General features: G+C 41.6%; 1 long non-coding RNA gene across 1 annotated transcript; it reads right to left on the minus strand.

The window, feature by feature from the left end:
- Positions 1 to 28,074: 28,074 nt before the first annotated feature.
- Positions 28,075 to 54,442, minus strand: LOC117351084. The gene is made up of 3 exons (XR_004537322.1): positions 54,308 to 54,442; positions 37,920 to 38,021; positions 28,075 to 28,870 (listed from the first exon to the last, which is right to left on the minus strand). It is a non-coding gene; the product is annotated as an uncharacterized LOC117351084 (long non-coding RNA).
- Positions 54,443 to 72,089: the final 17,647 nt, after the last annotated feature.

Raw genomic sequence — 72,089 nt, forward strand, 5'->3', positions numbered from 1 at the left:
GAGGGGTGGCTGAGGAAACTTAGAAAGTTTCTTCAGCCACTCTTCAGTCGCCCTTCCCACTCTTCAGTCGCCCTTCCCACTCTTCAGTCGCCCTTCCCACTCCTCTTAGAGCCTGCCCTCCCTCCCTACCCCCATCCCCACCCACCCCATTACCAACAATTATATACCTAAAAACCACACCCAACTAACTCAAACCACCTAAAACCAATTAACCCTAACCCTATAAAACCACACCAACATACTCACTACACAACTTCTCAAAAAACTAAAACAACCTCACAACCATAAACTCCAAAGAACTAAGCAAATTTAAACCAACTTCTAAAGACAGTAAGGGGAACACACAAGCATAAACTCCAAAGAGGTAAGCAATTCACTAACCAACTTTTTAAGACAGTAGGGGGAACACACAAGCATAAACTCCAAAGAGGTAAGCAATTGACTAACCAACTTTTTAAGACAGTAGGAGGAACACACAAGCATAAACTCCAAAGAGGTAAGCAATTCACTAACCAACTTTTTAAGACAGTAGGGGGAACACACAAGCATAAACTCCAAAGAGGTAAGCAATTCACTAACCAACTTGAGAACAAATTAATAAAACCCTAACCACACACAACCCTCAAAATACCCAACCCTAACAAACAATAACCCTCACAGAAACAAACTCCAATCACTAACCAACATTTTAACACAATAGAATATATCATAAACAACTACAACACCCCATAAAGTGGAGCCAATTCCCCCCATCACAGCCATAAAAACAGTACTTTTCTACAAAACACACCTTTGACCTGACACCCAGTAGAAAAACCACACAACAAAACCCTAACCACACACAACCCTAACAAACAATAACCCTCACACAAAACTAATCACTAAGCAACATTTTAACACAATAGAGGAACCACAAAAGCAAGCAATACACTAACCAACTTTTTACAACAGTAAGAGAACCATACAACCCTGGCCCAGCTACCACCCAATTTCTAATCCTCCCATCTCTCCTTCCCATCCAAAAACAAACCTGCAGCAATCTACACAGCCTTCTATCACCCAAGCATTCCTCATGACCTCTTAAAACACAATAAGATAAAAACCTAAACAAATAAATCTGTTCCTGAGTTACCAACATCTCTGCCTACTTTAATTCATTTTTTTTTTCAATAGCACAGATATTTAGAATGTATTACACAAGCAAACTAACTGTACCAAGAAAGAAAAAATCCCTCCCCAACCCAAACAAACAATAAATAATGCCTACTCCCACCCTCCTCCAACTAGATAACTTGTATTAAATCACCATTGCCAGAAATATAACAACTATTATACACATACATCATCAAACTTCCAAAATAAAAACCATCCTAATACTATCACTACAATGCAACACCATCCATTTTGAAGGCAGCCTTCTAAAACAACATTACCTTAAATCAATACCAGTTACAATAACTCCTTGGATTATTTTGCTGGATATTTGGAACTACAGAATTATGCAGTAAACACACAGGATAAAACCAGAATATCTAAATACAGGTAAATATCTAATGCACCTGAATGTTGCCTACTCTGATACAAAAAGCAGTACCCTTTAACATTAATAATTATCCTCACCTTTATCTTTTCTTTTATCCCTTGTGACATTTTTAACTCGGCAGTATATCAAAAGAAAACAAACAAAAACTGATTCATTGCCTAAATAGAATTATGGAAAACATAGACAAATGTGATTTTAATGAGACAAAATCAGCATAGGTTCAACAACAGAAATCCTACATCACAAATTTATTTGACTTCTTTAAACCTGCAAATAAACATGTGCATAAAAGTGGGCCAATTCATGCAGTGTATCTAGATTTTCAAAAAAGCTTTTGATAAAGTTCCTCATGAAAGGCTCCTGAGAAGTAGTTCTTCACCTATAAAGTGATAAAAAACTGAAACTCTCTTCCACACTTCTTTAAACCTGCAAATAAACATGTGCATAAAAGTGGGCCAATTCATGCAAGTGTATCTAGATTTTCCAAAAAGCTTTTGATAAAGTTCCTCATGAAAGGCTCCTGAGAAGTAGTTCTTCACCTATAAAGTGATAAAAAACTGAAATTCTCTTCCACATGCTGCCATAGAGGAAAACACTCTCCAAGGATTCAAGACAAAGTTACACAACTTCCTGCTAAACCAGAACATACACAGGTAAGACTACTCTCATTTAGAACACTGATCTTTCACCAGGGAGCCACCACGTGAACAGACTGCTAGGTACAATGGACCAATAGCCTGACACAGCACCAACAATTCTTATGTTCTTATATACAGCTTTACAGGCATACAGATACCATGACATACTGCCAAGATTTGTCATATCTTCAGCTTCACTTCACTGTAAAACCTCTCATTGTAAATCTTAGCAGTACCTCATGGTACATATCTGCCTGTAAAGTAGTACCCTCAGCTGACTTTGTTTGTGCTTCTGCTTCTAAGTATTAAAAAAGCAGCAGTTGGATTCCTAGGATCTCAGCTCACTGCTCTAAAATATTAAGTTACTTCTTTACTTCAGCAAACTCTTACCTGCACAGGTTAGGGTCTTGTAGATGGGCCACATATAGAAACCCATCACTGCCATCTTGCGGTTTGGAACAGGAATTAACCAGATCACAGCCATCTCTGTATAAAGCTCTTCGGGTCGTGACTCAGATAACAGAGAAGTGGTAGGATCACAGCATGCTCCTTCAAGGTACAAACCATGAATAAAGCAACCTCCAGGGGGTCTCTCCATCAACTCTGCTACTGACTGGCTCATGACCTGATAAAGAAAGAAAATGGAAAGATATGTCACTATTTACAAAAGTACATGCAAAGAATCTAGCAGTAAAAACAATCTAAAAACATTCTTTGCAACTCCGTCCGCATTTGTACTTGGCGGACCCGACGCGAGCCATGTTTCAGACCGAGTACGAGGCAAACTCTAGAAAGAAAAATGCTACGACTTATAACTGACTGAACATAGTAAAGGATCTATTTGGTTCCATCTTACTAGTAATGGTGCAGAAGGTAAAGATGTCAGGGCCGCTTGATAACAATGATCATATTTCATATAATATCTGGAGTAAGTACACACAGGAAATACAATATAATGCCATTTAACTTTAAAAAAGGACATTATAATAACATAAGGAGAACGATAAAAAATAAACTTGAACAGCAGATGCGCAAACCAGTTGTAGAGATTATTAAAAAATATCATCCTAGAGGGCCAAGAGGAAGGAAGAAAGACCAAACAGCAGCTGGAGTACTTAACAAGTGAGATAAAGTTATTACAGCCAAAAGAATATCCTTCAAAAAGCGTAATAAGAAAGATCCAAATGAAACTAATAGGAAACAACAAAAGAAATGACAAATGAAATGCGTAACACCGATAAAGAAGGCAAAGAGAGACCATGAAAAGAAGATCTCATTGGAGACAAAAACACATACTAATAGAAAAAAAAAAATTTAGATAAAATAATCCATTAGATTACTAGTTGACTGAGAGGTAAAAGAGGCATTCAGAACCAACAAGGCCATAACGGTAAGATTAAATAAATTCTTTCCTTCGGTCTTCACCGAGAAAGATGTAGCAGAGATACCGCTTTTTCTTTCACTTTCAATTGCAGTGATTACACTGTGCGTCAACCCAGAATAAGTTTTGCCTTCAATTCACAAATTTCAATTATATTAAACAAACCATGTTGTTCTCCGTATGACATAGCATGTCTCCAAAACACAGACCGTGTCGGATCCAGATTCCATGTACATGAAAGCCATTTCTTTGGATTACACTTTTGTATAGATTTTTTAAAAAAACCCAATTCCCTTACCTTGTAAATTGCATTATGTAGTCCAGGGCTGCCCAAGTCCAGTCCTTGACATCTACTAGCAGGCCAAGTTTTCAGAATATCCACAATGAATATGCATGAGAGAGAGATTTGCATACCAAGAAGGCAGTGCAGGCAAATCTCTCTCATGCATATTCATTGTGGATAACCTGAAAACCTGGCCTGCCAGTACATCTCAAAGACCAAACTTGGGCAGCCCTGATGTAGTCCTTTTTTTTTCCTTTTTGGTGTTTGCCTTCTACTTCAGACTTCCTGGATTTCTCTTGGTTTTGTTTTGGAGAGATACCATTGTCACAAATGGTATTCAGTGGTAATGAATCAGAGAAACAGAAACAAATCTCTGTAAACCTGGAAGATGTAATGGGAAATTGACAAATTGAAGAGCTTTTAATACAGTTCATGTAAATTTGAAGAAATAAAGGACAGTCGAGAACACTGTGTTTCGTCCGGTTTGTTTTTTTTTGTTGGATTCCTCCTTTTTCTGTGGAACATTAGGTCTTCTTGTGTTTTGCTTTTCACAGCAAATAGCCTGGACCGCATGGTATCCATTCTAGAATATTGATACAATTGAAAAATGAACTCACAGAGCTACTGTTAGTAATTTGTGTTGCAATTATAAGAAAAGGTACCGACTGACCGCACACTTACTTGAAAAACAAGACAACAATGTCAGTTGGGTTCTATAGCCTATCACATCGCAACAATTTGTGTTGTGAATACCTCACACTGTTTATTTTGGCTCACTCGCTTAACAACCCTAATCATTTCGTCATATTATGGTCTGGGAAAATGTACCAAGTCTTACTTTCTTCACCTAGTTTCATAATAGCAATTTACAAATTACTTTCTCTTGCCGTGATATCACTCTTTCCTAGTATACCGGTAAATTAATTTACTCATTCTCAGGTACATTTTGAAGTTTTCTTCATCGTTAAAAAAACATTCTGTTGGTCTCAAACAAAAATTCCAGATTTTCAGACTAAATTCCAAAAACTACATCTCCGACACGAGGTTACTGAACAATATAGCAGCACTAGAAAAGGTTTAAAGAGTGACCGAAATGACAAAAGGGATTAAACTCCTCTTCTATGAGAAAATAATAAAAAGATTAGGGCTCTTCAGCTCTGAAAAGAGATGGCTGATGGGGAGATATACCGGTAATTGAAGTCTACAAAATCCCAACTAAAGTAGATCCACTTTACACTTCATTGAGTATATTCCCATATTCTTTATAATTTTTCACAAAGTTACAGGAAAATACTTTTAAAACCAATAGGAAGAAATCTATTTTCACTCAGAGAAAGCTAAACTCTTAAAAGAGTCACCAGAAGTTGTGGTAAGAGCAGATAACATAGCCGGTTTTAAGAAGGGTTTTGACAATTTCCTGGAAAAAAAAAGTCTGTTATTGAAAGAAACACAGGGTGGGGGGCTGGGGGTAGATCGGTAGCATGGAATGTCACTACTCTTTGGGTTTTGGCCAGATACTAGTGACCTAGGTTGGCCACCGTAAGAACGGGCTACTGGACTCGATGGACCTTTGGTCTGACCCAATAAAGCTATTCTTATGAATTACTAAACCCGTGGAATGATTACTAAAACGCAGCTGACTGACCGATAGATCTGAAAGAGTACCACATTTTATGAATAAAAGTCAAAGCTACAGTACTCGGTAGTGTGGGCCTAAGTGGAAACCAGGTGCAGTGTAAAAGATTCAGGGATTTACATAAGGCTGCAGTTCTCCCGCTGGGCAGCAGGGGACAGTAGACCAATCTGTAAAAACTACAGGTCCCAGAATGCCCTGATTTGGCAGCAGTGCTGAGTCAGAGGAGCAAGACTCACTGAGAGGAATACTTCTGTCCCACGCTACATTCATTAGAGAGAAACGGGTCCCAGTTTAAAGAGAAAGGAAAATAAACTTCTAACTTGATATTCTAAATTGTTACCACACCTTGCCGGCTAAGGTAAGCCTCTGTTTGTGGAACTATGAATTTATTTCCAGGGCTGGTAGCAGCTAGACAAATGAAACCTGTGTTTATTCCTGTAACTCAAAACCTTAGTTCTATTTTTTATCAATTAAAAGTATAACTGTTCCCTGTACCTGTGAGGGAAACAAGCATAGCTGGTATGACAAAAGCTTTCTGTTTACTTGTAAAGTGTGTCCAGAGTTACTCAGCAGGAACCTCTTCTACAGGATTTATTCCGTTCCCTCTTACGTATGATGGCCTGTATGGGGAATGATAAGTGTCTGTAGTAAAGAAGCTGACCCGTATATCCTCTGGACACAGAACCTTACTAAGGGTGAATAGATTCTTTTTTATTTTTTTTTATTTTAAGAGGCAACAGAGATCAGATCCACCTAAAGTCAAGGATTTGGAAATAACTGCCAAACTGGCAGGAGTTATTTTTGATTTTCTTTTATTTTATGAAACACCAGGCAGTGGAAAAAAAAATCAGGACTGCAGTAGGAAAACTGATAGAGTGAAACGAGACACAGGTGTAGAAAGCGAAGAATGGCGAGCCTGGAGAAACTAAGGCCTAGATGCACAAAAGTCACCGATTCTGTAACGATCATCGCTAAACCGTTTCGCAACCAATTTTATTTGCTGACCTGATGCCCAAACCGGCCCAAATGTTTTACTACGTGATTGCTCATTCTTTGATGCTCTAACATCTCGCAAAAAAAAAAAAAAAGGGATCGCTCCTATTGACCTAAACAAACCCAACAAGTCTGCCTGTTTTTGTGTTTTTTGTGTGTTTGTTTGTTTGTTGGTTTTTTTTTTTTTTTGGGGGGGGGGAGGTTCTGGCAGCGCTAAAACACTTATCTGAATAGACCTTGTAACCCCGCAACAACTGAAGTATAACCGGATGGTTCTGTGTGTGTGCGTGCGTATCGTCCAATAGGGCAACTCTAACTGGAAGCGGTGGTCTCGAGCTGCCGCCTTCCCTACCCAGTTAGCTCAGGACAGGACTTCTTACAGCTTGGATCTATAGCAAGGCTCAGCTAGCTCTGGATTCCCTGGGAGGTGAGACTAAGCCTCTTCTGAAAATTTTTCCCAGGAGGAGAAAGAAGCTCTCAACTCCCCGCTGGCAAGAAATCCCAGTCCACATCAGTGACCGAGAACCAGTAATTGTGGAGGTAAAAGCCAGCTTGCGATAGAAGGCAGAAAAAATTCCCCTGTCGCAAAGACAGATAGCCTCCTTGACACCTGTCAAAGCATGCCTACTTCTGAAAGGGGGAAAAGGCAAAGAAACTCGCCCGGTGGGCTGAGGAGTCATGAAACAAGGGGCCACGCTACAGAGTCTACAGAATAAGAGTCAAGCCTCCGCAAGAACTAAACCGGTAAAAGAAAGAAAGAAAACTGCCCAAATAGACTCTCAGACTGACATAAAAAGGTGGTTTCCCTTTCTAGTTTGCTTGCAAAGATACCGTAAGTTTTGGTGGCAAACGGAGATCTAAGGCTTTCTCCTCCTTTGATTGAAATAGATATTAGAATTGGTTGTAAGTTGCGTTCTTTTCACCGGTATGAACATTCAGTAATCGGGGAGAATATTATGGATAAATAGCAGGATTCCCCAAGGGTCTGTGCTGGGTCCACTGCTTTTTAACAAATTTATCAATGATCTAGACGTAGAAATAACTCGTGAAATCGTTGAATTTGCTGATGACACAAACTTGTTACATTGCAAGAGGATTATAAAAAATTGCTAAAGGACCTCGGGAGACTGGATATCTAAATGGCAGATGACGTTTAATGTTACAACCTATTGCAAAATGATGCATGTGGGGGGAAAATGACACCTGAATTATAGCTATATGATGCAGGTTTCTTCTACATTAGGAGTTGCTGCCCAGGAAAAGGATCTAAGTGTCAAAGTTGAGGACATGTTGAAACCCTCAGGGGCGACAGCTAAGAAAACAAACAGAATGTTAGGCATTATCAAGAAAGGATTGTTCCATGGTGTGGCCACACTTCAAATACTGTGTGAAATTCTGGTTGCTATATATATAGTAAAATTCATAGGCAGTAGAATGCTTATTTGTTTTTGTTGGGTTGTTTTTTGTGGGGTTTTTTTTTTGGAGGGAGGCAAAGCTCTGCCCCAGATCCCGTCCCCATAATAGTACTAATTATAATACCATTTTCTATTCATTTTTCATATATACATACAATATAATCTTATCAACAACACATAATGGTTAACCGTGACATTAAATTACACAAAGCTTCTCAACATTCATTCCTATCGGAACACCTGGCCTGGCCTTGGCCACTCATGCAGAACACAGATAACCCCTATGCAAATAGAGGACTGCAAACTAAAAGTACTAATATATACAAACAAAACTCTAAGATACAAGACTCTGCATGTGGTGCAACCCCAGAGAAACGCACTTCTTCCTGAACACTGCAAAATATAGCCAACAAATATAAATTCTCAAAACTAACACATTTCAATCGCTAAATTGAAAACAACATCAAATCATTTCCCCTACCTTTGGTGTATGGTGATTTTATTTATCTAACAATCTTTTCCCAGTCTCTGGCTGTACTTTCTTCTCTCTGTGCTCTTTACTGTATATCTGAGACCGCCTTATCTGTTTGCTGTTTTTCTCTCCTTCTTCACTTTCTGCCCTACATCCATCTTTACCGTTAACTTTTAACATTCAACTTTCTTCTCAAAATTTACTTTTCTGTGTCACTGTTGCAAACGGAATACTAGGCTTGATGGAACTTTGGCCTGTCCCGGTATGGCAGCTCATATATTCTTCCTTCCGATGACAGTGATTATTACCAATCTGGAGTTTGGGGGGGGGGAGGGGAAAATAAAACATTTTAATGTGTAGTAGGTGCCTCTCCCACTGGAGATACCTGCATGGTGCGTTCTTTTGTTTAAAAAAATAAGGGGCACATGTAGGTAGCTTCAGAAAGAAGTGGCTGAGTAAAGAAAGAAGCTAAACATCCTGTTCAGGGTTCCGGGGGTAGGCGTTTGGATTCAAAAAGGGAATCTGATGTGAAGAGTCCAAGAAAGAAGAGCTTGGAGCAGCAGAGGATGAGCGTGGAATTTTATGGTAGAAAAAAGTCCAGGAGGATGCTAAAGAAACCGAGAGAGTGAATCAAAGTGGTACCAATGCCTTTAGAGCAACAAGAAGAGAAATGCCTGAGATACAAACAGCAGTGCTGAAGTTTACAGCGTGCCCTATATAACCTTCAAAGAGAATAAATCTCAAACTCCAAAGAGTAAGAAAACTAGTAGTGACCTCAGCAGTGCCGCTGTTAAGAATCGTTCTCTTTCAGACAGACTAACACGCCATTTTCGTCATTAGTCATTTATACAGATTCTGATACAATTATATCTGAATATATTTACTTTACTTTTCTAAACTTTCATCGTGTTATGAAAAGGCAATACTCATCTTAGAGTTCAACAGCAGGGGCAGATTCAATCGTTTCACTATTTGCTTTCTCAATAACAGGTTCTTTATAAAGTTTCTTTCTTTTAAAGGGAATTGAGACCACGGTTGTTCCTGTCAAACATAGGTTTTGGTTTTTTTTGTCTTATGCTATGGCAAATGGATAGATTACATATACAACTCACCTTAAAGTTGAATGAAATTATATCAATAGAGATGACAGATTTCCTGGCAAAATTTTGCAGGGTTCCAGTCAGAAAAGCCTGTGGGAAGAAAAAAACCACTAATCCAAAAAACAGGTGGGATTCCCTGCATGATCCATTTCTGTACAAACTCAATCCTTTGTAGCAGGTCCATCACCCATGAGGCTAAAGGTTTCAGAGAAGGGTAGGCCTGAGGAAAAGACCAAAAATGTGCATTTATTTATTGGACCTTTGAAGAAGGGCAGACTAGAAATATGAACAAATAAATAAAATGGATGATTAATCTCACTGCACTACAGCTAATAATATAGCCCACCTTTTACTAAGCTGCGGTAGAGGTTTCTATTGCGGCCTGGAAAGCTAAATGTTCCTACGAGCGTTGACGCATTTCGCGCTCTGGCCCGTGGTAGAAACCTCTACTGCGGCTTAGTAAAAAAGAGGACCGTAGTAAAAGAGTAGATGATGACAGATTAAAACCTGAACGGTCCATCCAGGCTGCCCGACAGTCACACTCGTTATCAACTCACGATGAAACCAGCAAAGAAAGTGATATAAAATACTTGATTCTGATCTTTCTGTGATTTGCTGAACTTTGCCTGAGGAGAAATGAAGCCTAGTTTGGAAACAGAATTCAGTGATCGTGTAAACCTTAAGCAGACTCTGGACTCGTTACCAAAATTGAATTGCCCTCGGAGGAATTTTCCATTCTAGCTTATAGCAAACTGGAAGTGTTTGATTAGCCACCGTTCTCAAAGGAGAGGGAAAAGGGTGAGAGCAAGAAAATGGGCAGAGTTTATTGACCTAAAAACTTTTTTAACCCAGTTAAGCTAACTGCCTTTCTGCAATAAATTTCACAGTTTTAATTGCACTAGGTGAAAACAATGCACCCGTACAGCATGACATCAGCAATGTACTGTACTTGTAAATGGGAAAGTAGTATATTGGACACAAATGAACAAAGCTACACATTGATATCAGCGGAGTAATTCTGCAACCCTGTGGCTATTTATTAATAGAAGATCTGAAAGCACATTTCCAAAGAGAAACATCTACCCTCCCCCCTTCTATTAAACTACGCTAGCAGTTTATAACACAGAGAGCTGCGCTGAATGGCCCGCGCTGCTCCAAACGCTCATAGGAACTCTATGAGCGTCGTGAGCAGCGCCAACCATTCAGCGCGGCTCACCGCGCTGCAAATGCAGTTTCGTAGAAGAGGGGGCTAATGAAGCGCACTGCCTGCCAGTTTGGCCTTTTCCTGATACTAGCCCTTTGCAGATACTTTTACCTGGAGAGGGGAAGGACTATTTTCAGCCACCTAATTTTATCCAGCTAACTGGCCCTTCCAACGTACATAGGGTTACCGTATGGCTCCAGAAAAAGGAGGACAGATTGAGACATCTGGGTTTTACTTCCATTGCATTCAATTGACGTTTTAAAACCCCAGATGTCTCTCTCTGCCCTCCTTTTACTGGACACCTGACAGAAAATGGGATAAATTTTATTACTAAGTCCAGTGCTAAAAATTCCTTATGAGCAATAAATAGATGTGCACCAGATACAAGATACTTGTTTCACGTACAGAAAAAGAAAAAAAAAAAAAAGTGTTTGTGCAGAGAATGAGAACAAGAGCAAAACAAGTTATATTATCTTGTATCTGGTGCACATCTATTGTTCTCCTTTTTTTTTTCCTGGAGCCATAAACTAACCCTAAATATACAAATGTTAGGAAATAAACAGTTTCTAAACTCAAGATCTTGCTTCTGACAGAAATATTAACAGAACCGATTTCATTTATAATGTACATTATATCACAAAAAAAATATCTAATCGGTAAATAATAAAAAAGAAATACAGTACAAACCTTACGTCGTGAAATCAAAAGTATGGAAACCTCCAGATAACTAATACATACATTGACCTGAGACCGAAGCGAACATTGAAGAAGGGAAAATCAGCGATCCTAGTGGGGGACTCGATCCTGAGGCATGTGGACAGCCACATAGCAGGAGGGAGGGAGGACCGACTGGTGACCTGCCTCCCAGGAGCGAGAACCAAGGACATCGTGGACAAAATTGGAAAGATCCTGGAAGGTGCGGAGACGGAAGAGACCGCAGTAATGATCCACATTGGGACGAATGATGTCAGCAGGAGAGACTACAAAAGAAGTTCGCTCATAGAACAGTTCAAGATTCTGGGAAGGAAGCTGAAGATGAGGACCCAGAAGATAGCATTCTCAGAGATCCTACCGGTACCGAGGGCAGATGTGAAAAGGCAGGATGAAATACAATCAATAAATGCGTGGATGAGGAGATGGTGTGAGGAAGAAGGATTCCACTTCGTGAGGAACTGGACGACGTTCTGGGGCAAGAGCAAGCTCTACAGGAGAGATGGATTGCACCTGAGCACAGCGGGAACTAGACTTCTAGCAAACAATGTCAAGAGAGGAATAGAACAGGCTTTAAACTAAGAAGAAGGGGAAAGCCGACAGTCGACCAAGCGTCGATGTTTCGGAAAAAGGTATCCCGTGAAGATACTGAGGGGAAAAAAGGCTGGGAAGAAACAATGGACAAATTACAGGAGTCGACTAACCAAGAAGAGAAGGTTAGAAAGATTGTAGCCAAAGAGAAGTATCTAAAGACCGAAGCACAGGGAAAGGAATTAAAGGCAGCAAAATTCCAGGAGCTAAATTGCATATATACTAATGCAAGGAGCCTAAGAAACAAAATGGGGGAATTAGAAGCCATGATCATTGCGGAGGACATAGACATCATTGGAATCTCTGAAACATGGTGGAATGAGGAAAGCAAATGGGATACAGCACTGCCGGGGTACAAGCTCTATCGCCAGGACAGGTCAGGACAGAAAGGCGGTGGAATAGCACTATACATAAAAGAAAGCATACAATCGACAAGAATGGACACAACGGAGACGGCCAACAAGCTAGAATCGCTATGGGTTAAAATACCAGGAAGGAAAGGGCCTGAAATAAAGATAGGCCTATACTATCGCCCACCCGGACAAACCGGAGACATCGATGAAGAAATGGAAGCCGAGATGAAGCGAGAATGCAAAGGCGGTAACACGGTTATTATGGGAAACTTCAACTACCCTGGGATAGACTGGAGTCTCGGAAGCTCAAGATGCGCTAGGGAGACAGAATTTCTGAAGGCTGTACAAGATTGCTTCATGGAACAGCTTGTTAGAGAACCGACAAGAGGAAATGCCACTCTGGATCTAATCCTAAATGGGCTAAGGGGACCTGCAAAGGAAGTGGAAGTAGTGGGACCGTTGGGAAACAGCGATCATAATATGATCAAGTTCAAGATGGAAGTAGGAATACTGAAAAGAAAGAGAACCATAGCGACAACTTTTAACTTCAGGAAGGGTAACTACGAAGCAATGAGGGGAATGGTAAAGAAGAAACTTAGGAACACTTCCCAAAAATGGCAGACGGTAGAACATGCCTGGTCCTTTTTCAAAGACACGGTGAGCGAGGCGCAAAATCTATATATCCCCAGATTCAGAAAAGGGTGCAACAAGAGTCGAATAAAAGACCCGGCGTGGATAACTAAAATAGTGAAGGAAGCGATAAGCAATAAGAAAAATTCATTCAGAAAATGGAAAAGGGACAAAACTGAGGTAAACTGGAGAGAGCACAGGAAGTATCAAAAAGAATGTCACCGTGTGGTTCGAAAAGCCAAAAGAGAGTATGAAGAGAGACTAGCCAGGGAAGCACGAAATTTCAAACCGTTCTTTAGATATGTTAAAGGGAAACAGCCGGCTAGGGAGGAGGTGGGACCACTGGATGATGGAGACAGGAAGGGAGCGGTGAAGGAAGAGAAAGAGGTCGCAGAAAGACTTAACATGTTCTTTTCATCTGTATTCACAAACGAAGACACAACCAACATACCAGAACCTGAGCAATTCTTCAATGGAAATCAAGCACAAAAGTTAACATCCATAGAAGTGAGCCTTGATGATGTGCGCAGACAGATAGAAAAACTAAAAACTGACAAATCCCCGGGTCCGGATGGAATCCATCCAAGGGTGCTGAAGGAACTAAAGGAGGAAATAGCGGAACTACTACAGCAAATTTGCAACCTATCTCTGAAAACAGGTGTGATTCCGGAGGATTGGAAGATAGCCAACGTTACGCCCATCTTTAAAAAGGGATCAAGAGGAGACCCGGGAAACTACAGACCGGTGAGTCTGACCTCTGTTCCGGGGAAAATGGCGGAAGCACTAATAAAAGAAAAAATTGATGAACATTTTGAAAAACACGAACTTCTGATAACCAGCCAACATGGTTTCTGCAGGGGGAGATCGTGTCTGACCAACTTATTGCACTTCTTCGAGGGAATTATATCAAACATTGGGTACTTTACATGTCCTATTAACACAAAGTTTCCACAGTTAACAGCACAGAGGGGAAAGGATTTCAAGAAGAATGTGGCTGGAATAGGCATTTTAAAAGCATAGCTCTGGGACTGCATTGTTGTACAGGCTGTTGGACATAAGCTCCAACTCGGAAGACATCACCACTAAACCCTTGATAGCCTTCGTCAGGTCCTGCACTGTCTGGGCGATCAATTCCAGTAAACGATTATATCTGAAGTAGAGAGAGCCCAAAGGAGGAAAACTGTAACGATATCAGACCGATTAACATCAATGGCTTGTTAAAGCAGAAAACGTCTGAAATTGAGCTTCTGGAGGCCATCGCTGTAACGATGAGGATCGGCAATACGCTAAAAATATATATACAGTATATTCTTAGAAGATACTGTTTGTAGTGGTGATAAAGTTCTGAAAATTGATAACAAAATGAGTGGAAGAAAGCAATTTCCAGCCTGTTGTATCCAATCGATGCCAATGATATTGATAACAATGTGACTTATTTCTCAGGCCTCTAGCTAGCAGTACAAACTTAAAGGCCAGAAAGTGGGAATTGGAGCACAGATGTGAATATCATACTGATATGTTAATATACAGGTGATTAAGATATAGAACCAAGAACACTGCATGATAGAATAATCTCCTAAGTGATTTAAAGAGAAAACATAACACTCGGTGATGAGCATCAGAGTATCTCCCAAACATGGCAGAGTTTATTGCTTCTCCTTGGGAACCTATACGCCAGTGCTAGTCTACTTTTCAAAGCAATTTTGGAACTCTTTTTCTGGAATACCCAGACCAGGTGAGTATGGAGGGTGTTCCGATACAGTTATTTGTTTTCTGGCTAAAAACTCCCTCACAGATAGTGCCGTGTGAGCTGGTGCATTGTCGTGATGCAAGAGCCATGAGTTGTTGGAAGTTCAATTTACACAGTAACAGTAAATGATGGCAGAAAGAAGCCAACAAGACCCATCTGATCTGTCTAGTAAGGTTGCTGGGGTTGTAGATGCTATGCGGTGCGGGTTACTTTCCCCATCATTTCTTGAAACTTGCAAAAGTCATGTCATAGCTCTGTGCTTAACTTCTATCTTCTTGCTTTTTAGGCAACAATATCCTATTTCTTTTTTAATTCTAGCATCATTTTTGCATTCACAATTCCTTTGAAATGGCATTTCAGGCATCCACTACCCTTTTGTGACAAAAATATTTCTTGATGTTGCTTTTGATTTGATCTCTTTGTAATTTCTTTTCATGCCCTGTAGTTCTACTTTAACTTAAATGAAAAAAACTACAGAAAAACCCCCAGCTTTTCAGAAATTACCAAGATACCCTTCTACTAAAGGGCATGTAAGCATTTAGGGGTACTTTCACTAAGTTTTAACAAAAAATGGCTGACTGCCCTTACATAGGCCTTTCTGGCACGCTGAGGCCATTTTTACCATAGCCATAAAAATCCCAATTTTTTCCATTAATGGCTGTGCTGTAATGTAAGCCATTAGCAGGTGGCCATGTTTTAAAAGTTACTGCAACACCCCTTACCAACACCTGCTTTATAGGTAGTAAGGACTCCTGCATTATGGATTCCTTTTACGAAAGCGCGTTAGAACCTTAACGCGTGGAATAGCGCACGATAGCCGCTACCGCCTCCTCTTGAGCAGGCAGTAGTTTTTTGGCTAGCGCACCTTCGTAAAAGGAGCCCTATATGTGTGTTAATCAGCACGCAGTAATGTATATAGCACAGAAATGTCCATTCTCTGTTCTTGACAAACCCCCTTCAAAATAAATTACAATACAATGTTAGAACTAATGAGAAATGCTTTAGCATATCCCAAATTAGGCCATTTTTTGCTGCCTCCCTCAATGTTGGTTCTGCCAGTCATCAAAAGCTGTTATAATTCTTCTAGTATTGGGGTTAGTCAGAAATGTTTCTATTAATTTGGAAAATGTAGTCAGACTTCAAATGCTTTGGATCTTTGTTTACAAAGGAAAAACAAACTACAGTATTAGTTGTGAGAAGACTGTATAAAGAACATATTACTTGCTCTACTGCCTTTTGTTACATTAATAAATTGCTATTTGCAAGGAATTATCTCTGTTTTCTGATTGCCATGGGGACAGAGTGAACTCAGGACTAGGACGACGTGTGATTATAACCCTAAGCATAGACAATGCCTCTTTTCTCTATACCTTTCTTTTTTAAAATGGATTGAAATTGAAATAGTTGTTTCTTTTCTGAGATCAAGAATGGTTCCGATTTGTTTATAGATTCTAGGCTTGATGCAGAGGGATGAGAAAAGAAATGGAGAGAGTGAAATGATGATTGTCTCCAGCTTACCTCTTTTCTCATTTTGTGTTGTACAGACCATCAAGGAAAACTAGAAATTTTTACTTATTTGCTTATCCAAAAATCAATGGGTGTAGATATAAGACCTTCTTAGGACCCAAGCGTTTCAAGCTAGTAGACAGCAATCCTGGCTACGTAAATGTATTCAACAAGCTATGTTATCTTATTGCTCTTTTCGGAAATTAATTGAGACCACTTTGTTCAATAAGTTTATCACCTAATGGTGTGAGGAACTGGACAACGTTCTGAGGCAAGAGCAAGCTCTACAGGAGAGATGGACTGCACCTGAGCACGACAGGAACTAGACTTCTAGCAAACAACGTCAAGAGAGGAATAGAACAGGCTTTAACCCTTTCAGGACCATAAGGATCGTAGGCCAATTTTTGTGGTTTTGACGACATTTTTATGGTAAAAAGGGCTTGCAGATGCCAAAAAATTGATTTTTTTTGTGAAATATCATTATTTTTTTTAAAAAAAATCACACTTCTGGCTTATGGACAGTGTGGCAAGTGAATCTTCTCGTCAATCTGGCAACGACGCTAATGAATGAATGTCGGAACCAGTTTGTTTACATAAAGGCAGTATCATATGGAATCCGTACATATCAAATTTAGAACTGTAGACTATCCCAATCAAAATTTATAGGATTTTAAAGTTATGGGACAAATATGTCCCTTGGTCCTGAAAGGGTTAACCTTTTCCTATTGTAATACATTTTATGTTACACGCTGGTTCCAATCGGAATTATTTTAGCAAAGTTTTGTATTATTCACCGTTATCATTTATGGCTATTGTAAACATAATGTAAATAAGTCATAAGTCTGTAAATTCAAATATTTTGTGTTCCTGGCTCTTTATTAGTATGGAAAAAACAAAAGGAATTGACCGCAAAATATCCACAAAGAAGAAAATCCAGAGAAAACCAAAAAACCTTTCCATTGCAAATGCAAGCAGTGTCTCACTTCCGGTTCACCACACAATTGTTTCCCACGTACACACCTTTATAGGACCCCCAGGGACCCCTGAAGAAGACTTTTTGTCGAAACCCGGACCGTGTTGGGTCCTGTATCCCTAGCGGACTAGGTCCTTTAAGGCTCTTATGTGGATGATTTACTTTTATGTGGATGATTTTAGTGTACCTTAGGAACTTTGATACTTTCTAATAAAGTCCATTTGGGAACATCGTCACTCCACAGAGTTTTTTTTGGTTTTCTCTTTATTAGTATGGGACATACGATGGCAACGACATTTTTGGAATGTCCCGTCATCCGGGACACATGATAGGAAAAGGTTAAACTAAGAGGAAGGGAAAAGCCGACAGTCGACCAAGCGTCGACGATTCAGAAGAAGGTATCCCGTGAAGATACTAAGGGGAAAAAAGGCTGGGAAGAAACAAGGGACAAATTACAGGAGTTGACTAACCCAGAAGAGGTTAGAAAGATTGTAGCAAAAGAGAAGAAACTAAAGACCGAAGCACAGGGAAAGGAAATGAAGACAACAAAATACCAGGATCTAAATTGCATATATACTAATGCAAGGAGCCTAAGAAACAAAATGGGGGAATTAGAAGCCATGGCCAATACAGAGGACATAGACATCATTGGAATCTCTGAAACATGGTGGAATGAGGAAAGCAAATAGGATAAAGCACTGCCAGGGTACAAGCTCTATCGCCAGGATAGGTCAGGACAGAAAGGGGGGTGGAATAGCCCTATACATAAAAGAAAGCATACAATCGACAAGAATGGACACAGCAGAATCGACCAACAAGCTGGAATCGCTATGGGTTAAAATACCGGGAAGGAAAGGGACTGAAATAAAGATGGGCCAATACTATCGTCCACCTGGGCAAACTGGAGATATCGATAAAGAAACGGACGCCGAGATGAAGCGAGAATGCAAAAGCGGTAACACGGTTAATATGGGAGACTTCAACTACCTCGGGATAGACTGGAGTCTTGGAAGCTCAAGATGCACTAGAGAGAAAGAATTCCTGGAGGCTACACAAGATTGCTTCATAGAGCAGCTTGTTAGAGAACTGACAAGAGGAAATGCCACTCTGGGTCTAATCCTAAATGGGTTAAGGGGACCTGCAAAGGAAGTGGAAGTAGTGGGACCATTGGGAAACAGTGATCATAATATGATCAAGTTCAAGGTTGAGATAGGAATACCGAAAGGAAAGAGAACCATAGTGACAACTTTTAACTTCAGGAAAGGAAACTACGAAGCAATGAGGGAAAGGGTAAGGAAGAAACTTAGGAACACTTCCAAAAAATGGCAAACGATAGAACATGCCTGGTCTTTTTTCAAGGACATGATGAGTGAGGCGCAAAATCTGTATATCCCAAGATTCAGAAAGGGATGCAAAAAGAGTCGAACAAAAGACCCGGCGTGGATAACTAAAATAGTGAAGGAAGCGATAGGCAATAAGAAAAATTCATTCAGGAAATGGAAAAAGGACAAAACTGAGAGGAACTGGAAAGAGCACAGGAAGTATAAAAAAGAATGTTACCGTGTGGTTCAAAAAGCCAAAAGAGAGTATGAAGAGAGGCTAGCCAGGGAAGCACAAAATTTCAAACTGTTTTTTAGGGAAGCAGTCAGCTAGGGAGGAGGTGGGACCGCTGGACAATGGAGACAGGAAGGGAGTGGTGAAAGAGGAGAAAAAAGTTGCGGAAAGACTTAACATGTTCTTTTCATCTGTATTTACAAAGGAAGACACAACCAACATACCGGAACCTGAGCAATTCTTCAATGGATATCAAGCAGAAAAATTAACATCCATGGAAGTGAGCCTCGAAGATTTGCGCAGGAAGATAGAAAAACTAAAAACTGACAAATCCCCGGGTCCGGACGGAATCCATCCAAGGGTTCTGAAGGAATTAAAGGAGGAGATAGCAGAACTACTGCAGCAAATTTGCAACCTATCCCTGAAAACAGGCATGATCCTGAAGGATTGGAAGATAGCCGTTACGCCCATCTTTAAAAAGGGATCAATAAGTGACCCAGGAAACTACAGACCGGTGAGTCTGACCTCGGTTCCGGGGAAAATGGCGGAAGCATTGATAAAAGAAAACATCGATGAACATTTTGAAAGAAACAAGCTTCTGATAACTAGCCAACATGGTTTCTGCAAGGGGAGATCGTGCCTAACTAACTTATTGCACTTCTTCGAAGGAATTAACAAACGGATGGACAGAGGAGACCCCATAGACATATACCTAGATTTCCAAAAAGCTTTTGACAAGGTGCCTTATGAACGTCTACTCCGGAAACTGAAGAACCATGGGGTGGAAGGAGACATACATAGATGGATCAGAAACTGGTTGGCGGGTAGGAATGAAGGGCCACTACTTGGACTGGAGGAGGGTCATGAGTGGTGTTTCGCAGGGCTCGGTGCTCGGGCCGCTTCTATTTAATATATTCATAAATGATCTAGAAACAGGGACGAAGTGTGAGATAATAAAATTTGCAGACGACACCAAACTATTATGTGGAGCTCGGACTAAAGAGGACTGTGAAGAATTGCAAAGGGACTTGAACATACTAGGGGAATGGGCGACGAGATGGGAGATGAAGTTCAACGTTGAGAAATGTAAAGTATTACATGTGGGAAGCAGAAACCCGACGTTTAACTATACGATGGGAGGGAAGTTATTGAATGAGAGTACCCAAGAAAGGGACTTGGGGGTAATGGTGGACATGACAATGATACAATAACTCCAAAAATGGTACTGCCAAAAATACTAAATAGAAACCACAAAACGCAGTAAAAGGTCTAATGAACTCACAGAACAACCTGCACCGTCTAAAGCACCAAATATAATTCAAAAGTCAATATAATATATATATTAAATATTATAATAATGAGTGAAGGAGAGGATCCTCAGTGTGAAGGATAAGTGAAAGGAGAATTTCTCCAGCGCTTTACACACACTAGTGAAGGTACAATAACCTCCACCTGCACACCATCACTGGACCCCTCCGGTGTGCCCAAAATAATCACAAACAGTGAACAACTAATTAAGTGACAAAATTCACGGCAAAATGGTGCTCAAAAAGACAGAGCAGGATACTCTGGGAGCTCCCCAGCCGACTCCAAGAAAAAAGTAACATGACAATGACATGACAATGAAGCAGATGACACAGTGCGCAGCGGCCGCTAAGAGAGCGAATAGAATGCTAGGTATAATCAAGAAGGGTATTACAACAAGAACGAAAGAAGTTATCCTGCTGTTGTATCGGGCGATGGTGCGTCTGCAACTGGAGTAATGTGTCCAATATTGGTCGCAGTCCTTAAGAAGGATATGGCGTTACTCGAGAGGGTTCAGAGGAGAGCGACACGTCTGATAAAAGGGATGGAAAACCTTTCATAAGCTGAGAGATTGGAGAAACTGGGTCTCTTTTCCCTGGAGGAGACTTAGAGGGGATTTGATAGAGGATGTCCTCCGACAGATAGACAGACTGAAGAGCGACAAATCACGAGGTTCGGACGGCATCCACCCAAGGGTACTAAAAGAACTGAGAAACAAAATAGCGGATACTCTTAGCCAAATACGTAACCTATCCTTAAAAACTGGGGAGATCCCGGAGGACTGGAAAATAGCAAATGTCACGCCCATCTTTAAGAAGGGATCAAGGGGTGACCCGGGAAACTATAAGCCGGTAAGCTTGACCTCGGTTCCGGGAAAGATGATGGAAGCACTGGTTAAGGACAGCATCTGCGAACACATAGAAAACAATGGACAGCTGAAGGCGAGCCAGCACGGCTTCTGCAAGGGAAGGTCCTGCCTCACGAACTTACTGTACTTCTTTGAGGGGAATAAACAGCCAGATGGATAAAGGGGAATCCATAGACATCATTTACCTTGACTTCCAAAAAGCCTTCAACAAGGTACCCCATGAACGGCTGCTTAAGAAGCTGTGAAATCACAGGGTGCAAGGGGATGTCCACCGATGGATCAAACACTGGCTGGCAGGCAGGAAACAGAGGGTTGGAGTAAAGGGCCATTACTCAGACTGGCAATGCGTCACGAGCAGAGTTCCACAGGGGTTTGTGCTGGGACCATTCCTGTTCAATATATTTATTAACGACCTGGAGGCAGGAACAAAATGTGAGGTTATTAAATTTGCGGATGACACCAAACTCTGCAGCAGGGTTAGAACCGCGGAAGACTGCGAAGACCTGCAAAGGGACCTAACAAGGCTGGAAGAGTGGACAGAAAAGTGGCAAATGAGCTTTAACACAGAGAAATGCAAGGTCATGCATGTAGGGAAAAGGAACCCGATGTTCAGCTACAAAATGGGGGGATCATTGCTAGGGGTAAGCAACCTTGAAAGAGGGTGATGGTGGACACATTGAAAGCATCAGCACAGTGTGCGACAGCCTCAAAGAAAGCGAACAGAATGTTGGGTATCATTAAAAAGGGTATCACGACCAGGACGAAGGAAGTCATCATGCCGCTGTATCGTGCAATGGTGCGCCCACATCTGGAGTACTGTGTCCAGTACTGGTCACCGTTCCTCAAGAAGGACATGGCAGTACTTGAGGGAGTTCAGAAAAGAGCGACTAAACTGATAAAAGGTATGGAAAACTTTTCATACGCTGACAGGTTGGAAATACTGGGGCTATTCTCCCTGGAAAAGCGGAGACTTAGAGGAGACATGATAGAAACCTTCAAAATCCTGAAGGGCATAGAGAAAGTAGACAGGGACAGATTCTTCAGACTGTGGGGAACCACAAGTACAAGGGGGCACTCGGAGAAATTGAAAGGGGACAGGTTTAGAACAAACGCAAGAAAGTTCTTTTTTACCCAGAGGGTGGTGGACACATGGAACGCGCTTCCGGAGGTTGTCATAGGCCAGGCTACAAGGGTTCAAGGAAGGTTTAGATAGGTTCCTAAAGGATAAGGGGATTGAGGGGTACAGATAGAAGTTGAGGTAGATTATAGGAATAGTCAGGGACCACTTCACAGGTCATAGGCATGATGGGCCGCCGCGGGAGTGGACCGCTGGACGCGATGGACCTCTGGTCTGACCCAGTGGAGGCAACTTCTTATGTTCTTAAGATCATGAAGGGCATAGAGAGTACAGAGGGACAGATTCTTCAAACTTTCAAAAAATAAAAGAACAAGAGGGCATTCGAAAAAGTTGAAAGGGGACAGATTCAAAACGAATGCTAGGAAATTCTTCTTCTTTACCCAACGTGTGGTGGACACCTGGAATCCACTTCCAGAGGACGGTACTGGGGTTTAAGAAAGAATTGGACAATTTCCTGCTGGAAAAGGGGATAGAGGGGTATAGATAGAGGATTACTACACAGGTCCTGGACAATGTTCCCTCTAAGGATTGATGAGGTGTGTGCAAAAAAAAATATGCATGAGCGACAAATTACATACTCCACAAATTTATGAGCAGGTGCGGAGGACGCATTTTTAAACAAATGTAGTTTATCCTTGTACTCCTTATGTATTTTTAATCATCTATGGATATGTTTGTATGTTTATTGTTCAAATGGTTTTATTTATTTCCCCAAATTTATTTTTGTTATACGCACTAAAAATATTTGATATTGCGTTTAAATCAAAATCTCAATAAACTTGAAACTTGAAACGAGTGCCCGTGAGATTGTGGGAGGGTTAAATATTCAAAACTTAGAAGAATAACAATTTACTTAAAGTTTTTGCTTCGCTAGCTTTCTGGTATCTTTACATACAGTGGCATACCTAGCATATGTAACACCTGGGGCCCATCATTTTTTGCCCCCCCCCCAATCTGTACGAAAAACATGATTTTTAGTAACAAGCCACATCACACATAAGTACCTAGGAAAAGGCAGCATCTTACATATTGCAGTGAGCAGTACATCAATACACCCATTGTAAAACTAAACAAGCCAGACTAGCACAGATCAATCCTACACCGTCAATCCTAACAGAAAACCATGTCTTTCGAACACACAGAACACACCTTCGCCTAGTATGGAATATGTCATCACAAACTAACCCATCCCCCTTTTACAAAACTGTAGTGTGGATTTTAGCCACGGTGGTAACAGCTCTGACGCTCATAGAATTCTGAGCATCAGAGCTGCTACCACCATGGCTGGCGCTAAAAAAACGCCAGGGGGATAAAATAGAAATACACAGCTTCAACGCTCTAGCTCTGGGGTGCCCAAACTTTTGGGGCTTGCGAGCTACTTTAAAATGAACAAGTCAAAATGATCTACCAACAATAAAATTAAAAAACACAAAGCACACTATATGCTGAGAAAATGTTAATTATCATTCCTATTCTGGGTTTTTTTCAAAGAGGTCAAGGCAGATGACTCTATGCATTGTCACCTCAGTAACAACCATTCAAAAATAGACAAATATACCCCCTTCCTTTTTATTAAACCACAATAGCAGTTTTTAGTGCAGGGAACTGCGCTAAATGCCCAGCGCTGCTCTCGACGCTCAGAGGCTCCCTGCACCAAAAAACACTTGCGGTTTAGTAAAAGGGGGCCATAGTGCAAAATATAGACAGCATATATAAATTCAGCCACATTTTGATAACTAAATTTAAAATAAAATCATTTTTCCTACCTTGGCTGGTGATTTCATGAGTCTCTGGTTGCACTTTCATCTTCTGACTGTGCATCCAATCTTTCTTCCCTTCTTTCAGCCTGTATGCTTCCTCTCCTCCAGACCTCATTCCCTCCCCCAACTTTTTCTTCCTCTCTCCTTGCCCTTTCTTTCTTTTTTTTCCTCTTGATGCCCCCTTTCTTTTTTTCTGTTTCCCTTCTGTCTCCCTGCCTGCCCCCTTTCTTGCTCCCTACCCTCCACAAAGCCACTGCTGCCACCATCTGGGGAAACAGGCCCCAAAGCCACCGTCGCAACCATCGGAGGAAACAGGCCCCAAAGCCACCGCCGCGGCTGCCCCAAGCTCTCTCTGCTTCTCCCGACGTCAATTATGCCGTCGGAGAGGAAGTTCCGCCCAGCAAGGCAGCGATTGGCTGGCCCGAACTTCCTCTCCTACTGCAGCCTTAGGGGATGTGCACAGTCGGAGCGGACCGCCCCCCCTCGGTAGCCACTGAAGACGTGGCAGCGGCTCCTCTCACGAAGTCCGATGTAGTCGGGGATCTTGAGGAGCCGCCGCTGCATCTTTCAACTTTGGTAAATACAGGCCGCTGCTGCGGCCGCCGCTTCCTCTCACCTCCCTCGAGTGAGCGACAGGGGAAAGCGTATGAGCGACGCCACTGAAAATAGTGAGCGATCGCTCATGCGCTCACCTTAGAGGGAACACTGGTTCCTGGACCTGTTGGGCCGCCGCGTGAGCGGAGTGCTGGGCACGATGGACCTCAGGTCTGACCCAGCGCAGGCAATGCTTATGTTCTTATAATGAGAATTTTACATTGAAATTGTATTTTAACATCTGCATTTTTATTATATTTCGCTGATTGTCCAACTCTTTTTACTGTAAACCACCTAGAACATTTGGTTATGGCGGTATAAAAGAATAAAGTTAGTAGTAGTAGTAATAATCGACTTCAGATGGGAAAATGGTGACGATCAGAATAGGGAATGAATATTCCAGAAATCTTACATTCAGATCATAAGCAGTACTAATCTGTCTGTAGATCCCAGACTCTGAGTAAATGTGATCTTCCTTGAGCACTTTTGGGTGGTAGAAATCCTCTAAAATATTCATGATGCAGCGTCTGTCCCAGTCGGTAACTCGTCCTCCATAGTTAATCTCTCCAGCTGTGTACTTCAGAACCTGGTGAGGCATACAATGAAAACATAACTGAGAAGATGCCCATGATATAAGAACAGTCTCCAATCAGCTATATGCCCTGTGCATAGTTCTATGACAAGGGTGCCCATACTTTTTTTGGCTTGCGAGCTACTTTTAAAATGACCAAGTCAAAATGATCTACCAACAATAAAATTTAAAAAACACAAAGCACACTGTACGCAGAGAAAATGTGAATTATCATTTGTATTCGGGATTTTTTCAGAGGTCAAGGCAGATGACTTTAAAATTTGCAATGTCACCTCAGTAAGAACTATACAAAAATAGACAAATATACCCCCTCCCCTTTTACTAAACCGAGATAGCAGTTTTTAGCGCAGGGAGCTATGCTAAATGCCCCTTGCAGCTCCCGACACTAAAAAACACTAGCCATAGTGCAAAATATAGACAGCAGATATAAATTCTCAAAACCGACACATTTTGATAACTAAATTGAAAATAAAATCATTTTTCCTACCTGATGATTTCATGAGTCTCTAGTTGCACTTCCTTCTTTTGTAAATCCAATATTTCTCTCTCCCCCTCCCCCCCCCCCCCAAGCCATCGCACCAATTTCTCCACTTCCCTAATTCTTTTTCTTTGTCATCTACATTAGACCTCTCTATGGTAACTTGTTTATTAATATTTCTCTTTAGATAAAATTGTCCTTTAATACTATTTCTTCTTCTTTTTTTTTTTTCTACTGTTTCTGGCTTATCTAGTTACAAACATCCATTTTCCATAGAATATTAAAATGTGAATTGAGATATCCAGGTCAGAATGTGCGTGTTTCCTCTAATGCTTAACAAAAAGCAATCTGTCCCAATATCCGAGAATCATTTCATCTCTCTCCCCTCCTGCCAGTCAAGCCCCTAACCCAGACAATACCCTGAAACTGAAGGCCCTGATCCAGTCAAGTCCTGTGATCTAGAACCACACCTGCTGGTCACCCCCATTCCATATCCCAAACATCCACCAGTCAAGACCCCCAATCCAGACCACAGCAGTGGCGGGAAGGAGTGGGAATCCCTCCTGTTGGCCAACTTGCAGTGGGGTTCCTTGCCGTGGTCACTAAACTGATCGTGGCAGGTGAATTCCCCCTTCCCCATCAGCTGAGTGGCAGGGACTCCCCAAAGCCGCAATTCTATAACCAGCGCCCTCAAATGATTGACAGTCAATCTGACTTGGGCACCAGTTACAGAATCATGGCTTTGGGGAGTTCCTACCGCTCAACTGATGGGGAGGGGGGCATTCCCCTGCCAAAATCGGCTGCTGCAATCTAGCGGCAAAGACAGGCACCTGAAATGTAGGCCAGGGTTTTCCAGGCCTACATTTCAGCCTCCTATCTTGGTGTGAATCGTGGCTGGGTAGCCACTTTAGCCCACCTAACACCACGTCCAGTGTTGGCCACACCTACCGTGGAGTTTCACAGCCTAGCCTAGCCGCGATTCCAGTGGCCATTTCAGCAGCCTTTTATTTAGACGTCAATAAGCGCTTCATCAACTGCCGTTTCTGACTGCATTGGCTGGGCGCCTAACGACGCCTGTTTAGGTGCTGGTTTTAGAATTTCCCCCATAGTGCCTAAACTTTTTGGCACACAAATGCAAAGGGCGTGGACACATGGGCAGGTCCACTTATAGAAAACTATTACTTGTACGCACAAATGACAACAGTTAGGTACGAGTATTTACATCAGCCTTTGACATGGTATAAGGACCCACATCTAAAGTGCTCACATCTTCAAGTATAAAACTAGGTCAGGAGAGGTGGCGACACTAATAAAAAGGGGTGGGGGTGGGGGGTTTACCTTGAAACAGCAAACGCGAAACATGAGCCATGTCGGTGAAGTGGACCCCCTTGCCGACTGAATCTTAAAGCTAAGTTATATGCTTTAAATTCATATTTATTATTGACTGGAAATTATTTTAATGAAACAAGTTTATCAAAGGCTAATAAAGAAGTGATAGATTCAAATTGAAGGTTGGATAAATCCGTCGGATTAATGAAGATTTGACGTACTCTGCTCTTAGCGGCAATGAAATTTGGATTGCGGCAGAGGCACATCTCTGAGATCCAAAGTGTATAACTGAAGACTATAAGGGGTATTAGTATTTTGACTGACTATTTGGATGCTATTATACTATGCAAAATAAATGCAATAAACTGCTGTTTGAAACTGGACACGTCTAACATTAGGCCAATGAATGCCGACGAACGCTAGTGTTCTATAATGGTAGATTACATTCAGAATGGGTGGTACAGGTGACCTTGAATTTTACTCCTTTAACAAGACATCTTATCAACTCACTAATCAAGTCGTTCCCTATATACAAATTCTACCCCTTTCATGATCTTAGACACCTAAGTTTCCAAGTTTCAAATTTTATTAAGAAATTTGATATACCAAAAAATACCCATCCCCCTCCCCCCCCTTAATGTCTTAAAATTTTATACTATCATATCTCCTCTCAGCTGTCTCTTGAAGATCTAACCTATTCAGCCTTTCCTTATATAGAGGAGTCATTTCATCCCCTTTATGAATTTTGTCACCTTTCTCTGCACCTTTTCTGCATGGAGATGATGCAACATACTATAATTATTTTTCCTTTACATTGATAAGAAATTGGAATTGGAAGCCGATTTCTTTTAAACCTTTCCCAGAATACCCTCTCCCCCTTACACTTCCCATCTTGAAATCTATAGTCAGAAGAATGTTTGGCTTCTACAGTAGAGATTTCTAGATAATGTGACCAGAAAAAGCAATTCGATATTTTTCAAGGGATACAACTTAAATGAGAATCCTACCTAACATTAGTTATCAGACAGATTTTTGGAACAGGTGCAAAGCCCCAGCTGAAAATCGCTCTCTTGTTGCAATAAATCAATCTGATGGTTCACTCTCCCACTCCAAATAAACCGCTCACAGCGCTTTTCCTTTTCCTCGTCGTTACTTAGTTCTTGATAAACGCATTCGCACTTTAATGTTTGCTGTGACCATAATTACAATTCTTTAATTTGTTTCAATAAAATGTATAAACAGTTAGGGCTTCATGAATAAACATTGAAACAAAGCTGGTTATGGGGTGTTTTTTTTTTTTTTTTTTTACATTATAAAACATTTCCTGGCTTTAGCAGAGTCTCTCATGGCACTTAATGAGAGTCATTTCCATAATCTGTGTATTATTGCTTAAGCTTCCCTTTAGGAATATTGTGCCAGAAAAAAATTCCTTTGAAACTATATCAGGCGAAGAAGAAAATGTTAAGGGATTATCAAATTGTCCTGTTAAATGGACAGTGGGAGCTTTTATGTTCCTTAAGAGAAGCCGACGTGGTAATTATTGAAAAGGTGTTCTCTAATTATCTCACTAGTCTGGTACGTTTTCCTTCTGCCTCCCACTAACGTAACCTAGGATGAATGCAAAGGGTGGGAAGACTGTTAAGGTCAGACGTGAAGGGCAATAAAATGTTAATTTAAGTTGCTCTGCTAACAAGGTCTCTTTCATAATACAGATCCAGAGAAAGGTGTTGGAGTCATGCAGATGTCAGAAGATATAATCCTGAAACTAGAAAAAAATAATGAACATTTAGTTATAAATACAGATGACTTTTCTTCTTAGATTTAGAGCAATAAACGGAGATAAAATATCTTAGGTGTTTATAGCATACACACCAGAAAGCACCAAGCAAAACAAAGAGAAACACTTGCCTTAATACATAGTGGAAGACGGCAGATAAAGACCCGAATGGTTTTCTTCTTCTCCTTAGCTATTTCTGGGCAAGAAACCAAAGCTCTGCCCGGTACTATTCCTAGGTTCAAACTACTGACGTCTCCGTCAAAGCTCACTCCAGTCCATCTTCACCCTCCCAGCCACTGAAGCCAAAAAAAAGGCAAGAGAGATATCCTAATAACCAAATGAAGTCTGCTTATTATAACACATACCGCTGACATTTCAACCACACACACCAGACAAGTTCTCTATGTTGCCGATTCAGGTCGTGCATGTGCAAGACCGGAGGGTTAGGACTTCGATGGGAAGATAGGACTTCAATGGGAAACCAAGGTGGCAAGGGGGCCCCTTCTGGTGATTCAGACAGGTCGTGACCTGTTCGGGCCGCCGCGGGAGCAGACTGCCGGGCGGGATGGACCTATGGTCTGACCCGGCGGAGGCACTGCTTATGCTCTTATGTTCTTAGTATAGCAAGACTGAGTGTCCCCCGATGAAGGGCATATCCTAGTGCCAAAACTTGGATCATTGTTGGGATGCAACATTTTAAAATAATACACACACTAGGAAGACATCACTTGTCGAACTCTTCCAGCTCCCCAACTCTTTCCTGTCTTAGATTTTTTTTTTAATAGCTCATTTGCAGTTCCTCTTCTTATTGAGTGATGACAAAGGCTTCGTATCTGATGCCCTCAAGTGTAGAGATAGGAGAGAGACAAGCAAATAAGCAAGATGGGAGAGTGGTATAGGATGGACTGGCAGAGAAAAGAGGGATGGACTGGTGGAAAGAAAAATCCTGAAGAGTATCAATGCATTTGAAAATAGCTAAACATATATGTCAAAAGGTATATGGTAAATTTTAAACACCTATGAGTCAATAGTAACATCACCAGCTATCCAGATAAGTGCTGCTGACCAGAAGTATATCTTCCAGATTCTTTCAATAGCATCCAAACTGGGAGGAGGTGAGAGGGGGGGGGGGGAGTACAGCCATAAATGACTCTGACTGCCAATTTTTGGGGAGGCCATGGCCCCCCTGGCCTCCTCCGTTCAGATGCCTATGGACAGGCTTACCGGATATTAAGTACTGGCCACTACAGCCATCATTAAAAAAAATGGTGGCATTGACTGGCTATTGACCCACTAAACAAAGAATCCAACTAATATGTTTGTTTCCATGGAAACCCTTTAGATATAGACGGTATAGAAATTTTAAAAATAAATAAATAAAACATTCATGCCATGTCACAGAGGTTGACGAGATTCCCAAGCCTTTGGCTTGGAAATACACTAGTTTATCATTGAGATAATATTGATGAGATATCCAATGTAATAGTTTTGAATAGGATGACTGAGTTTCACACAACCTTTGCAGCAATTTATAGAACTCTAATTATCTACTTGTCAAGGTGCTAATATCTTATTAATATTTCTTTATTCTTTTTTTCCTATTATTTATGACTGAATAATTTTCACAGGAAGGAAAGACTGTGACTGAAATCAAAGCTTACAGCTATTCAACTACAGTAACAAGACCAAACCTCACACTTAGTTGATGTTGCTGATGAAATGTGTTCAAGCATCGTTACTGTCAACATACGATGAATCAACGCTTTGTGTCAGAAAGGAGTTATTTTACATACAAAAGTTACATTGTTTTTTCTTGCAACTGCCACATACATTCTAGCTTTCCTTCTTAGTGCGATGTTTTTACCAGATAATATTTTAAGTTATTTGTCATAGAAAAACCTTCAGAATATTGGAGGGTCCCTATATGATTGAAAACCCTGTTTCACAATAGTTTTTCAGTGATGGGTCAAAATCACGCAAGAGAAAGCCGCGCTGACAGTATTTAAAGCGCTCCGAGGGGGTGTGGGGGGGAATCCACCACTTTACTTAGATCTGTTGGTGCTCCAATTGGGGGTGGATGGGGGAAACCCCCCTCCCCATTACAGAGAAAACATAACAGGAGTCGAGCCAGCGGCAGAGAGCAGTGTGAGAGAAGGAGAAGCAAGGGGGAGCGAGAAAGAGCGAAGGAGAGGCAGGGGAGAGCAGAAGGAAGCAGGAGCAAGTGAAAATACTATCGGGGCAGCGAAGAGAGTAGCTCCACCCACCCCCACCGCGTCAGCAAAGATCAACCGAGCTCCTCCATAACAGGAGTCGAGCCAGCGGCAGAGAGCAGTGTGAGAGAAGGAGAAGCAAGGGGGAGCGAAGGAGAGCAGAAGGAAGCAGGAGCAGGTGAAAATACTATCGGGGCAGTGACGAGAGTAGCTCCGCCCACCCCCACCACGTCAGCAAAGATTGACCGGGCTCCTCCATAAAAGGAGTCAAGCCAATGGCACACAGCCGTTCGGCGTGCGGTGAAGGCGAGAGCGCCTTTGCGAAGGGCCTCACAAAGGGCCAAGTCTTTCACACAAGGTTACCGAGGAGGCAGCAAGCAGGCAGTGAGAGGGAGAGGACACCAGCAGCAGGCAGAGAGAGTCAGAGAGGACACCAGCAGCGGGCAGAGAGAGTCAGGACACCAGCAGCAGGCAGAGAGAGAGAGGACACCAGCAGCAGGCAGAAAGAGCGAGAGAGGACACCAGCAGCAGGCAGAGAGAGAGCGAGAGAAGACACCAGAAGCAGGCAGAGAGAGGACACCAGCAGCAGGCAGAGAGAGCGAGAGAGGACACCAGCAGCAGGCAGAGAGAGAGAGAGGACACCAACAGCAGGCATAGAGAGAGAGAGGACACCAGCAGCAAGCAGAGAGAGAGAGAGAGAAGACACCAATGGAAGCAGAGGGAAACCAGAAGATGAGCTTTCCAGTGTTCTGCACAGACTGTCATATGTATGACTACCTCCCCTAGAGATTGGTGACGGGACAAAAGCGCACGAGACAAAATGCGCGCCGACAAACGAGTGCCAACAATTCAGCGCAAGACTTCAGCGTGTCACAGGAAAACCTCCTTTTAAAGGGCTCCGATCCCTTTAAAAGAAGGTTTTCCTGCAACGCGCCAAAGTCTTGCGCTGAATTGTTGGCGCTCGTTTGTTGGCGCGCGTTTTGTCTCGTCACCAATCTCTAGGATTTGGGATATTTTTAAGCAAAAGATACCGTAACTGAGAAAAGTGTCTTGGTCTAGTCATTAATTTGCCAACTCAGCTGAAGCCGAAATGAGATTACGTTGAGAAAGATGAATGAAATTATGACATTTACTTTAAATAGTTACCGATCCTTTGGCATTAAGATATGATGCCCTTCGAAGCATGCAGGTGGACAGTTGGATTTTTGTCCTTTGTTTTGTTTTTTGTTAATTTATAACCCGCTTTTTACAGAGCATTTCACAAAAAAGAACATGCACAATAAAAACATAAACATACACTGAATAAATATTTGACATCCAAACAAAAGCGATCAGCGCTCAGACCTTACAAATCATCAATTCCCATATTTCATACTGCAAAACAAATGTCTCTTCAATAACTTCTTTAAAACACCAAGGTTCCCCTGCTGTCGAACATCCATAGGTACTTGGTTCCATTCCTGAGGGCCCATACAAGAGAACATCATCCCAAATCGCCAACCTCCAACACTGCCTCTCTGACATGAAAACCTGGATGACAAACAACAAACTACAGCTGAACGCCTCCAAGACCGAACTTTTATGGAGCAGGAAAAAAGTACCAAATACACACGTCCAACACTATCTTGGGACTCTACCTTACTAACAGCAGCAGATCAAGTACGCAGCCTAGGAGTAACGTTAGATGGCCACCTGTCCCTGTCCAGCCACATATCTCAAGAAATCTCTACCTCCTTCTACTACCTCCGCCAACTGAGAAGGATCAAACCCTACATCTCCACACCTGACCTAGCCCAACTCCTCTACGCCTATGTCCTCTCCAGGATGGATTACTGCAACTCCCTATTTAATGGAGTAGCCATAAAAAATCTCAAGTGCCTCCAGAGAGTACAAATTGCAGCAATCCGCCTCCTACACAGCCTCAACTACCACGATCCCATCTCCCCAGCCCTCTGCGCCGAACACTGGCTTCCAATTAACCAATGCTGTGCATTCAAGGCCCTGGTAATAGCGCATAAAATAATTTATGCTACCACCCCTACCTACATAAAATCAAAGCTAACCCTGTACACCCCCACCTGCCCCCTTCGCTCAGAAATGGAGAAACGCCTATGCATCTCCCCAGGAAGGTCCCTCCTGTCAGAAACAGCCCGCAAATGCTCCTACAGCCACTTCATTCCCCAACTCTGGAACCAACTCCCCCCCACAAATCAGACTACAGAACTCATTGATGACCTTCCGAAAAGTGGTAAAGACCCTCCTCTTCAACTAAAATTCAACCACAGTCTACACCTCACCCCCTTAAACCCCCCTCCCCTCTACCCTCTCTTCTCCATTCGAAACTTCTACTTAAATTGCTGTACAGTCCATTCTTAACCTGTACTTAAATTACTGTATTGTCCAAATGTATTTAAACTACTGTATATAGTCTTTGTATTGTCCAAAAGTACTCCACTTTGTATGTGAGCTTGTAGACCGTTCTGAGCTACTGGGAGGATGGGATAAAAATCTAAATAAATAAATAAACATGCTTGCAATTGATATATTCAATCTCAAACTCTTGACAGGAGGAATGAACAATTCTGCGGACAGAACTTAATTTTGGTAATGGGTCATAGGATTGAATAGCACCCATCAGACATGCTGGTGTCAAACCATGGACACAACAAATAAATCATCACCAGCAGTTTGTAATTGATACGGTCTTCCAATTTTCGCCAATATAACTTGACATAATATACCTTCGGCATGTTCGGTCCTCTTCAAACGAAAAAACATTCGTACAACCAAATTTTGTCTTTAATGACTGTTTAGGACGCCACTGCTCTGTGTCCACCATGTTGGTTGAGTTAATTTATGCAATTATTTTACAATCATTATTTTAAAGTTCAATACATAAAAATAATCATGTCCAAACCAAGTAACAAGGAAGTTCTGTGTTGTAGTTTCTGCATGATTACCAGAGCAGAATTCAATGTACTAGAAGTCAAATATATTTGAAGCCCTCAACTTAATTAAAATGTACCAAATGTTTCTTTGCTGGATCAGTGTAGTATTGACTTTCAAATACAGCTATGAAAGCTTTCTGTCAGTTTGATGATATATCACAGCTGATCTAGTTATATATTAAAACTTTAAATTCCAAACAGAAAAGTACTTCTCATAACACAAAAATTCTCAAGTATGTATGAATATTGGGCCGATAAGCAAAGAAACGACATTATGCAAAGCCCAACTTGAATGGGTCCCACCTTTGATTGCTGATACTAATTCTGAGATTGGGACTCTGGGGCGGGATCTTAGGTATTTTAAATTTGTTTTGGTTTGTTCAAATGTACATTATATAGTGTACATTTGCTTTGTCTTTTTAGCGGCAGCAAAACTCAATCCCCACCCTGAACATTACCTGAAGGACAACCCTCCCAGTATATAACCGTCCCAATCAGACTCCAACTTGAAAACTTCTTAGAGTTCATACTTTGACCTTCACCCCACCCCTAATCTCCCTGGCATTTACCAGGGTAGCTCTGGTAGTCTTGTGGATGGGGCAGGAGGAATTCCCCCTGCTGTTGGTGCCCAGTTTCAAAATGGCAGCTACAACCCTTAGTGGTGGTCTCACAGTACTACCACTAGTGGGTTAATCTGCTCATGATATATTGATTCCTAGCAGTAGACCATGAGACTACAATAGAGTCACAGCAGGAGCAGAGGAGGATCACACTTGCCCGGTGGTGTAGCGAGGGTGAGAGGTGTCCGGGGTTGTGGTGCCCATCCCCTGCCTTCATCTCCCTCTCATCCTTCTCTTCCCCCTGTATCTCTCTGTCTCCCCAGTTTTCCTCATTCTTCCTTTCCCTATGTGCACCATCTCTTCCTCTCTCACTCACACACCCATGCCAAATTCTCCCTTTCTATTCCCTCCCTCCCATCTATGTCCCATGTTCATGCCCCCTCCCTTCTTTCTGTGACACGAGTTTGGCCCCCTTCACTGCCTTCATCTCAAATTCGTGCCCCTCCCATGTCCAAATGCGCTTCTTCCCCCCACCCCCCTTCACTCTCTCTTTGTCCTACAATATCCCCTCTCTCTCTCTTACTCGCTGCCTTCAGGGCCGTCCAGCCGGGCTGCTCCTTCCTGCCTTCAGCCATACTTGTTTGCAGGGATGCGGGCAGTGGCTCTTTCATGCTGCACATGGCTGACCTGCAAGCCTTCTCTCCGACGGCAGCAGGAATTGAGGAGGAAGGGGGCTGGGAGATATGAGCAGTGCCGTGTACCCCCGCACCCAAGCAGCTCACGTACCCCTAGGGGTACGTGTATCGTGTATTGAGAAACACAACCCAAGATTACCAATTCCCACCCCAGTAAATGCCAGGATGGTCAGGAGATGGGGGGAGGGTCACAGTATGTTTTTTTAAGGACTTCCCACAGGGTCAGATCAGAAGGGTTATGCTGGGTGGAACTGTCACTGAAAGTTCATGTACTGGGATGATGTTGCTACAAACTAGAGGTGATTTTTCTATTACGGCTGGGGCTGTGCTACTTTGAGTTTATAGCGTTAGTGTCTTTAAGGTCACCTGTGTTATTAGCAGTAGAGATAGTGTTTGAGCATACTGCATGTCAGTGCTGGTCATACCCTATCTCCACTCGTAACCCACCCAGTTGTCCTCCCCCATACCAAGCACTTAGTCTGTGATTTTTATTGTGCCGGCTGCTTTTAGCTTGTGGCAGCCATTAGTGTGGGTCCATACTAAAGGCTAACATGGGTTAGATACCATGTTACTTGCTTACCAAACTTTAACAAATATCCCCCTTTTTTCTAGATTCTTTCTTCTGGGTCTTTGCCTAGATGGTCTACTAACATCTTATTAAAGACCTAAGTGTAGGGTTGGTCTTGTGTCCTCTTCTCTTCTAAATCTACAAATTAATATCAAAGATCAAGGACCTAAAGTTAAGACTCCATGCATTACAGAAGAATGTATTATAAGCAGTAGATGGAGCCGTTTAGAATGAACACAGATGATCGATCTGTTCTCACACACTACAGGTCTTTTGCATTATGATATGTGCCATGAGGATAATAAATATAACACTTTTAGTAAAAAGTGTCCTTAAAAGCTTTTTTTGCACAGTAAAAAAAATTCTGGGACTGATATTACATAGTTGGCTTGCATACGTGCTCCCATTACTCAGCAGTAGCTGACTTAAGTTGAGTGGTTTTCCTTTGGCAGAATCAAAGTCAGATGAATTTTGACAAGCAGAAGCTTGACTTCCAGCAGAGAAATGAAGAAATGTAAAACTGGATCATTTCTCTGGGGACTAAAAAGACATTTCTTTGCCATAAGAGATAACTATCAAATTTCATTACTGCAAAATGTACTGAAAGATACTTTACATTGTAATAAATGAGCATGCTTTTAAATAAATGATTTAAAGCTGAACTCCAGTTCTCAGGGGCAGTGAAAGGGCTTGGATTTCAGGATGCACACAATGAATTTTCATCAACCATATTTGTCGACACTTGGCTCAGGAAGTGGATTAATTTGAATATTGTGGCTATTCATTGAGAAAAGGGAGAAGACCATTTGTAAAGGATTTGAATAAAGACAGTTCATGTAATGAATATAGAGGGCCATATTCAAAAGAAACGTCTAAGTCCGATTTGGACATAGGGCACTAATCGACAAAGTTGGCACCGGTAAAATGCCCATTCTCAAAGTATGTCTAAACTATTTGGTTTTTCAAAAATTGTCTATCTGTACATCCAGGTGTTTGATCGTCCAGACCACCATTACATCTATCTTTATACCACATTCTAGATCAAAAATTTGTTCAAGGCCCAAATTATGGACGTGGGAGGGGCCAGCATTGCGATAGACTGGCCACTCAGACATAACAGAGCAGTGGGGAACCTTACAGGGCACTGCTGTGAACTTCACAAAAAGGGTGCCACATAAACATCTCACCAGAACTACTACTACTATTATTATTATTAATAATTTCTATAGCGCTACCAGACGCACGCAGCGTTGTACAGAGCCACAAAGTGTAAGAAAACAGTCTCTGCTCTAAAGAGCTTCTAAACAGGCAAGAAAGACAAACAAACAAGATGCCATGGATATAGTTAAGGGGAACGGTTAATCAGCTGGCTAGGTTGGAAGGCAGAGGAGTAAAGGTTAAGGATTGAGTGTCCCCCAAAACACCCCCAAAATCCACTATACCCACCTGTCCAATAGCCCTTATGGCTGCAGGTGGCACCTATATGGCAGTACAGTAGAGTTTGGGGTTTTTTTGGTGGGTGCACATGATCCACCATAAATTAGTGCTTATGGGCACACTAAACGGAGCAAATGTTTTTGGCAGCACATTATAATTGAAATTATAAAATTGCAAAACCAACAAAAAATTACATTTGAAAGTTATTTATTCAAAGTTCTTTAAGCTATGTATGGGTAATTGTAACAATAGTGAAAGTAAAGTAGATAGAATAGAATTGCTAATCAATGCGATAGATGTGCTTGTTTTTGAGTGCAAATTAATTCTCAACGTGGCTCGATAGTTGACAAACAAACACATATTTCATCATCCACCCTCTGCAGTCGCTCTCTTTTTTAAAATTTAATTTCTGTCAGAGCTGAAAATCCTAGTTCGCAAAGATAAGAATATCCAAATGGCAGCAAAGCCTTAATTGCATAAAAAATAAAACTAAAATTACTTACCGTTAAGTTTTCAAGGACCAATCACGTCAAAGGATGACGCTTGTCTGGGTGGTTGTATCCTTATACACACAGACGCTCTTGAGGTACCCCTAGAACAGGGGTGTCAAAGTCCCTCCTCGAGGGCCACAATCCAGTTGAGTTTTCAGGATTTCAACAATGAATATGCATGAAATCTATTAGCAGACAATGAAAGCAGTGCATGCAAATAGATCTCATGCATATTAACTGGGGAAATCCTGAAAAGCTGACTGGATTGCGGCCCTCCAGGAGGGACTTTGACACCCCTGCCCTAGAATCTCTTTAAGGCACACCACTGTGCCTTGGCACACAGTTTGAAAGACTGTGCTATTCTATTCTATAACAATGTGTCCTCAAATCCTATGTGCACAACCCAAAAGAGATACCAAGCAACAGGAGATTCTACCTTATCAAGGCAGATGAGAAGGCGACCAGGTGGTACTCAATATCTTTATTCTATGAAGACTCGACACATATGTGTTTCGGCCCGAAGGTCTGCCTCAGGAGTCTATAAAATGATTTAAAAACAATGTATTACAAATATAAAATAACAACATTGACATTTATAAACAAGAGATGAAACTCATATTGATACATTTCTCTGCAAATGGTAAAAACAAACCTAGGATAAAACCATGTGAGAGACAACCCCGTATGTTCATAAATATACATATAGAACAGTGGTCTCAAACTCCACCCCTTTGCAGGGCCACATTTTGGATTTGTAGGTACTCAGAAAAAATAGTTAATGTCTTATTAAAGAAATGACAATTTTGCATGAGGTAAAACTCTTTATAGTTTATAAATCTTTCCTTTTGGCTAAGTCTTAACAATAATATTGTCATTTATAGCTAAAGAGACCTTGTATGATCAAGAAACTGTTTTATTTAACTTTTGTGATTATGATAAACATACCGAGGACCTCAAAATAGAACCTGGCAGACCGCGAGTTTGAGACCACTGATCTAGAACATAACTATGAGCCTGTAGTGACCATACATACATGACATATACATTTTAAAATAAATAAAACCATTATAACTCACAGCAGTTAATACATGCATGTATAGTCAACTCAATTTAAATGTAAATTTAACATGGAAAACATCCTATATAATAAAAGGCTAACTCGCGCATGCGCACTCCTATTTGCGTGTTCCGTGCGCTGTAGGTCTGTGGTCGCAGGAGTGCGCATGCGTGAGTCCCCAGCCTTCTTCCCAGCACCTACCTTGGCTGTTAGCAGCGGCGCCTCATCTCCTGTGGGGACCTCATGTGTGCTGTGTCCGTCCATGGCCGCGGCTTGAGGCATATGTGCCAGTTAGGTGCATCGGGCGACAGGAGCGGTGCTGGCGGCGGATGGCGGGAGGAGGGCTCATGGTCCTGCCGCCGCTGCCGCTCCTGTTCACAGCGGCCTGCACGTCGCCGACTCCCCCCCCTTCCCGCAACAACCGCTACCGCTCCTGTTCAAAGCAGCCTGCTGAGGTTCGCGGCCGGCTGTAACGAACCTCGCAGGCCGCTCTCCACATGGTAGCACGTTCCCTCTGACGCGATCGCGTCAGAGGGAACATGCTACCGAGTTGGAGAGCGGCTTGCGAGGTTCGTTACAGCCGGCCGCGAACCTCAGCAGGCCGCTTTGAACAGGAGGATCAGCCACCACGGGGATCGTGAGAAGAGCCGCCGAAAAAAAACCTTCAGCCGCAGCAGAGAACCTTCAGCACGCAAGAAGGGAAGGGGAGGGGCCGAACGGAGCAGGGCAGCTCACGGTAAGAGAAGGGAATGGGGGGTGGGGGGAAAATGCTTCTATTGCTTCAGCAGGGACCTGGAGGGGAAGGGAAATATCACTGCTGCTTCTGCAAAGGAAAGTGGTGGGGGGGAAGAGAAGGGAATGGGGGTGGGGGGAAATGCTGCTACTACTTCACAGGGATCTGGAGGGGAAGGGAAATATCACTGCTGCTTCTGCAAATGAAAGTGGGGGGGGGGAGAGAAGGGAATGGGGGGTGGGAGAAAATACTGCTACTGCTTCAGAGGGACCTGGAGGGGAAGGGAAATACCGCTGCTGCTTCTGCAAAGGAAAGTGGTGGGGGGGAAGAGAAGGGAATGGGGGGTAGGTGGGGGAAAATGCTGCTACTACTACTTCACAGGGATCTGGAGGGGAAGGGAAATATCACTGCTGCTTCTGCAAAGGAAAGTGGGGGGGAGGGGAGAGAAGGGAATGGGGGGTGGGAGAGACAGAAAGAAAGACAGACAGACAGACAAAGGGTGCCAGGGAGAGAGAGAGAAAAATTGCAGGAGGGAGAGAGACAGAAAGAAAGGAAGAAAGAGACAGGAGCAGGGAGAGAGACATAAATAAAGACAGCCAGCCATATATTCTAGCACCCGTTAATGTAACGGGCTTAAACACTAGTTCATAATAAAAGTATAAAAACATATCAAAATGATAAACATCGCATCTAAAAATTAACCATGTTCTAAATAATAAAATAAATACCCAATTGATGCGTGCATAAAAAAAATCATGTAAATACAAAAGGGCACCATGGGAAGTGCATGGGTGGGTCAGGGGCATTCCTAAAATTTGCAATGCAGTGTTATAGAATATCAGAGATGTGGTCCATAAATTACACCTGGACTCAATTCTAGAGAATACTATTGCATGCCTTTTTTTTTTCCTGTGGCCAATTTTGAGTGCCATTTACTGAATCTAGTCCTATATATACAGTCAAACCTCGGTTTACGAGTGTTTTGCAAGATGAGCAAAACACTCAGCAAACTTTTGACTCGCAAACCGAACGTTGACGAGAGGGAGAATTAGAAGTCCTTGAGCATGCGCAGATGCATGCTCAAGGCAGGCAGGCAGATTTAAGTTGTTTGGGGGGGGGGCGGTTGGAGCAAGGGGGCCTTTGTGAGCGGGGGGGAGCGATGCCAGTTATTGGGGGGGGGGGGGGGAACCTATCAAAGCGAGTTTACATTATTTTCTATGGGGAAACTCGCTTTGATAAACGAGCATTTTGGATTATGAGCATGCTCCTGGAACGGATTATGCTCGTAATCCAAGGTACCACTGTATATATATATATATATGATAAATCCATTGAGGTATGAATGAACAGGAGGCAGGCTTCAATCAATCGAAAAGAAGCTTTGAAATACTGGGGCATGAGAGGGGGATAAACTCATAAGTAATGTAAGGAAATATTTCTTTACGGAAAGGGCGGTGGAACCAAGGAATGGCCTCCCCGGCAGAGGTGGTGGAAATGGAGATCATATCCGAATGCCAGAAAGCATGAAAGAAGCACGGATGAGCTCTATGGGGGAGAAAGAGATTGCAGAGTTTCTTAGTTCCTATGTACTTAGTTGGTATGGATGGGCAGGCTGAATAAGCATGTGGTATTTATCTGCTCTCATTTTCTGTTCTTTTAAAATAATCTAAACTCTGTATGGAATGAAGAAGACTGCTTATGCGAGTGAATCTGAATCAAGTATTTGCAGCTTCAGAGCTAAATGATCCATTATTGGGGAAAAGAAAGAGGTTAAAACCAAAATATATGTGACAGAAGGCTTGACCACAAAAGTTAAAGAGCAAAAGTAGCATTATTAAAAATCATCATTATGGCATGCAGTGACTCAAGAAGAGGAAACCTCTAACCTTGTGCTAGGGTTAGGGATAAGGATCAGGATTTCATTTAAGAGCTCATTAGCCTGGTCTTAGGGGAATTATCTCCGTGTCTGCATGTACATTGTGTTTCTTGGCTGGAAGATTTCACTTTGGCATATTGGAATTCATAAAAATTCCTAGATCTGACATTTTAAAGTGTTAAACAATGATGAGATTGAAGGCTAGACACTTTGAGGGGCATTTTGGATAGGATGTCTGAGTTTGGGGATGTTTTGGGACGATGTCCAGAAATCAAGTAGATAAAATGTCCAGTTTCAATAAAGCAAGATGTTTATCTTTTTTTTTTTAGTGACCTCTCTTGACTTTTTGGCCCTTAGTAAATCTATCTTTTATGCCCATTTTCGAATACAAAGACATCCAAATGAAAACCAAACAAAAACAAGCTATCGGGATGTCCAAACAGCCCCAAAACCAAAACAATAGTGGAACTGTAGCTTCTGGATGTCACAGGAGAAGCAGCAGATAAATGAATGCAATGTTTATTTAAAAAAAAAAAATCTTCAAAATCTAAAAATGTCCAAACATTACAATAGATAAAAAAAGGGTTGGAAAATTCAAAATCTAAATCAATGAGGTGGGTAGAGGAAGTCCTCAGTCTCACAGCTCGCAATGGGGAATCAAGTGCATTAAATAATGAAATAAAGTGAAATACTTAAAGTTCAGGCCGTCTCTGTCCCCCAACCCAAGGGCACACAGCGACCAGAGTTTATACAAGCCTACAAAAAAAAAAAACCCAGCTGGGCAAAACGCTGAACGCTGAAATTAAAGCGCAGTGGTACTTATCTCTCCCGAAAAAGTGAAGAGTATAATCCATAGAACTGTGTGCATGCAATGTCCCGTTCCAATACACATGAATGCATAGGACGAGTCAATACCACAAATGACCGGAGCCAACATGATCTGTGTTTCGGTAAATCTTCATCAGGAGTCCTGATGTCAAGTCCAAGAAAAATTTGAGATTGTAGCATTTTTGACCAAAGATTTCTACGTTATATTGCCTCTGCGACCTTTCCAGAACTCAAGCAACGCCAATTGAAGGATATGAACATGACAATTTATGCTGTCTTTTGGATGTCTAACCTTTTTGAAAATGAGCCCCTTTGCATATTCCTTCCATCTTTCCTTACAATTCTGCCAACACTTGTGAAATAGTAACTGCCAGGAAAGGGTAGATTAAGGTCACTTTTTGTAACGTACTTAGTACCATTGCATATTAATATCAACCATTAAAAAATCAGCTATTAAAAATCCAACTCTCAACACTGAATACAGCCAATCATTTTGAATGGGGCAAAGTCTCATGAAGCATTTTAATGAGAATCATATTAATATTAACATTGGATGACGTTTTGCAAAGTTCCAAGGGTTTGGACCAGTGTCGGTGCAATGTTTTTTTTTACTGTAATGCCACTATAAGGCTTTGATTGATGAAAACTTTAGCACAGAATATTTTATAAAGTGGAAAGAAAGTGGTGTTAAAGCAGCAGCAATCCTGGAGTCAGAAAACTGTAACCCCTGGCCACATTGGTTAAGCACTGGGAAACAATTCCAATACAATTGTATTAACAATGGAAGCAGCAGTAGTGGTAGGAATTAGAGAATGACATGGGGACAAATTTTTTCCATCCCTGCATGAACTCATTTTCCCGTCCCATCCCAGCGAGTTCTTTTCCTGTCCCTGTCCTATTCCTGCAAGCTCTGTTCTCCTCTGCACAAGCCTCAAGCACTTTAAAGTCATAAGTGTTTGAGATTTGTGCGGTTAAGGCTGACCTTACGGGAATACGGCAGGGACAGAGACAGAACTAATGGGGACAGGGCAGGGAAATTGAGTTCCTGCGAAGACGGGGAAACATTTGTCCCCATGTCATTCTCTATACTGTGCCACTCTAGAAATCAAAATGTAGTAAAAGTGAGCCAAGCATATGCGTGACATCATGTCGACGTCCGTGTGTGTGTGAAGGCCCTCTTGGCAGGCCCTGAGACGCCAGTGGGGAGTGCCAGAAGGGAAGCGGGCTAGAGAGGATAGGTGTTTGCGCCCACTGATTGCCTACAGGACGTGCCTCTCGCCACAACCTGTAAGCAGTCAGCTGGTGCTGGCGCCTCTCCTCCTTCACAGTGTACCGCGGCACACCTGAAATCTCAGGAGGCACACTGTTTGAGATACACTGGTCTATACTGTTCTCCCAAGCAGAGAATGACATGGGGAGAAATTTTCCCCATCCCCGCGGGAACTTATTTTTTAGCTAGGGCCAATCAGGCAAGACACAGGCAGACTGACAGGACTAGAGGCAGGCAAAAACACTCATCCCATGAGAAAACATAAGTGAGAGGGACATAGCTCCTCCTACAGACAGGGAGGCTCATGCCCAGTACTGGTTAATCCAGACTGCCTGCTAGCCCTGACGCCTCTATATGTAACCCCTGCTTTTTTTGAATTTCATTCATGTTTTTGCTTCCACGAACTCTCCTGGGTGACCATTTCCCTAGATAACCATTTGAATACATGTTTAAAGTTAGGCTCTGGTATTTGTACAACCATAGAGCTGGAAGTGTTAGCCTTAAATGTTGCATTCTACAACTTGCATTTAGTGTCTGTGAAGGTGCACTTATCACCTCCTATTAAATAACATTTACAAGGATTGCTGTTAATTTCTAGAAGCTGACAGATATGGAGTCTCATATCAAATCAAGAAGGATTGGCTTGGGAGGGGAGCAAGTGGGGAAAGGTTAATTTTGCATAGCAGAGGTTTTGCATTCACTGCACAGAAACTGAAGCACGGTAACTGCAAAACTTTGATGCATTTTAGCATAATGGACCTAAGCTAGAAAAAGGTCAGTGCAGCCCTAGGTAACAACAGACACTATAAGAAAAAAAACCCCCACAAAAACAAAACAACCCCAACCAACAATATGACTAGATCATGATATCTTGAAGCAGTAAGAAAGACGTAAAAAGCATTTAGAGATTTTTAAAGGCCATGAAACCGAGTGCAATCAGACTTCCCAGGAGGTGTGAAAAGAGTATTATAAAAAAAAAAAATAAAAAAAAATCTGAGGTGTGGGAATCTGGTGAATAAAGGTTACTATACCAGAGACCAGAGAAAGCAAATGTAAAAAAAAGAAGAAGAAATAAAAAGCATGTATGAACAGATGAAATCAGGCTGTAAAACTCTTTTGTGCCCCTATCCCTTAATGGACAAATTCTACTTAGAGGTAATGCAATATGGCAGTGTCTCTAGTTTATTTTGTCGCGCTTTTAAACTACGAGAATTGAATTCAATCCATGTGAAAGACAACTCTTCGCGTCTCAGAATAAATTGGAGTCAAATATCGGTGGAGGTTGGTCCATCTCGCCGTTCAACCGTGAAAATCAACTCGCTGGTGGAAAAGGACCATCAAATCTGAAGCACAAGGAAGATGCAGTTTAGATGCCACACTCGGAACAGGTAACGTTGTCTAAAAGCAAAATATGGCAGTCCTGGGCTTTAGAGCTGAAATTCAGCTTTTCCTCATTACTTTCACTTCCCTTACATTTAAACACAACCACTATAGCATTTACATCTGGGAGTATAAAACACGATCCCTATCAACAGATGGCCTATTTAAGAAGATGCTGTTCCATTTAAATACAGACAAATATAGACTAATGGGGCTGAGCCGAACGTACGTCTAACGGGGCAAAATGAGAGCTGGGATTCTGCCTGTCTTTTTAAAGGCCTACTAATGGAGCTTGCCGAGCAGTAAAGAGACACAAATACAGATCCAAACAGATGTGTATTGATTACATTTGACTGAATACAAATGAGAAAGACTTCATTTAGCTAGAATTAGTGTGTGGAAAAAAAAATACCAAAGGACACAATGTAGCTTATTGTCATTTTACATTGAAGACAGATTGCCAAATGCATTTTGTCAGGAACAGCTGTACGAGAAGTTTGCTTTGAAAGATTCAACTGTGAACTGAAGACTCAATTCGGAAGAACATCCTTTCCGGTAGAGAGTTTGTTCTCTGGCAAATACAGATTATATTTAGGGGGTCCCGTTCTTTCATTCCTCCCCATACACCTTGAAAACCCAGTGGCATTACCCCCTCCAAAAGCAATCAGAGAATTTGGAATGGACTTCCAGATTCTGGTAGATCAATTATTTCAATTTCAAAAAAGTTTAACAACCTGGTTGTTTTCACAATAGTTAATTTGATTCTAGCTGTCATATAGTAATTTTAAGCAATTCAACATACTTTTTTCTAACTTTTTCCATCCATCTAATCTAACCAATTTCTGTTTTTATTCCACAGTTTTTACTTGTTATGTTTCATTTTTTAACGAACTGTAAACCGAGTTGAGCTCCTTAGGGAGTAGATTTTGTATATAAAATGAAGATTAGATTAGATTAGATCTATACCAGTGGTCTCAAACACGCGACCCGGGGGCCACATGCGGCCCGCCAGGTACTATTTTGAGGCCCTCAGTATGTCTATCATAATCACAAAAGTAAAATAAAACCGTTTCTTGATCATATGTCTCTTTAGCTATAAATGACAATATTATTATTAAGACTTAGCCAAAAGGAAAGATTTATAAACTATAAAGAGTTTTACCTCATGCAAAATTGTCATTTCTTTAATAATCCATTAACTATTTTTTCAGAGGCCCTTCAAGTACCTACAAATCCAAAATGTGGCCCTGCAAAGGGTTTGGGTTTGAGACCACTGATCTATACTGTATTAAACCTTTCTGTTCCCCCGCAAAGACTTTCTTATAGTTTGTCTTCTTCCTCTGCTTGTCTTTTCAATCGTCCAATAAGGGCTTCTTCTCTTGAACACATTGTATTGTAAATGTTAGACATGTTGTCAAGAGGCAGCTCCTGACTAAATCCCTCTTCCCTAACTCTGAATCTGAAATAATCCTTAATAAGAATTGCCATACTGGGACAGATAAAATGTCCATCAAGCCCTGTATCCTGTTTCCAACCAGTGGCTAACCAAGTCCCAAGTACCCAGCTAGATCCCAAATAATAAAACAGATTTCATGCTGCTTATCCTAGGAATAAGCAGTGAATTTCCCTAAGCCATCTCAATAATGGCCTATGGACTTGTCTTTTAGGAAATTATCCAAGCCTTTTTTAAACCCCGCTAAGCTAACTAATTTTACCACATTCTCTGGCAACGAATGCCAGAGTTTAATTACACTTTGGGCTCCTTTTACAAAGGTGCATTAGGGCCTTAACGCGTGGAATAGCGCCCGTTAAATTGCCGCGTGCACTAGACCTTAACCCCAGCATTGAGCTGGCGTTATTCTAGAAGTGTACTGCGCAGTTTAGCACACGGTAATTTTGTGCGTGCGCTAAAAATGTTAGCGCACCTTAGTAAAATGAGCCCTTGGTGTGAAGAAATATTTTCTCCCGTTTGTTTTAAATTTCATAGTCCTAGTATTTTTGGAAAGAGTGAACAAGCGATTCACATTTACCCTTTCCACTCCACTCAGTTTTTACATAGACCTTTTATGATTGAGTTTCCCCAGATCCTCTACAATGTGGCAGTGACGCTTGGGCTAGGCCGGAGTGTCCCACCCGGGGCCCGTGCCACAAGGAATAGATGTTTTGTGAGCTGCTCTGGGGCACTTTCAGGTATAATCTTCGCTTAAAGGCAGTAACAGGAACCTCCAGGGCACTGAATAAAGGAATCCCCACTGTGCTGCCCGGGGTCACTGTCACAACAGCTAAGAACATAAGAACCGCCATCTCCGGATCAGACCTTCGGTCCATCAAGTTTGGCGATCCGCACATGCGAAGGCCCAGCCTGGTGTAATTTTAGTCACCCATATCCCTTTATGCCTCTCGTAAGGAGATGTGCATCTAGTTTGCTTTTAAATCCTAGAACGGTGGATTCTGCAATAACCTCCTCTGGGAGAGCATTCCAGGTGTCCACCACTCGTTGCGTGAAGCAGAACTTCCTGATATTTGTCCTGGACTTGTCCCCCCTTAGCTTCGGTCCATGTCCTCTTGTCCGTGTCACATTGGACATTGTAAATCATTTAACTTCACAGTACCAATGCACCCAAACAGGAGATTCTACCTCTCCAAGGCAGAACAAAACAAGATAGAAAAGGCGACCTGTGGTGCTCAATGTTTTTATTCACAATTAAGACCCGATATATACGTGTTTCGGCCGTGAGGTCTGCCCCAGGGGTCTGGTTCACAATGTGGAACACTGTATCACATCTGACTTCTTATAATCAAAATGTACAGACCAATAGTCAAATTGAGCGAAATACGTGATCAGGATTACTAATGGAAGCTTAGCTGTTTGCTAGAGTGATGTGGATCACGTACCACTGCTCATAGGAATTGAATGCGTATTGAAGCATTTACCTCGCTGGTCTGCAGTAAGAAGCTCTACTGCAGTTTAGTTAAAGGAGTCTATAGTTTAAAATGCACCCTTGCACACAGCTGAAGTAGACACAGAGCTGTGTATTTTCTAACAGGATTCTGTAGCTTTTGTGAGGCTAAGTTCAAAGACATCAGAAATACTGCTGTTTTAAGTAGCTTCAACATTAAGTGTCTACTTGGACCTTGGACCTCCAACCTAACAAAACTATCTTCTTTAGAAAAATCTTTGAAATTGTATCAGACCAGATAATAAAAATCTGAACTGCTCAAATTATCCATTTAATAGATATTTGTTGAATGAGATATAGGCCTTTGAAGCCAGATGACGAACCGAGTCAACGCACACTAACTCAGCTATATGACAGTCGAGTACATAAATTGTTTTTGACTTTTAGGGGGGCTCATCTGGGGATGTGATCTCATATAAACAAATCATATGGCATACAGAGCCATCTGTGCATTCTTTATGTGACTTCCCAGGTTATTTCTGGCTCAAAATCACTTTTCAGACTTGGTTATTTCACATTATACTTAAACAGTACAATGGCTAATTTGAATTTAGCAGTGCAATAAGAGTCCTTCCATCGCGCCTCATTGCCCAATGGGTTTAGGGCAGATTAGAAAAGATTTAAAAAAAAAAAAAAAGAGAGAGAATATAACATCCCTGAAGATAAGTGGCAGGAATAGTGTACCCCCCCTCCCCCGCTTTTGCTACCATGGTCTGGGACACTGAACGCTCCGAAGTTCAATGGAATTCTTCTATAAGAGTCGGGGCAGCGTTGGCGCATTTAGCACTCCAGGCCATGGTAGAAATCTCTACTGCAGCTTATTACAAAGGTGGTGGTGGGGAGTTGGTTATTTATAAAACCTTCTCATATATAACTTTTTAAAAATATTTTCTAAAAAGATATGGTTTCAATCGTCTGCTGAATCTAATATATGAAAATTCTGTTCTCAGACTGGAAGGTAAGGAATTTCAATATTTACAGTCATATATTTCTGGATACGTCAATCGCTCCTCCTAAACTTACTTGCTCCACTTCATCACTGACGCTGACCCATTCTGCTTCTATTCCTTTCTCTCCTCTCTTCTACCTTCTAAAGTATTTAGACCAATGCTGTCTTTTTAAAATATTTATTTTATTTTTATTTTTCCTCTAACTCTACTTTTCACTTCACTATTACCCTCCAGGTACTTTAGTTAGATTGTGAGCCTTCGGGACAGTAAGGGAATTTTCCAAGTACCTTTCTTATTTCTAATCTTAATGTATATTTTCTGTAAACCGCTTAGAACCTAACGGATGTAGCGGTATATAAGAAATAAATTACATTACATTACATTACATATATAAAGAGGAGGCCATTAAGAAACTTTTGAAATTTATCCTATATACAGATAGAAATGAGAGTAAAAGATTGCTCTGAGACCAATGACTTCAGCAGCCAGTAGTACCTATAATCAAATGATTTAACATAATGCCTGATGCACATTTAACTGCTATCTAACTAGCATGAATGTCATAGATTACAAAGCTGAAAACTTTTTTTGGACTAGTAGAGAATGACACGGGACATATTTTTCCCCATCTCCGTGGGAAATCATTTTCACATCCCATCCTGGCAAGTTCTTTTCCTGTTCATGGCCCAATCCCTGCAAGCTCCGTCTTCATCTGCACAAGTCTCAAATGCTTCAAAATCGTAAGTAGCAACATTCTAGAGCTCAGATTGTGATGTCATAATGCCTCATTCCACCAATGTCTAAGCTCCGTCCTCATTTGCACAAGCCTCAAACACTTTAAAATCATAAGTAGTTACATTCTAGAGCTCAGACTGTGATTTCATAATGCCTCATTCTACCAATGCCTAAGCTCCGTCCTCATATGACTTTAAAATCATAAGTAGCCACATTATAGAGCTGAGATTGTGATGTCACAATGCCTCATTCCATCAATGCCTAAGCTCCGTCCTCATATGATTTTAAAATTGTAAGTAGCCACATTGTAGAGCTGAGATTGTGATGTCATAATGCCTCATTCCACCAATGCCTAAGCTCCGTCCTCATATGACTTTAAAATTGTAAGTAGCCACATTATAGAGCTCAGATTGTGATGTCACAATAACTCATTCCACCAATGTCTAAGCTCCGTCCTCATATGACTTTAAAATTGTAAGTAGCCACATTGTAGAGCTCAGATTGTGATGTCATAATGCCTCATTCCACCAATGCCTAAGCTCCGTCCTCATATGACTTTAAAATTGTAAGTAGCCACATTATAGAGCTCAGATTGTGATGTCACAATGCCTCATTCCACCAATGTCTAAGCTCCGTCCTCATATGACTTTAAAATTGTAAGTAGCCACATTGTAGAGCTCAGATTGTGATGTCATAATGCCTCATTCCACCAATGCCTATGCTCCGTCCTCATCTGCACAAGCCCCAAACACTTTAAAATCATGAGCATCCGAGGCTTGTGCGGTTAAGGCTGAGCTTACAGGAATGGGGCAGGGACAGCGACAAAACTCATGGGGACGGGACCGGGAAATTGAGTTCCCGCGGGGACGGGGAAAAATTTGTCCCCGTGTCATTCTCTAATTGTGGCTCTCTTCAGGACTAGTAGAGAATGACACGGGACATATTTTTCCCCATCTCCGTGGGAAATCATTTTCACATCCCATCCTGGCAAGTTCTTTTCCTGTTCATGGCCCAATCCCTGCAAGCTCCGTCTTCATCTGCACAAGTCTCAAATGCTTCAAAATCGTAAGTAGCAACATTCTAGAGCTCAGATTGTGATGTCATAATGCCTCATTCCACCAATGTCTAAGCTCCGTCCTCATTTGCACAAGCCTCAAACACTTTAAAATCATAAGTAGTTACATTCTAGAGCTCAGACTGTGATTTCATAATGCCTCATTCTACCAATGCCTAAGCTCCGTCCTCATATGACTTTAAAATCATAAGTAGCCACATTATAGAGCTGAGATTGTGATGTCACAATGCCTCATTCCATCAATGCCTAAGCTCCGTCCTCATATGATTTTAAAATTGTAAGTAGCCACATTGTAGAGCTGAGATTGTGATGTCATAATGCCTCATTCCACCAATGCCTAAGCTCCGTCCTCATATGACTTTAAAATTGTAAGTAGCCACATTATAGAGCTCAGATTGTGATGTCACAATAACTCATTCCACCAATGTCTAAGCTCCGTCCTCATATGACTTTAAAATTGTAAGTAGCCACATTGTAGAGCTCAGATTGTGATGTCATAATGCCTCATTCCACCAATGCCTAAGCTCCGTCCTCATATGACTTTAAAATTGTAAGTAGCCACATTATAGAGCTCAGATTGTGATGTCACAATAACTCATTCCACCAATGTCTAAGCTCCGTCCTCATATGACTTTAAAATTGTAAGTAGCCACATTGTAGAGCTCAGATTGTGATGTCATAATGCCTCATTCCACCAATGCCTATGCTCCGTCCTCATCTGCACAAGCCCCAAACACTTTAAAATCATGAGCATCCGAGGCTTGTGCGGTTAAGGCTGAGCTTACAGGAATGGGGCAGGGACAGCGACAAAACTCATGGGGACGGGACCGGGAAATTGAGTTCCCGCGGGGACGGGGAAAAATTTGTCCCCGTGTCATTCTCTAATTGTGGCTCTCTTCAGAAGATGACACAAATGCATCCCAATTCACACCTGTAATGGTCCAATATTGTGTGATAGCTGAGATTCCTCACCACCCACTAGAGATCGTGTGTGCCTGCCTCCATAGCATAGGAACTGAAGCTTTGATCGGTTTTAGTTTGTGCAGCTGACTAAGCAATAAACTTGTTCTGTTTTGTTGGCACTTTTGGAAGGCTTGATCGCCGTACCTCAAGAAGGACATGGCGGTACTCGAGGGAGTGCAGAGGAGGGCGACTAAGCTGATAAAAGATATGGAAAATTTTTCATACGCCGACAGGTTAAAAACGCTGGGGCTGTTCTCCCTGGAGAAGAGGAGACTTAGAGGGGACATGATAGAAACCTTCAAGATCCTAAAGGGCATAGAGAAAGTGAACAAGGACAGATTCTTCAAACTGAGGGGAGCCACAAACACTAGGGGTCACTCGGAGAAATTGAAGGGGGACAGGTTTAGAACAAATGCTAGGAAGTTCTTTTTTACCCAGAGGGTGGTGGACACATGGAACGCGCTTCCGGAGGATGTGATAGGCCAGAACTCTGTACAGGGGTTCAAGGAAGGTTTGGATAGGTTCCTGGAGGACAAAGGGATAGAGGGGTACAGATAGAACTTGAGGTGGGTTATAGAAGTGGTCAGAAATCACTTCATAGGTCACGGACCTGATGGGCCACCGCGGGAGCGGACCGCTGGGCGGGATGGACCTCTGGTCTGACCCAGTGGAGGCAACTTCTTATGTTCTTATGATCAGATGCTGAATCTAATGTGCTCTCTTGTTCCAACCTACAAACTCATTTTAAGGTAATGTTTGATTTCACAAACCTAATCCAAGATGACTATACTTGTTGCTCTTAATTAATAAGGAAAACAAAGCCTACACATTTCCCTCAATTTGGCACTATAAATTGCTGAATTGCTTTTCACGTAATTTGGAGAGTTGGATGCCATTAGAAAGAAATTACTACTTGATCTTTTTTTTCCATGGCCTATTTGCCCGTTTTAAAATGTGGGAAAAAATAAAAATAATAAAAAAAACTGGCCATGGAATGTGACTAATATTTAAAAAGCAAACAATATATTCCACCCAGTGAACAAGCCTATCTGCCGATCTCATTAACTCCCTCCTTTACTAACGAGTCGCGTGGGTTTTAGCATCGGCAGTAACTGCTCCGCTATGAGCGTCGGAGCAGTTACCGCCGCTTTGCCGATGCTAAAACCTGCGCTATGCGCAGTTGAGGAAAAAGAACTTAGACAAAACTTCAACTGATTGTTCTCTCAGTAGCCAAACTGTTAATCTTAGGTCAATTAAGTAAGAAAAAAAAAACCCCCTTCGTTTTAAAACAACTGCTAGAAACAGCCAATATCTCAATAAAATGCAAAAATACTGAGAATCTATCTTGTTTTGCGAAACAAACAAACATATATGCGTTTACTTATTGGTACTTACAGACATTATCAATTATTAATTTAATAAATCATTAAATTAATCAGGGATTTCTCTTCAAGAAATCCCTGATTAAATCCTAACATCTCGAATACTTCCTTCCACCTATCTTCTTCCTCACTCTCTGAAAATACCCGCCCTCTTCTCTACCTTCACTTGTCATGACCATTGATCTCTTCTTGTAACAGACCAACCTTAAATTCTTTTGTAATGCGCCTTGAACCGCAAGGTAATGGCGGAATAGAAATCTCTAATGTAATGTAACAGGTCTGCTAATCTGGTGCTGGTCACCCAGAGGTTTCCTGGGGCTTGAATAGTTATAAGTTTTACGCCTTTACCTAATTTTTGACCCGTACTGATGTGTCTCTATTTCAAATCAGCTAGCTGCCGGTGCTGGTTCTGTGAGGGGATTTGAAGTGTTTTGCCAATTGTTTTTTGCGGTAACACTGTTGGTATTTCACCAGTATTGCCTTTGGGAATAACATGGTTTAAAAAATCAGTATTAATGCTAATAAAAAGAATTAATGAAAAAAAAAATTACATTGAAACTCATCATGCAAAAACATAATATAATTGAAAAGTGTGACATAAAACTCAGCCATTGATCAGCACCTCTTACACTGTCATCAAAAGTCACACCAACTCTTTGACAAACTCACAACCAAAGGCATCAGGTTTTAGCCAGTCAAATCCAATTAGCCAGATGGCTGCATTAAAGAAACATACCTTATTCAATCATAGAATCTAACTCATGTGGTTCAGTGGTATGCAATCTGAATATCAATGATCTATGTGAAATGATTTCAGCCTCTAAGCTCCATTATGGAATGCTACGAGTGGGGCGACACTTTTTCTTGGTCTTAATAGAGCTTTAGAGTTCATATGTTAGCACACAAAAAGATCTGCAAAATTATTACGGTACATATATATCATGTTGGATGGTCAAATAACTGTATAAATTACCAAAGAGGAATTGCAATCAGTGAAAATCCTTAAAATGTATCACTGTGGATTATATTGTTTTATTTATTGTAAAATTTTAGGTTGTAAACGGTATAGAAATTTTAAAATAAATAAATAAGGGGTGCTTTTACTAAGGCGCACTAACAATTTGTAAACCGTTTAGGTTGTAAATGGTATAGAAGTTTTAAAATAAATAAATGCGAATGCGTGCAAATGCATCTATTATATCCTATGGACGTATTCGCACGTGTTAGCGTTTTGCGCGTGCTAAAACGGCTGGTGCGTCTTAGGAAAAGGACTAGTAAATGTGGGTTAATGAACTCCTTTAATTGTAGCGTGATTTGGCAAATGGCACATACCGCACAGGTTCTGTTCTCATAAAGTAATCACAACAGGACATACTTTCTTTTTAAAAAATTTAGAGGCCCTTCTGCTAAAATCAATGAGATCTGGGGCTTAATATGACGTAACACAGGATTTTAATACGTGGCAAGCCCAAAATTAACACTGCATCAAGAAGGAGCATTTCCACGATTTTGTTTTACTGCAGGTCATGCATTATTTAGATTACTATATGGTACCAGCTCCTATATAGAAGTATGACGGTCCTAAGTGAGACAAATGAAACAAGTAGTTCAATACTTGGAGTTCAGTTTTGGAGACCGGATCTGATGAAGGACACAAGGAGATTTGAAGTGGTCCAGAGGAGGGTGACGAAAATGATAGGAGGTTTGCGCCAAGACGTATGAGGAGAGACTGGAAGCCAAATGCATACCCTAGAGGAAAGGAGAGACAGGGGAGATATGATTCAGACGTTCAAAAACTTGAAAGGTATTAATGTAGAAGAAAATGGTAAAACCAGAGGACATAATTTTAGGTTAAGGGATGGTAATAATAATTTTATTCTTATATACCGCGAAAGCCATAACAGTTCGAGGTGGTTTACAACAAGAAGTGCTGGACAATCAGGGAATAAAACACAACATAAAACCATCAGTACGTACATACAATGTGAAAGTAAAAAAAAAAGTAAATCCTTAACTTACAAATCGATTAAATAATTTTGCTTTCACTAATTTTCTAAAACTGAAGTAGGATGAGGAATGCGTAATGATATTACCCAACCATTCATTCAATTTACCCGCCTGGAAAGCAAGAGTTCTATCTAAGAATCTTTTAAATCGACAGGCCTTTATTGTAGGATAGGTGAACATGTGAATGCCATGAGTAGGCCTGGTAGAACAGTTCAGTCTAAAATGAGAGTCCAGATACGTAGGGGTCAACCCAAATAGTGATTTAAAACAAAGACAAGAGAATTTGAACAGAACTCTTGCTTCCAGGGGCAACCAGTGCAATTTTTGATAATAGGGACTTATATGTTCCCATTTTTGCAAACTAAAGATCAATCTAACAGCCGAGTTTTGAAGAGTTTTCTTACAAGTTCCCAAGTAAATGATATTACAGTAGTCAAGCATACTTAGAATGGAAGATTGAACCAATAAACAGAATGATTCAGCATCAAAATATTTTCTGATAGATCTTAGTTTCCACAATACCGAGAAGCATTTTCTAACCAATGCATCCGTATGTTCATCTAAAGTCAGGGATCGATCCAATGTCACTCAAGAGCAATGTAAGGAAATTCATCTTTATGGAGAGGGTGGTGGATGTCTGGAATGCGCTCCTGAGAGAGGTGGTGGAGACGAAAACGGTGACGGAGTTCAAAAAAGCGTAGGATGAACACAAAGGATGTAGAATCAGAAAAGAAGGTAAAATTATGTCCTTACCTGATAATTTTCTTTCCTTTAGTCACAACAGATGAATACAGAGACTAGTGGGATTACATCCATCAACCAGCAAGTGGAGATAGAGAGCACTTGATTTATCCTCGGGTATATCTTGGATGCATAGCCTCCTGGCCAACCAGTATAGGTCTTCTCAAAGCAGTTGAATTAAAACACAAATTAAAGCACATAAAAGGCATAAGACATATGCAACTTCATTCCCTCACATGTGCTACCCGCACCATTGATGCTTCAGAATCAAGAATACAATTTCAGCTGAAAGCATGCTGAAACTGCGCCTGAGAGTGACAAAACCCTGCAACAGGGTGGGGCTCTGTATTCATCTGCTGTGACTAAAGGAAAGAAAATTATCAGGTAAGGACATAATTTTATCTTCCTTGTCATCAACAGCAGATGAATGCAGAGACTAGTGTGATGTACCAAAGCAGTCCAAACATAGGGAGGGAAATAAACAAGCGAACTGGAAATCCCTCGCCCCCAAATCCTGCACGCATCCAAGGAGTATGTCACCCACAATCATACAGAGGCTAACCTCCCTAGCACATGTGAGCAGGAGCCATCCTCGCCTAAAGTACCATGCTGCGGAAACCACAGCTACATTGCCCCTCCATGAATAGAATGAGTGAAAAGCAGCCTCCTATCATGACCGCCAGGCCCCAAATAACCTCCTGTGGAATGGAAACATCATGCCTGGCAATAGTCTTTAGCTGATGTCAAAACCCATGAGCACCACCGCAGACCAGACCTTCTTTCCCTTGCATGGGTCTAGGGCATCATGCCTGGAAATGGGACAAGGGAAGACTCCTCCTTTAACTTAAGCCCTCTGAAGCACAAATCCATAGGGCTCCCACAAGAGGCAAACTGCTGACCAAAGTCAAGAAGAATGCCAAAGGAGAGGCAAGACACCAAAACTGTACCTGGGCCCCGAAGTGACAAGTGCCTTTCCCAGAGTCCCAAAGAGATACAGCGACAACCTCAGACACTGAAACAGCTGATCCAAATTTTAGCCCACTCCTCCACATGAATAACCCAGATGGAGTGGAAAGAACAACTCTGAGCTAGCGAGAAAGAGCTGCAACTAGCCTAACCCCAGCTGTCAGCCGGCTGAGATTAAACAAGGTGCACTAGGCCGCAAGCAAAATGGCGCCCCAGCCAAGACCAACCTCCTAGGGCCTGCCGAATAGTGAGGGCAAAGGCATCACTGCTGGAGGTGGTGTCTCTCCTTCGAGAAGAGAAAGACTGACAGCGGGAGGGAAGGGCCTCCTACCGTCTGCTGCTGCCCACCCTAGCTGTAAGCCAGTGGCCATGCGCAACTATGGCTGAAGCAGCCTCAGCTGCCCTACTCGGCAAGGGAGTAACAAACTCCTCCTATCAGCACCTCTCCGAATAGAATGGCAACCTCTGTAGCCCCTTGCCCACAGAACAAGTGAGCTTTTGGGACTTAGGTAACCAGATTCTTCAGGGGGAGGGGGGAAGGTACCTGGGAGCCCAGGTGTTGCCCCCCCAAACAGCGCTGTACTGCCCCCATCCCACAGCTCAACTGAGGCCTGGGCTGCAGGAACCTTTTTCGACTGAGGCCTAAGCCCCAGGCCCAGTTTTCCACTGAGCCCTCAAGTCACAGGAACATGCCCAGGCCCATCTGTCAACTTAGAGAATGACATGGGGAAAAAATGTATCACCGTTCCTGCCCCGTCCCCGCAAGCTTAGTCCCCGTCCCTGCCCTGTAAACTGTCAGATCCCATCTGCACAAGCCTCGAATAGTTATACTGAACTTATTTTATTAAAATATAAAAAGAGACAATACACTTCTCCCTCCCGATTCGCGGGGGATAGGGGCAGAGCCGTTCGGCGAATGGTGAAATACCGCGAATATCTTCTGGTCCGGCTCTGACCCACCCCCCGCCTCCCTCCCACCTTCCCCCCGGCACCCTGGCCTTACCTGGTGGTCTAGCGGGCTTTCAGGGCAGGAGTGATCTTCCTACACTCCTGCCCCTTGCAGATCACCAATAGGAAATGTCTGCCGTGAGTTCCCGTAGTCTCTCGAGACTACGGCGAGAGCTCACAGCAGCCAAACTAAACTATGGTTTTTTTTCCCCTCCCCAAAAATCGCGAATATGTGAAATTGTGATTGCCGAAACCTCGAATGGGGAGGGGGAAGTGTACTGTATTCTGTACATTTTATAAACACAAATAATACAAAGCAAGGATCAACCAAACCCCTTCTCTTTCACAAATATCCCCTCCACTATTGTGAAAACTGAACAAACCAAAGTACTACAGAATGCTACATAGAAAAATCAAGCTGACAGAATACTTGAGTCACACATGGCAGGAATAGTGTTAGGGAAGAGCAACTAGGGCAACTGCCTCCTGGTCAGAGAGAGTGAACCCTAAGCCAGCTGGAAGCTAAAGAAGCACAGCCTGGACTCTGTGGTCCCCAGCCCCAGTTATGTCTAATACCAGCTCTAGCAGTATATTTGAAATCTGAAATATTCTAATCACAAAATATAAAATAAATTTATTTTTTTCTACCTTTTCTTGTCTGGTAATTTTATTCTTCAAATCACATTGGTCTCAGGCTTTGGTTTTGGGTTCCTTCTGTCTTCATCGTGGCATGGCTGGCTCCTGAAAGTAAAAGAGGCGCAAGAGGAGCTGGGGAGGAGATGCCAAGTCTGACATAGGTGTGATTTTTTTTACCACAGGAGCAGACTTTTCACCGCTCCCACAGTGCGGTAAAAGGTCTTGTCCTCCATTCTCACTGGGAAGTGAAAGGTCTTGTCCCCATTCCTGCGGTTAACCAGTTGCAAATATCTCCATTCCTGCAGATTTACTGCAGTGACCATGGTTTACCATGGTAAACAGTCCCTGTGTCATTCTCTATCTCAACTGAGGCCTCAAGCCTCAAGAACATGCCCAGGCCCATCTCTCAACTGAGGCCTCAAGCCACAGGAACATGTCCAGGCCCATCGGTCAACTGAGGCCTTAAGCCCCAGGAACCTGCACAGGACCATTTCTCAACTGAGGGCCTAAGTCACAGGAACTTGCACAGGACCATTTCTCAACTGAGGGCCTAAGCCACAGGAACATGCACACAAACATTTCTCAACTGAGGCCTAAGCCAAGTACTCACGTGCTCCTGCACTACTGGAAGGCAAAGGGAGAAGTGCTAGTGCTGCAGAGCATAGGGAACTGTGCCAGCACCCATGCTCGGGCTTTTCTTCCACAGGAACATTTCTCTCTGGCCACATCAGCTTCTTCTCTCCACCGGCTGAGAGGGTGATGTACACCAATGTTGGAAACGCCTCCATTTTGATGAATAGGAACACTTGGTTGAGTCTTTCAGTGAGCCCATAAGTACTATAAATGGCAGGTTAAATCTTCCAAGCTGTGAGATATAATGATTGGAGGTTTAGATGCAGCATTTGAGATCTGGATTCTGTAGTAAAAAATAAGGTGGGTGAGACACTAACTGAAGTGTTGTGAATCATGGCTATCTTGGCCAATATAGGACTTCTCCAAAGTCTTTGAAATAAGTGGGACTGGAGGATATGCATATAGGAGGCTCTGATCCCAAGGAATCTGAATGGCATCCTTAGCCTCCCTTCTGCGATATGGATACCTGGAGCAGAATCCGCAAACATTTGTTGATTTGTGGGGATGTGAATAAATATATTTGTGGTTAACCCCAGTTGTTGAATAGTTAATAATTGTGGTCTTGAGAGACCATTCACAAGTTGTTATCTGATGACTAAGGACATCCATGATCACATTAATTTATCTTGTGATCTGTGATTTTAGGCTGGAAATTAATGTATTACATATATATTTGGGGCAAACCTTTGATGGTGTGATTACAGGTGCCAACAAAGACACAGAAAGACTGTGGGGTGGTCAACACCCAAAAAAGGCAGTCCATCTTCACACAGCCAAGCACCTTGGTGCCACAGATGTTAATGATAAAACAAGCAAAACAATGCAACCCATCCTTGAATAACAGGAGTAAAAACAATATTTATTAGTTTATATTAAAATACCATACAAAAAAAAAGGTTATACTATAAACTCTGGCCGATGCCAACAGTTTACAAAATATAAAAAAAATAGTGTGATCTATGAAATCAACAGATCCTACACCAGGAGTGTCAAAGTCCCTCCTCGAGGGCCGCAATCTGGTCGGGTTTTCAGGATTTACCCAATGAATATGCACGAGATCTATTTGCATGCACTGCTTTCATTGTATGCCAATAGATCTCGTGCATATTCATTGGGGAAAAACCTGAAAACCCGACTGGATTGCGGCCCATGAGGAGGGACTTTGACACCCCTGCCCTACACGGTCTGTGTTTTGGCAACAGAGTTGCCTTCCTCACACTGTGAGGGTGAGAGCACCCTGTAATTAAGTCACTGGCGTCAGACCTCCCCTAACGACGCAGCACCTTCCAGCCAACCTTGTCCTGCCCTGACTTAATTAGAAGGTGCTTTCGATGATGTAATCGGCTGCTTGTCTTTCAGCTCACTGCACTAAGGACCCCTGATTAAGGCAACTCAGTTGCCGAAACACGGACCGTGTAGGTCTGTTGATTTCATATATAGCACTATTATTTTTTATATTTTGTAAACTGTTGGCATCAGCCAGAGTTTATAGTATAACCTTTTTTTGTATGGTATTTTAATACAAACTAATAAACATTGATTTTACTTCTGTTAGTCCAGGACTGGGTTCCATTTTTTTTTTTGCTGATTACAAGTGCCCCCCCTTCCCCCCAAGCAGAAACTGCCAGGCTGTAACAATTTTCCACAAAAACACAGAGAAGGAAAGCAAGACAGCTTGTCGGGGTGCAAAATCAAAGTGCATGTATCCATCGAGGAGAAAATTCATAGAATGACACACATAAATCATTCCAGTTACAGACATATATAAGCGCTGAAGTTTGATCTTAACCAACATTTTAGTTCTGCACTTTGTCGTTTTTATTCTTTCTTCTGACCTAAAAGGTTCCCTGTTATCTCCTTTTCCTCTTCCGCCTCAGGCACACTGTATAAAAAATATGACAAATGGGAATTATTCTTTCAGTAATCCAGGACTCTTGTTCTCAGCACTATTTTACAGCTCTCCTTGACTGTTTCGGTGTTTTACATCTTAAATTGTGAGGAATGTCTCATATAAATTAGGAAAATATACAAAGTCACCACTGCTATTAAGACATTCTCATTCATAGTAAAATTAAGGCAAAGTTTCTTTTTATTACATACTGAACAAAGCCTTCAAAGGTTCAGGTGAAAACATATCTGCAATATTATAAAATAATATTCATCACCTCATGAAAAAAAAAAACACCTTTTTTTTCTACTATCAATTCTACATGTGAAGGACAATTCTATAAACTGTATATTAATATTTGTATGCTTAACATAAGTGAAAATATTTAGAATAATATCATATATACCGTGGCCTGGATTCTCACCGGGACACCAAAAGTTAGGTGCCTAACTTAATTGTTTTAATTAGTGCTAAATGACACGGTAATTGACCGCATTGTTTAAAACCAATTAAAAAGTAATTACAAAAAAAATGGTGCCACAACGCAGCCTCTGGGACTAATGCCTAAGTCCCTAGTGGTGAGCGGCACATAGCGATGCCGAAGCCCAGAAGTTTCGAGGTTAATACAAAACCAATGATAATATAAAAAATAATGAGTTCTATAATACAGTTATTCAACAGACTATGATAGGGCAACACAATGAGAAAATCTTTCACAAAATAATATAAGTATAAATTTAAGTGTAGGAAGACCTCAGTGCGGGATTATGTAGTCAAGTGAACGAATGAACGCTCAATACTATAATCCATGTGTTGCATAAACCACACATCTCAGCATCATAGAGTCTTCCATGTGAGATACAAATTGGTGCCAAACTAATACAGTGAAAAAAACTCCAAAACAATAAGTACCAGTGAAACTCAAATATGACTGCACAGTGCAAAAACAACTGGAATGAGAAAGATAAACTTATCTCAAAGGGAGGTCAGAAGATCCACGCCACTCCCAAGCCAGTTTCGGGACTCAAATCCAAAACGTGGTATTAAAATGCTGCTTGAAACAGAAATCGCCAAAGGTTCAACTGGACTCAGTTTCGGATTACATCCTTCTTCAGGAACCTACATAAATTAGCAATAACAACGCATAACCGCTAGAAAAGCAACAGCATGTGAGAGGCATGATTAGGGATGGTGGCATGATGAGGGACAGTGCCAGCCTTCAGCGTCACTATGCGCATTTGGGTCATGATTTTAATGAGACCTTAGGCGCCAGGAAAGTAGGCCTGTGAAACTCTCGCCTACATTTCCAGCGCCTAAGGTCCTGTGAAGCCGTGATTCTGGAAGTGACACCTGTCGGAAGGTGCCTGCTTTGTAGGCGCCTGTCACGGTAAGCACAGCCCAGTACGCATAGGTATAAACTTAGACCTTGATTCAATGGAAAGGGAACCGTTAAATGGTATTCACATCAGCCCCCCTCCCCTACTTCATACATCGGTTTTTACCCCGTATCTCATAGTGTAACTCACCGAGGACGCGCAATGTATGAAGTAGGGGAGGGGGGCTGATGTGAATACCATTTAACGGTTCCCTTTCCATTGTTATAGGGAGACCCTTGATACAGCACTGTTGGGTGCGAAACATGTCATGTCGGGTCAGACTCCCAGGCGTTGGCTGATGGAAAAGCTAAGTACATAGACAACTTTTAATAGAAAAAATGATTTATTAAGTGATACACATAACATAGAGATATAATATAATAGTACTACTTTGGTGGAATAACACACATGGGCATCCAATGATGAAGTGCCACGTAATTCTTCCCGAAGGTACGAATTAACACAGTGGTGGAGTGGTGGGGCTGAGGCTTCCTTTAAAAAGCAATGGGATTCTTTATAGGTCCAAGTCCAACTGATGAAATTGATTTACATGTGAGTGGACTTGGGACAGATATATATTAAACTTTGTGCCATAAATTTCTGAGGATATATATATATACTAGTATTTTAGCCCATTACATTAATATAAACACACACACACCAGCAAGGTGCTTCTAAAAATCATCCAGAGGTGCTTGGGCAGTATCCTTGATCAAGAACTTCCTGATGCCCAAGCTGGATTCTGTAGTGGCAGAGGGACCAGTGATCACATCACAAATGAGGTGGATCATAGAAAGGGCGAGGGCGTACCAGAAGAAGCTCTACCTGTGCTTCATTGATTGTACCAAGGCATTTGACTGTGTTGAGCATGACAAGCTTTGGAAAGCACTGAGTGAGGTAGGCATGCCAGTGCACCTGATCAGGTTAATAAGATTGCTCTACTACGAGTGCGAACCAGATATGGAGATATAGAATTATTCTATGATTTTTAGAAGCACCTTGCTGGTGTGTGTGTGTTTATATATGTAAAGGGCTAAAATACTAGTATATATATATATATATCCTCAGAAATTTATGGCACAAAGTTTAATATATATATGTCTGTGAGTCTTTATTTCTGTCTCTCTCTCCCTCCTGCTGTCTGTCTCTCTCCCTGGCCCCCATTGTCTGTCTGTCTTTCTGTGTCTCTCCCTGCCCCTGTGGCTTTCTTTTTTCCTTCTATCTATCTATTTGTCTCTCTCTCTGCCTCCTATGCAGCAACATTTCTCATTCACCACTTCCCTGTGTGTGTGCATATGCCCAGGCTGTAAGTAATGGACAGGCTGATCGGGTTAAGTTGCATAGTTTTTTGAATCAGTAGGGATTGGTCATTCTGTAGCATGTGTTACATCCAGATCTTAAGGACTTCACTTATCATTCTTCTAAACATTGTTTGGCATTTTTTGGGGCAGGTGTTGGAGGTTTCTATTCAAGCTGACACGTGGTGGGATTGTGTCTCCCTTTTTTTTAGTTTTATCCTTAATTATTTTTACTGTAGCTCTTGTCCGCCGTGGCCTGCTACCGCTGCGGCCAACAGCCGCCGCCGACAGCCACCGCAGCCGACATCCGCCTCGGGGGGGGGGGGGGATTCTGGCGCGTGCGCACTCCTACCTGCAGTGCCTACAGCGCACGGAAACGGAACATGCAGATGGGAGTACGCATACGCGAGTAGCCTTTTATTATATTAGATAGCATGCATTTTGTATGTGCAGATTGGGATCTTACCTCAGGATGCTTGAAGTTGTCTCACATCAAGCCCTTTTAAGCCATGGTAAGCACGCACTAGCCCTACTGCAGCTTGGTAAAATGGCCCCTAAATGAAAAAGGATTATAAATAAAAAGGAACACAAACATCCAAGGTTTCTGTAGAAGTTAGACCTCTTTACATGAAGAAAGGTGCTTTAATTTCCTAGATAAGCAATTCTGAAACTGCTTACCACTCTGTATTTGTCCTTAATTATTGTAGTTCATCTTTGAAAATTTTCATTTAAACTTGCATCATGATCATTCTTGGCTAATAAGCTCAAAATACTAATTAATAATAACTCTGTTGGGCCAGAGCAGACAGAGATTATCTGGAAGTTCTAGTCATTTGGAAAAACAACTAAAGGATTTTATTGACCAAGCCAATTTAATAAATGACAGTTAAGTGATCCATTGGCATGTTAGAGCAGTGTAAAGATGGAAAGCTTATTAAACCATTTTTCTTATAAGCTTTGCAATGCATCAGCCATGATATAATTAATTAATTGTGGTTCAACAGTTTCAGAGACTAACACTTTTATGAAAAATTCACAAAAGATAATACCAGCTAGGAAAACGAGATTAAAGTTTCATAGACTTATCGACGGGACCATTTACAAATCACTTTTTAAATAGTTCAGCACTTTCACTTTAAAATGCACTGTTTAATAAACATTAAATTTTGTTCCTGGCAATTTACTCATTATCTGCTCTTTACAGACTACATTAGCTCTGTCTTTCATGAGCTTTGCTAAAACATGATATATGGTTGTGGTCCTCAAAATCTAAATTTAGGAACCTCTGTTCTAGGGTCTTCTTATATCTATTTGTATATCTATATTTATATATATTATCAATGAGAGAAAGATAGCATATAGTAAAGCTCTACAAACTCACTTCTTGAGCACCAAACCCAATTGGGTTTTAAGGATTTTCATAATAAAACACATGAATTGCACATGAACACAATGGAGACAGTAGTTGCTAATTGATCCCATGCATATTTATTGTAAAACAAAATCCTAAAATACCGAGTTAGGCTCCCTAAGGGCTGAATTTAGAGACCCCATTACCTGGAGGAAAGGTGAGCCGGGAAAATACATGTCAATACTTTAGAGATACCTTATGTGAGTCTCTTTCAATTGAAAGGAAACTCTGGAATGAGGAAGCAGAGGATGAAGATTAAGAAATGCTGGAGTAACCTAAGGAAAAACTTCTTCATGGGAAGGGTAGAAAATTCAAGTAATGGCCTCCTTGTAAAGGTAGTGGGGGTGAAGATTGCAATTCAAAAAAGCTTGTATATAGGATATCTACAAGAGAGGAAGGAATAGTAGATGGCATGAATGAGAACTCCGAGTGGATAGGCCATTTAGCCTTTTTTTTCTGTTTCTATCTATCTGTCAGGCACAAAATGCAAACCTGTTTTTCAGAGGAAAGAGTGATCTAGAACATGATGTCACAAAGTGAGTCTTTAAAGAGGTAGAATCAGGAGCAATATCAGAGAATATTTCTTTTCATATCAGAAGTGGCAGATATGGGGCATAGCTTTCCAGTGGAAGCAGTGAGATCAACCATGGTAACAGAATTTGAGAAAGCATTCAATATGCAAGAAGATCCCTAGTTACAATGAGGTAAGGAGAAAGCCAGAACTCAGGTGGCATTTATGACATCACACTGAGAAAAATATGGAGGTAGATCAGCTTTAAACACAGAACCTGGGGAAAAGCCAACAGTCTCCATAGAACATTTTGGGCTAGATTCACTAAGCCCACCGATCGTGTATCGACCCGATTCACTAATCTCGTGGCCAATCATTCTCTGATCTGACCCGCGCATGCAAATGAGGGAAAATGGCATGCAAAGTAGGAAGGGCCTCGATTCACTAAACAAATGCAGGCACACCGACTGGGCTGGCCGGTCCAAAAACAAGTGACTGCAAAAACCCTGCTTTCTGCCCCAACTCTCCTGCTCTTGCCGCCCTGACTCCGTGGCTTTAACCAACGGGTTTAAAGCAGTGCTGCACTACGGTGTGTTCTGTTAAATTCCAGAACATGCTGCAGTGCAGCCCCACTTTAAACCTGTGGGTTAAAACCATGGGCTTGTGAAAAAGTAAAGTTTCCAGCTCTGTTAAAAGTTTCCAGCTCTTCCTTGTGCGGAGAGAATGCGCAGACTATCTAAAGGCAAAGAAGATGGTCTGCCCATGCGTCAGGATCGCTCTCCAGCGATTCGTGTGGTCAGTGGGGGACATGCCTCCAATCACCCCCATTTGCATGAGGACGCGTTGTGGATCAGTCGGCCTGCCATGGATCACTCACGGATTGGGAAGGTTAGTGAATCTAGGCCATAGTCTGGAGTAAAGTATATTTGAAAGATGCTATCAAACAGGGAAGTTAGGGCATCCTGATAAAGAAGTTATATAAATGCAAGCTAGTGCCTTAAAAAATAGTGTATAGCAGTGACCAAAAAAATTGGGAATTATTAGGAAAGAAAGAGAAAATAAAACAAAGGATATCATAATGTCTTCGTATTGGTCCATGGAATAACTGCACTTATTGTATTGCAATTCCTCACCACTACATCTAAAAAAATATATATAGCAGAATTAGAAAAGGTATAGAGAAGGGCGAACAAAATGATTAAGGGGATGGAGCTCTTCTATGAAGATATATTAAAGTGGTTAGAGCTTCTTAGCTTGGAGAAGAGATGACTGAGGGGAGGTACAATAAGGTTACCAAATTTTGTTAAGCTAAAACCGGACATCCGGCCCCGCCCCATTATGCCCAATTCATACCCCATTCCACCACCAAACCTCTTCTCTACTCTTCATGAGCTTGGAGCCGTGTTTGGAGGGCCTCCGAGCATGCGCAGATGTGATGCAATGACATCACACACATGTGTGTGATAGCATCGTGTCACACCCGTGCATGCTCAGAGGCCATCCAGACCTCCCCCCCCCTGAACTTGAAAACCAGGATGAAGTGCTGCTTTTTAAAAATCTGTCTAGATACCCAAACAGAGGACTTATCCAGGTAAATCCAGGGCTATACATTGCAAGTGCATCTCAGGATCATGACCAAAATTATGGCATGCAAATCTGGGAAACCTTTATAGCAGGCTCCAATGTGTGGCATGCAGCCCTGAAGTCACCCATTATGGGTGTCCTAAAGAGGCCTTTAATGCCCTTTAGTATAAAAGAGCCTCTAAGTTAGCTGGTCAAATAGGCTCGCATAAATCGTAGTCCTATCTGTGACTAGTTTAACTTAACCGGTTAGGGTTGAATATTGGCACTTATCCAGTTAAGTGCCAGCTGATTGCACATACCCAGATATTTAATGCAGTGCCCAGACATGGCCTGGCTCGACTATCCAGGCATAAAGCCAGCGGCAGTGAAAAATCGCTGACCGAAGTCAGCTGAATTTTTACGCCATTGTCCCTGATCTGGCCAGGTTTCCTTATTCTAAAATAGGTAATAGAATTCTTCATTCAGGTCATCACCTACACGCCATTCACAATTTAATTAGGCTCAATTTATCTGTTCATAACAGTAAAATGAAACTTGACAGACAGACAAGTTACTGAAAGGAAGCTGAATTTCTAATTACTTATGTAATTACATTTAGTTAAGCATTTTCATGTAGAATCAGAGTTTGAAGTTTTAGGAGATTATATGTGCAAATCTCAAATCAATTTCATATTCCCAAATGTCAATTTAGAAAAGATGTGATTACAGAGCACCTAATAAGCCATGATCTCCCTCCTCCTTCTTTGCTTAATAATTTGATCTCCTTGAAAGCAGCAGCTGAAATCCATTTATGGATTAATGCAGCAAAAATGAATTTTTTTGGTATATTGTACTATTTAGCTCTGTGAAGGGCAGATCTATAAACTAGGCACTAACATCTATTCCTTATGTAAATGTTTGGAATACTAATATACATTTCACTAGAGCACTGAATCTATAAATGGCGCTGGGAATGCGGTGTATATCATCTGTCAAACTTTAGTTAGGTGCCGTTTACAGAATCACATGTTGTGGTACCTAAAGTGGACTTAAGCCCAGCCTATTTATGTCAGGCTTTTCTTGGTCTAAATGCTGTCACCTAAGTCCACTTTAGGTGCCTGCATGCAAAACACGCCCATGATCTGCCCTTTACCACGCCGACTTCCTGGTAGGCGCCTACTGAGGGCTAGATCCACTAACCTCCTTTCCATGCCCAATCCATGGCCGATCCTTGCAGGCCCGACCAATTCACAACACAAAAAAATTAAAATGAGGGCGATCCTGATGCATGTGCAGACCATCTGCTTTCCCTGCAGATGGTCTGCGCATGTATTTTGTGGTGCATTTTTTGCTGGGTTTTTTATTTTTTTTTTTACGGGCCCCGACTCTCCTGCTCTCCCAGGGAAGGTCAATCCCTGGCGGCGGCAGAAACCTCTTCCCCTTTTCTTTTCCTTCTCGTATGGTTGGTTAGCGTTTTACCTGTCATCTTATTTCATCATGAAACCTGAAGCCATAGAGAATGTTAAGGAAGATCACATGTCAATTAAAAGGAAATCTAAATCCCTGCCAGCAATGAATCCATTCTGGAGAGAGAAAAATTATTCAGTGCACAAATGTTTGATTCGGAGCACAAGATTAAAATTGCCTATTTCTTCTTTCTAGAAATCCTGCTCTCTGCCGCCCTTCCACAGTGCAGCCCCGCTTCAAAACCACGAGCTCGCACTGCGGGTAAGGACAGCAGAGAATAGGAGAGATGGTTCTGCAGGGCTGGGATTGTAGGCCGAGGAAAGTCGGAAAGGACGTTTGCAACTGGTCACGTTTGCAACTGGTCACGTTTGCAGTCGCTTCTTGTGTTGATCGGCCAGCTCAGTCGGTTTCCAAGATTTCTTTAGTGAATCGCGTCCCTGCCTACTTTGTATGCCATTCCCCTCATTTGTACGCACGGATCGGAATCAGATTAGCACAGAAGTAAGCAAATCGGGCTGGAGTAAAATCGGGTCACAAACCGATCGGTACACGATCGGTTTGCTTAGTGAATCTAGTCCTGTGTGAGGTGCGTAGTCCATCCAATTAATTTTAATTTAAGACAGTTATAAAGTCCTAATTGCTTGTTATTGGTGCCGATTAAGCTTTTAAAATAATTTAGGTGCGCCAAACTAAATGCCTATCTTCAGGCGTCTTTTATAGAATCAGGTCCTACATTCACACTTTATACATATTGGCCACTAAGAAGCAATTGTCAGTACTACTTTTGACAAAGTTCCTCATGAGAGGCTCCTGAGAAAATTAAGAGTCATGGGATAGGAGGCAATGTTCAATTGTGGATTAAGATTCGGTTATCGGACAAAAAACAAAGGGTAGAGGAGGGTAAATAGTGGTATGCCGTAGCTATCTGTACTGGAACCGGTGCTATTTAACTTATTTATAAATGATCTGGAAATTGGAACGACAAGTGAGGTGATTAAATTTGCAGATGACATTAAACTATTCAAAGTTGATAAAACTCGTGCGGACTGTGAAAAAAATGGAGGCGGACCTTAGGAAATTGGAAGACTGGACATCCAAATGGCAGATGAAATGTAATGTGGACAAATGCAAAGTGATGCACATTGGGAAGAAAAAATCATAGTTACCGGATGCTAAGGTCCACCTTGGGGGGTCAGCGCTCAAGAAAAAGATCTGGGTGTCGTTGTGGACAATACGCCGAAACCTTCCGCCCAATGTGTGGCGGCGGCCAAGAAAGGTAAACAAGGCTAATAATATTATAATGCCTCTGTATCGCTCAATGGTGGGACCTCACCTTGATTATTGCATTCAGTTCTGGTCTCCTTATCTCAAAAAACATATAGCGAAACTAGAAAAGATTCAAAGAAGGGTGACCAAGATGAAAAAGGGGATGGAACCCCTCTCGTGTGAGGAAAGACTAAAGAGGTTAGGACTCTTCAGCTTGGAAAAGAGACGGCTGATGGGAGATATGAAGTCTACAAAATCCTAAGTGGTGTAAAACGGGTACAAGTGGATCGATTTTTTTACTACATAAAGATTTACAAAGACTAGGGGACACGCGAAGTTACAGAGTAATACTTTTAAAACTAATAGGAGGAAATATGTTTTTTACTCAAAGAATAGTTAAACTCTGGAACGCATTGCCAGAGGATGTGGTGAGAGCAGTTACTGTAGCTGGTTTTAAAAAAGGTTTGGACAAATTCCTGGAGGAAAAGTCCATAGGCTGTTACTGAGAAAGACATGGGGGAAGCCACTGCTTGTCCTGGATCGGTGGCATGGAATGCTGCTACTATTTGGGTTTTGGACAGGTACTTGTGACTTGGATTGGCCTCCATGAAGATGGGACACTGGGCTAGAGGTTTGACCCACTAGGGCTATTCTTATGTCCTGTTCTTACTTGGCACTAATTAGAATTTACATACACAACTTTCTAAGGGTATTCTATAAAGTGGTACACAAATTCTAATGCATGGATCTCAAAGGTGGCATGGCCATGGTTGTGCACTTTTATAGAGTATGCCCAAACCATGCAGAATTTAGGCACAGGCCATCAGATTTTGACTGCTATAAATGGTCATGCCTAAAGTTTAGTCACGGTGTCAGTCACTACACATATTCTATAAACCGTGCCTGACTTTAAGCGTGGTTTATAGTATAGCACTAAGCATATTTTCCATAAAGATTTCTCAGGTGTCATATATTAAATTTAGTGCATACCGTATATGCCAGTATACTGCCTAAATACTATTCTGCAAATACACAATTAACATAAGGCTTCTTTTGCTAAGTTGCAGTAAGCAGTAGCATGCTTGCCATAGCTTGAAAGGGCTTAACACCAGAAGAGCTGGTGGTAAGCTTCAAATATGTGCATGTAAACTAGGTGCTAAAAAATATTAACTTTTTTTCATGGAGAGTTGGCATTTCTGCACTAATGGTTTAGCACAGGGCTGCCCAAGTCCGGTCCTCGAGATCTACTGGCAGGCCAGGTTTTCAGGATATCCACAATGAATATGCACTGCCTTCTTGGTATGCAAATCTCTCTCATGCATGTTCATTGTGGATATCCAGAAAACCCGGCCTGCCAGTAGATCTCGAGGACCGGACTTGGGCAGCCATGGTTTAGCACATCTACATTGCCATATGCTAAGTGATTCGAATGACATTAGTGCATGATATTCTACTACTGGTCAAGATTGATTCAGTTAGTAAAAAGCTAGATATTCTTCAAAGAAGGCTGATCAAGGGCTGAACTTAAATACACTTCTCCCTCCGTATTCGCTGTGATAGGGGATTAACAGAACCGCAAATAACTTTTTCATATGTTATTCACTGTTTTCTATTAAAAACCATCGTGAATATAGTGAAACCGCAAATAACATGGTGGGAGACCTGGCCTGTTCCTGAAGGAGAGGCAAAACACGGTGAAGAAAGTACTGGGAATCAGCAATTTTCTCTGTAAACCCTTGGAATCAGCAATTTCTCTATGCAAGCTGACGTAGTTTGGAGGGAGGAGCCAGCAAGCTAAAAACTGTGAATAATCAAAACCGTGAATGCTGAAACCGTGAATAAGGAGGGAGAAGTGTAAACTCTTTTTAAATGTGGATAAATGTCAGGCATGTTGGATAAGTTTAATAATGATTTGATTTATCGCTTAATCCAAATTCTAAGCGATTAACATATTGATAAAATTACAATGTAAGGGGAATAATACAATAAATAAGACTGACAAAATTATTAACAAATTTGATAAGACAAGAAACATAAGGGAGGAGATGGGAAAGAATTACAATATATTTAAAAGATAAAGAGACAAATAAGGAGGGCACATAAGGAAAGGGGGAAAGAAAAAAATATATAAAACCCCCCTTTTTTTTTTTTTCTTCTTTTTCTTTTAAATTTAAATTTACTTCAATAAAAGTTTGGAAAGAAAAAATGATATCGATTCAAAGACAAAATGATTAATTTATAAAGGCATCTTTAAAGAGAAAACTCTTCAGTTTACCTTGAAATTTTTCTATATTGGTTTCTTCCCTTAAATGATTAGGGAGAGAATTCCAGGTTTGGGGAGCTGTAACTGAAAAAATTAACTGTCGTCGGGTATTTATAATTTTAAGGGAAGGAATCGTTAGTAGATGTTGTTCAGCGGATCTTAATGTTCTATTGGCGGTGTATGGGATCAATAACTTGTAAATAAAAGCTGGGGTTTTAAAGAGAAGAGATTTAAATGGGATCAGAAATAAATATTCCTATTGTTCTTAAAGGTAAATCTATTTCAGTAGTAAAGAAATTCAAGTATTTTGGAATTTGAGTTGATTCTCATCTAACCTTTAACAAACAGGTTTCAGAGATTATGAAAAATGGGTTTTTATGCACTTCGATCCTTACTGTTTTGATAATAAAAACGTTTGCTATA

Source organism: Geotrypetes seraphini, chromosome 17 (genome assembly GCF_902459505.1).
Source record: "Geotrypetes seraphini chromosome 17, aGeoSer1.1, whole genome shotgun sequence".
NCBI classification, from domain to species: Eukaryota; Metazoa; Chordata; class Amphibia; order Gymnophiona; family Dermophiidae; genus Geotrypetes; species Geotrypetes seraphini.